Here is a 72,089-nt window from a genome sequence, read left to right as displayed (position 1 = left end):
CCAACACACAGGGCCGCTGACATCACATCTACCTTGCGAGTGCAGTAACAACTGAAAGACACAAAATAGAAAGATTTCTTCGCCCGCCTGACACCTCAAAGAACAGACAAGCCATACCCGATGGACACCAAAAAGACAGCGGAGATACAACGAAAGTTTCCTTCAGTATGGATTTACAAGCGTCATGGAAAGAAACGAGGAAAAGCCGAAGTGTCTGCTGTGTGGGAACGTGCTGTCTGCCGAGAGTCTCAGACCGAACAAGCTCAAAAGGCACTTTGAGACAGTACATAAAGATCATGTCGGTAAACCCAAAAGTTTTTTGAAAAGAAATGTGCTGAGCTGAATAAGCAGCGAGTGTGCTTCAAAAAGGCTGCGACAGTGAGTGATGCGGCACTGAATGCTTCTTTTGAAGTTAGTTACCTCATTGCTAAAACCAAGACCCCGCATACAATTTGAGAGATGCTAATTATGCCCGCTGCTATGAAAATAACAAAAGCGATGTATGGGGAAGAAGAGGCCAAAAAATTAAAATTGATACCTCTGTCTGATAATACAGTTAAGAGAAGAACTGATGCTATTGCCGCTGATCAGGAGAGCGATGCTATTGCCGCTGATCAGGAGAGCACGCTAACAGAGAAACCTCGCAGTTCCCCAGCCTATGCTCTTCAAATGGATGTTAGCACTGAAGGCAAGAATGCCCATGCTTTGACATTTGTTCGCTTCTTAGCAGAGACTGCCATTCAGGAGGACATTTTATACTGCCTGCCTCTTCCTGAGCATGAGACTGCGAAGGCAATGTACGATGTTCTTGGGGAATACATGGACACACACAGAATTCTGTGGGAGAATATGGTGGGATTTTGCACAGACGGGGCTCCGTCCATGGCCGGCTGGCGAAATGGTTTGCGGACACTTGTCATTCAGCGAGCACCATCTGTGCTTTGGAATCATTGCATGATTCATCGTGAACAACTGTCATCTAAAGAACTGAGCGCACCCATCGCAGACATACTGCAGAAAGTTGTAGTCATGGTGAACTACATCAAGCCACATCCCCTGCGAGCACGTCTATTCGCACAGTTATGTGCTGACATGGGCGCTGAATATGAAGCTTTAGTTTTTCACACAGATGCTCGTTGGTTGTCGAGAGGCAACACTTTGGAGCGTTTTTTCAAGCTGAGAAACTTATGGCGTTTTCAATGGACGCGAAAAAAACTGATTTCGTGGACTTTCTGTGTGACCAGCAGAAAATGTGCCTCCTTGCATATGCCACGGACACTTTCAGAAAACTCAATGAACTGAATACAAGAATGCAGGGGAAAAATACAAACGTCATGCATATGAGTGATCAGATTGATGGATTCAGGGCCAAAATCGCATACTGGAGAGAAAGTCTTGTAGAGGGAAACTTCACCCATTTTCCCCAGTTAAGTCAGTTTATAGAAGACAACAGCATCGACAAGTGTTCCACAAAGGAGATGTGCAGCCACCTGGAACGTCTTGAGGAGCACTTCGCCACATACTTCCCAGATGTGGATATGTCAAAGTTCGACTGGGTGAGGAATCCGTTTCACTGTGATGTGCGCGCAGTGGATATTCCTGCCACCGCGATTGAACAGCTGATTGACATGTCTCGTGACAAAATGCAGCAGCAGCACATTCACGCATGACAGCGGAGCCAGAGAGGATTCCCCGAGATTGCACTGTGTGCTTTGAAACTATTGGTTCCCTTCGGGAGCACTTACCTCTGTGAAGCTGGATTTAGTGCTCTTGTCTGTATGAAATCTAAGTACCGTTCACGCTTGGATGTTACGTCAGAGATGAGATGCGCTCTCTCTACCACAGAACCGGACTTTGAAAGGCTGCAGAGAAGGGTGAGGGCTCAGATATCTCATTAGATGTGGTGAGTGGAGAGACATTTTGTCAAGTCATTTTTGTTGTTGTTGAAATGTTGCCTAGTGTTGTGCACTAAACTGGTTACGCTGTATTTCCAACACAGTATACCATATAAAAACATCAAACATTAATTAAAAATATATATATAAATTATAATGTCAATGGGGTCGCCAAAAAATTGTGAGGTCAAAATGGGGTCACAAGCCAAAATAGGTTGGGAACCCCTGATCTAATATTTATCTTCCAGGCATATTCCTGCCAGTAGGGGGATCTAGTATAATAAATATTAGTATATTTCAGGCACTGTTTCCATTCCTCTTCACTAATGGTTTTGTTCAATTCCTGCTCCCACTTGTCCTTAATGTGATCTAGCTTTTCAGCCCCATATTCCTGTAGAATATTATATATTTGTCCAGTTAAGCGTTGAGTATTCTCGCTCTGGCATTTTTTCGCCATGTATTGTATAAGTAAATGTAAATCATTAAGGCTTTTTAGCTGGGCTTTTTCATTCAGATAATTCCTGAGCTGCAGATATCGGTAGAATTGATTGTTTTGGAGCTGATATGCCCTTGCCATATTTTCAAATGAATCTACTCCAGTGTCACAGAGCATTTGGCAGTGCGTAATGAGGCCTTAATTTCTCCAGCTCTTAAAGGTGTTATCGAGTGTATTTGGGGTGAAGTCTGGGTCGCTCTGTATTTCTCTTAGACAAGTCAAATCTCCTTCGTTAATTTTTATGCTCTTACATATTATTCTCCAAGTTTTGACAGTATTGTTTATTACGAAATTATTTGTTTTCGTCTGCTTTGTAGTGAAGAGTTTATTTAAGTTACCAACCAGCATTGTCTCAATGTTTTTCGATTTTGGGCACAAACCTTTATTCAACATAATTAAAATTAATTTGACCTGTGCTGCATAATAGTAGTTAATTAAATTTGGTAGTGCAAACCCCCCTTCCCTTCTCCTCTGTTGCAAAATTTTAAGTTTAACTCTTTTTTCCGTCCCATAAGAATTTTCTCAACAAACTCTCCCAGTATTTGAAACTTATGTGAGGTATATAAAGTGGTATATTTTGAAATAGAAATAAGAATCGTGGTAAAATATTCATTTTTATTGCACTGATCTTTTCCATTAACGTAAAGGGCAAACTTCTCCACCTATGTAGGTCTTGTTTAACAGACTTTTCCAGTGTTCCAAAGTTGCATTGGTAAAGCTGTTCAAGGTTATTCGGTACAATCACTCCCAGGTACCTTATGCTATTTTGGTCCCATTTGAAATTATATTTATTTTTTAATTGGTTTTCTAATTGGCAGCCGATTTGCATCACTTCTGTTTTATTTAAGTTCAACTTATATCCTGATGCATTACTGTAAAATGTTATTTCACCCAATAGGGCTGGCAAGGATTTGCAAACATTTGTCAAGTATAGAATTATATCATCTGCAAATAATGCAATTTTATGTTCCTCCTCCCCAACATAAACCCCTCTCACCTCTGTATTCTGTTTGATTCTTTCAGCTAATGGCTCTATACATAAGGCAAATAGTTGTGGAGATAATGGGTCACCCTGTTTGGTTCCTCTCTTTATTGTGAATGAATCAGACAAGGTTCCGTTAACTTTCACTCTGGCCTGTGGGTATTTATACATTCCTCTGATCAAATTAACAAATGTCTGATTGAAATTAAACTTCTTACACACTTCAATTAGGAAGGTCCAAAATAATCTATCGAACGTCTTCTCTGCATCCAGTGTTATAGCTAACATAGGTAACTTAATTTTTGAGGCGTGGTCTATAATATTAAGGGTGCGGTGAATATTATCACTCAACAATCTGTCTTTCACAAAGCCTGTTTGGTCCAAGTTGATTATTTTAGGCATTATATTTGACAATCTCTTAGCAATTATAGCTGTAAATATGTTTTGGTCTACGTTTAGCAGGGATATAGGCCTATATGAAGAGCAACATTCAGGGTCTTTTCCTTCTTTATACAACACAGAAATTATTGCTGAGTTCCAGGTATTAGGCCAGAGTCCTGTTTCCAGAATCTTATTAAAAACTCTACACAAAATGGGTGTTAATAACCCTTGAAACTCCTTATAAAATTCATAAGTGTACCCGTCATCACCCGGGCTTCTCCCAGCCTTCCCATTCTTTATAGTCTTAACTATTTCTATTTCTGTTATTTGCTGTGTTAACTCTTTGTTCTGACCATCAGTTACTGCTGGGAGCTGTAACATGTCCAAAAAAATTTGAATTTCTTTGCTGTCAACCTTTGATTCAGGGGTATACAGATCTTGGTAGAACTCCCTGAAACCAGATGCAATATTTGATTTTCCCCTCCTGTAAACACCTTTTTTTATCCTTAACCGTGGCTACTATAGATCTTTCTTGTTGTTTTTTCACTTAAATGCCAATTTTTTCAAGGAGGTCGTTCTATTGTCAAAATAAGTTTGTTTACAAAGCACTTTCAATCTCCATTGATTCTAATGATTTCAGTAGTTTTTTAGTGGCACATGATTGTGTGTATACCTCTGTTTTCATACAAAGTCCATATTCTTTTTGCAGGTCTCCTAATCTTCCTAGGGTTAGGGTTAGGGTTTTTTGCAGGTCTCCTATCTTCCTAGGGTTAGGGTTAGGGTTTTTTGCAGGTCTCCTATCTTCTTTTCTAAGTTGGTCTTTGTTTTCTCTTTTTGTTTCTTTTCCCAGGAGGAAAGTGCAATTATTTCTCCTCGAATTGTTGCCTTTGCAGCTTCCCATAATACTATGTCCGATACTTCACCATTATCATTTAACTCAAAGAACGACTTGATTTTCCTCGCGATTTTGTCTTTTAACCCTCTAGGCGCCACGGGCGACTATAGTCGACAAGATGCGGCACTGAATAAAACGGCCGATTTTGTCAAATAGGGTGTCATAATTCGTTCAAACTCCACTCCAGTAGATGGCAGACATGTCATACGTCATCACCGAGTCGAAAAATCGTCATGCTTCTATACAAAATCTTCCCGCTAGAGCTCATTGAATCAGTGCGAGAAATACCGGAGCTAGTGTGCGTCTTTGTCATTTTTATCAGAGCGGTATTGTCAACGTCAGAGAGTATTTGAACTACATAATCGTGTAATGGCATCAGAAAAGTTTACCCGCAATGAAGTGTTGGGTTTTCTATTCGCTGACCCTGATTCTGAAGGAGAATATCTGCCTTTAGAAAATGACGGTGATTCGTTTACTCACCACGCTTCAGATGCGTCCCTGCCTTGCAATGGTGCAGCTGGACAAAGTTTAGACCTACACCAAGCACAAATGAATCCTTTGCCCAATGTAGATGGTCCTTTGCCCAATGTTAGTGCTGGGAACAATGTTTCACGGGGTCGTAGTGTTCATCGGGAAGTTAGCAGGCGTGTTAGTGATGTGGGAAACGAGGCTGGAAGTTATGTGGGGGTCCAGTCTTTTTACAGCGCTAGCCAGCTAGCTTCTTTGTCTTCTGACCGTGTGCCTCTCCGCAATCGCGGCGACAGTAACGTGTTGTTGGAGCAGTTGTCTAATGCCACTGGGGATGTTAGACGAGGTCGAAGTGTTCATAGGACAGTTAGGGGGCAACGTGGAGGCAGGGGGAGTCGCAATGAGAATGACAGTAGGCCTAGTTCGAGCTGTGCAACTTCTCTCCACTCGGCGCGCGCGCGAGGCAGATCAGGCCGTGCTAGTCGCAGCAGGAGCAGAGGCGGTGTGACACGGGGCAGAGGAGCCATGAATAGTTTAGTGCAAGATGATGGCTTTGAATACTTGGCCAATGAGGAGCAGTACCAAAGTTGGATCACGCCCTTTGATCAGCCAATTGGTTATCTGGGGAAAGAGAACTCTCCAATGCCAATTAAGCCCCTAGATTTTCTATCACTCTTTCTCTCTGATGAGTTCTGGAATTTACTTGTTATTGAGACAAATCGCTATGCCCATCAGTTTTTAGCCTCCCATCAATTCCAGCCACACTCCAGATTTCATCAATGGTCTGACGTAACTGTCAGTGAAATGAAAGCCTTCTTTTCCCTGCATTTGAGTATGGGTCTGGTAGAGAAGTCAGAGTTGGAGGATTATTGGGCTGAATATTGGCCAACAGCAACACCTGGATTTGGGAAGGTGATGTCCAGGAATAGATTTGAGATGATTTTGTCTTTCCTTCATTTCACTAATAATGAGGAGTATGTTGACAGGGGTCAGCCAGGCTATGACAGGCTATTCAAAATCCGCCATAATAATTAATTTGGTCATCCCCGGTTTTCAGCAGTGTATGGCCCATCTAAGCAGCTGTCACTGGATGAAATAGCGATTGCATTCAAAGGAAAATCAACCCTAAAATGTATAACCCAAACAAACCAGACAAATATGGTTACAAAGTATTTGTTCTGAGTGAGGCAAAAGTCAGGCTATGTGCTACAGTGGTCCATGTACACTGGACAAAATAGGCCTAATGCTGATTTCGGTGCCACACACCTTGTTGTCCGTGAGCTGATGGCCCCGTACACAGGGAAAGGGCATGAGGTGTACATGGACAGCTATTACACCTCGCCAGCCATAGCAGATGAGCTGGCAAACAATGATTCGGGTTTGTGTGGGACTGTCAGCAGTAACAGGAAGGGGATGCCAAAGGGCCTCACCCGTGAACAGCTGCCATTGAGCAAGGGAGATGACCCAGTCTTCATGAGGAAGGGGAAGTTGCTAGCTTGTGCGTGGCATGATACAAAGCGCCTCACAATGCTCTCTACACTGCATTCCAACACATGTGTCAGAAAGCGCATCAGGACCAAACACACTGATAGTGGCTATAGGGAGATAAATAGGCCTGTTTGTGTTGATGACTACAATTCATTCATGGGGGGTGTCGACACAGCAGACCAGAGAATGAAGACCTACCTCTTTCCCCATAGATCAAGGAAATGGTACAATAGAATTTTCAATGGCATTCTCAGTGTAAGCATGGTGAATGCCCACATCATTTACTGCCGCTGCACTGCTGCTCCTCACAAGCCCCTGAAAGTCTTCGTGCAGGATGTCATCTCTGCTTTACTGGAAGGCTTCTCCAGGAAAGAGAGCAACAAAGGCCGAAAGTCATCCTCACTGGGAGACATGCCACAGAGACTCACTGAGCGCCACTTTATGTGCCAGGCTGATGGTAAGCCAGATTGTGTCGTTTGTTCTGATCGGACCCGCCCTAAAGGCCGCCGTCAGACAAAATACATGTGTAGGCAGTGTGGGGTGGGTCTTTGTGTTGTGCCTTGCAATGAGAGGTACCACACCCTGAAACACTACAAGAAATGTCACCTGGATGGATAGGGAGTCATTATCTCTACAGCAAAAGGCCTGCTACATAAATTCTTTTTTTTGTCTGCCATTTATTAGTAATGATTTAGACTGTTGATTTACTATCTATTTCCCTGACCATAGTAGTGTACACTATGTGTTCTTTTTTGTGAGTTCATGTCCTTGTGATGTATGTGTCTTTGTCAGCTAAAAAAAACAACCAAAAAAACATCAACAAAAACAACAAAAAAAAAAAAAAATACTAACATTGTCTCTCGTCTTGTCTCGTCATCTCACTCCTGATCTGTGCCTTGCCGTGGCGAGTGAGCTTTTGAACTAAACAGGTCTTGTCTACTTGTGTTTGTGTGTCATATGAATAATATATATGTACCCCATACATGGCTTCAGAGTGCCTACTGTATGTAGTAAATGGAAAATCTCTACAGCAAAAGGCCAACCTACAGCTACATTCATTCGGTTTGTTACTGCCATTTATTAGTAATGATTTACACAGTTTGTTTACTACTTACTATTTACCTGAGCATTCAGTATTGTGCAATATAGCACACAGAAGATGAGGGACATTTTGGGGGGAAAGAAGTGCTGAATTTTATCATTCAAACATGTGACTTTTCATGAAAATTCTATAATCCAAGATGGCCACCACGTCATATGACGTCATAATATGCAAATTAGATGGGGAAATTTAATCCCTACATAAACTTTGGGTCATCCTTAATATTTCTCTAATTTACAGAAAGTCTCTATCTCTTATCACTTTTAAGATATAGCCTTTTGAAATTAAGATGTCAAAATCGAACGTTTTGAAAAAAACTTAAGGGTTAAGTAAGGATTTCCCAGTAATGAGTTATTCAGTCTCCAAAGTGTTTCCCCTTTCTCCACATTCATATTCAATTCCATTACAACCGGAGCATGATCAGTTATTGTTATGGGTAATATTTTGCACTTGCTGACTCTTGCAATATCCTTTTTGTATATAAAAAAGTAATCCAATCTTGTGAAGACCTTATGTGCATCAGAATAGAAAGTGAAAGGTTTGTCACAAGGGTGTAGACAATGCCAAACATCTATTAAACCTATGTCTGTTTCAGCTTTTCGGAGTAGGTCTGCAGCTTTCTCTGATTTGTGTTTCGTCCTACTCTGGGTATCTGTTTTCGGGTTCATGACCAAGTTAAAATCCCCACCCATAATTATAGTTCCTTGTGCCTCCAACATTAACAATTGTAGTATTTTCATAAGTCTATCCCCTTTTCCTGGAGGGTTATATACATTAATGAGTGTTAGACAATGTTCTTCTAGCATTACTTTACTAAGAGTGTTAGCAATGTTCTTCTAGCATTACTTTACTAAGAGTGTTAGCAATGTTCTTCTAGCATTACTTTACTAAGAGTGTTAGACAATGTTCTTCTAGCATTACTTTACTAAGAGTGTTAGGCAATGTTCTTCTAGCATTACTTTACTAAGAGTGTTAGACAATGTTCTTCTAGCATTACTTTACTAAGAGTGTTAGCAATGTTCTTCTAGCATTACTTTACTAAGAGTGTTAGACAATGTTCTTCTAGCATTACTTTACTAAGAGTGTTAGACAATGTTCTTCTAGCATTACTTTACTAAGAGTGTTAGACAATGTTCTTCTAGCATTACTTTACTAAGAGTGTTAGACAATGTTCTTCTAGCATTACTTTACTAAGAGTGTTAGGCAATGTTCTTCTAGCATTACTTTACTAAGAGTGTTAGACAATGTTCTTCTAGCATTACTTTACTAATACTTACATTACTACTACGCATCTTCCTTCTTTGTCCCTAATACATTTTATTTTTTTAAACATGAGATGGTTATTGATCAAGATTGAGACGACTCTTTTAGATGTTGAGTGGGAGTAGTGGAACACCTGTGCATTAGCTAATTTTTCCATTTTAGCATGTTCAATTGTACTTAAATGAGTTTCTTGGAGAAAGATTATTTCTCCCCCTTCTTTCTTAAGGTACTGGAGTATCCGTTTCCTTTTTATGACATTATTTAGCCCATTTACATTTAAGGATATGCATCTAACTTTCCCCATGAGAGATATTTAATTTCCCCTTTGTATTTATTTCTAAGAAAACCAAACAAAAAAACATAAAGAAAAAAGTGCAAAAGTGAGACATTCCCCCTTACCAAAAACTCCCATCTTAAACTTCCAAAGAGTGTAACCTCTTCTACATGGTTACTAAGTAGCTTCCACTGGATGCCGTGGAATAACAGGGTCTTACTGTTTCGTCCACACCAAAGTTTGGTTATGATGTATATTGGACTAAGGCATGCCCTTACAAGTGTGGTGAACAGCATGATGTCTTGGAGTCTCTCCCCTATTGTCTTTTCTTACATTGTGAATATTTTAGTGCCTATTTGTATCCCCGCTCCCCACCCACCCACCTATGAACCCACACATGGACATACACACTCATACACTCACAGCCCCTCAATACACATACGACCCCCCCCGCACACACACACTCACACCCACCCACACACACACCCACACTCACCCACACACACACCCACCCACACTCACACCCACCCACACACACACTCACACACACACTCACCCACACACACAGGCACAATTATTAGAGGAAGGCAAATAATCTTCAGGTCGCCCCTCTTGATATAGCTCAGATCATCTGGCCTTGAAGTAGGAAAGAAGGAAAATGGAAGAAAAATAAAATGTTGTAATTAAGACTTTTTAAGACTTAAGGATCCGTGGGAACCCTGGGTGCCTCGATCTAGGAAAATTAGAAATGATCTAGAATGGGTTCTTGGCCAGACGGACTTTCAGAGCGAATCTAGAATTTGCCGGAAGTACGTCTGGGTTTTTCCCAGGCTAGGAATGAGCCACTGTGTCTCATAGACTTCAACATTCTGAGAAGAATGGAGACCATCAAATTATCCACAGTCTATCACTATCATTAGTGTCACCTAACACTGCATTTTCCAAGAAAAAAATATTTCAGTGGTTCAACAAAGGTAGAGGTGATGTAAATCCAATGCATGATATTTCCCTAACCCTACCCCTAGGTAGAGGAAATCCAGAGATATAAATGTTCAGCAACTTTAGCAGATATTCTCCTTCTCTGTGAAGTAGTTGGCCTGTCATTCTTCCTGTATGTGATTTTGTACTGCTTTGTGGTTGTCTGTTAAAGGTAATCTTTGTAACGGAGTGCAGTTATGTTAAGACCCTCATTACTCAGTTCAAAGAGCACTGTTCGGGTGAGTGCTGTCATTCTAACAGAGTAGACAGATATAGGGCATAGTCAGAGTGTAACAGCTCGTTCTTTATGGCTTAAGAGTTCCAGCTCTAGCAGGTTTTTCTGACACTCTGAGTGTTAACTATTTGGGTGACACTCCACGAGGGGGACTATTGAGCCCTGTGGTTGGGCACTTATATATTCTATAATTCCGGGTACATTTCGCATCTCCATGATAAAGATTTAGTTATCAAAAAAATGAATATTGAACAATTATACAAATAAAAATCAGTTTTGAACAATTATACTAATAAAACAACCTTTCACCAAGAACAATGCTTTATATTTATTTTAAACCCAATTTATCCACAAAATATTAACTAAATGACTTCCACACCTCATATAATTCACTGTCTCCGACTACAGATTCATGCATTCAACTTGACTAAACATAATGTTATTAAGTCTAACTGAAGGAACCGTAGGGGGCGATGTGGGTCAAGGTAGAGTGAGTGTGTGGTGAGCAGGCAGAGCCTTGGTCAGAAGGCTCAATGGTATGGAGTGATGACATGGAGATGGCAGGTTTCGGTGCAACACCAGCAAACTTTATTTGAGTTTTAATTAATTTTTTCTTTTGTTCTTAACATGTGTTGGGGCAGTCGTGGCCATGGAGGTATTATATATAACTGGAGAAAGTGACTAAGTCCCGCCCCCATTCATTTCAATGGCCCATGCTAGGCTAGCTACTTTCGCCAAAAAAGTTTGAAATTGGCCGCAGCCATCTTTACGAAAATGGCGTTTCATGGGTGTTCGTTTCCGGCACCAGCTAGAATTAGCCTAATAGATTCCACGTTACAGACAGAGACAACGTAAGGTCCAACGGTATGTCGTTGATGAAGATTGGGCATTCCCTCAGAGGCAAAGAAGTTGTTCGGGAACGCGCTTCACCTCATTATAAGCGCAAATTTATTTAATTGGTTGGGATAACATTTTGGGAATGGTGGTAGAAGTTTGCCCCGTCTCTGAAGTCCTAATGTGATGTCCATATGTTATAATAAACAATGTGAATCAATATTGAGTCACTTTAGGCTACACAAATAATGATTCCTAAATGCTATATTTGGACAGGTTGTAGGCCTATTATGCAATAGGCTATCCAACGAAAAGGACTATAATTAAAGGAGAATTCCGGTGTGATATTGACCTAAAGTGTGTTTAAACATGATACCGAGTGCTAGTTAGCCGATGCTACCAACAGCTTTTTCAATGGTGGTGCTTCGGCATCGGGCTAGCCATGCAAATAAATCACTGTTTTACACCATTTACGAGGCTCAATGTATCTCCACACTTCCGAGGGCCCTGACATTTAAAACGAGACATTGAGAACTTTGAAAAAGCACTGGTAGTTTACTTACAAGACGATTTATGCAGACAGTATCTTCACGAAGTTTAGCGTTTGCAGCCATCTTGAATTTAGTCACGATAAGTCGAGTGACGAGTAAGAATGAACAGGTATGATAAGGGATCAGATTCCAAAAATAATTCAGTGGAAATGCATGGATTCCATTTTCTTCCAGTAGTAGCAGCTGGAATCCATGCATTTCCACGGAATTATTTTTGGAATCTGATCCCTTATCATACCGTAAATGGTGTAAAACAGTGATTTATTTGCATGGCTAGCCTGATGCCGAAGCACCATCATTGAAAAAGCTGTTGGTAACATCGGCTAACTAGTGCCAGATTTTGGAGTGCAGGGGACAAGCCAAGATGGGCTATGAGACATACGTTCACACTCGGTATCATGTTTCAACACACTTTAGGTCAATATCACACCGGAATTCTCCTTTAAGTAGACATGGGATGTAAGAAACTTTGGATAGCTGGGATTTTTGCTGCACCCAGTGTGAATTTGCAGGTTGTTAAACCTAGGCTACATTTGCAGGCAGACGAAATGAAGCCAACGCAAGTTAAACTTCCCGATAGAAGCGTACATCCCTCGGGTATTGTGGTTCGAGCAGGCATTTCAAGAGTCTGCAACTGTTGTTGGATATTTGGCTTTTGCCTCGACTGGAAGCCTGGCCATTTAAATCAAATGCATATCCTAATCAGGTCAATGTTGCAAGAAAGCAATCTAAATAAGTCATTGACATTTGTTTCGTTTTAAATCACTTGGGGAGACAGCTTACATGATCCAGATGTTGCGATGTCATGGACTACAGGTAGTAATACAGTTTACGTTTTAAAATAGTTTTCATACACAACGGAATGAGTAGGCTAATAATTGGATATAGGTCATTGCTATGCATCTGCTAAAATGTATGGTCATAGTCAGTTACCTTGTCAACCCACACATAAGGCAAATAATATCCTGATATGACAACATTTACTTTTTCTTTTATTTACCACCAACGTGGACGCGCGAGGACGCTCGTGCCCAAAACTAAACTCGTGCATGAGCTGTCATCTACCTATCAGCATGTAAAAACTGGTGCCGGAAGTTGCAACCATGTAACGCCATGTTTTCAAAAATGTCGGCGGCCAAATGCCATGCTAAGTGGCTGAAGCTAACCTTTCAAATCCTGACCCCCTGGTCGTGGCCTACTGGTTAGGGCTTCAGGCTTACGAGACCAGTAGGAACAGCTGAAGTGCCCTTGAGCAAGGCACCTGACCCACCACTGCCTCGCTATCCGGCAAGATAATCTTTGGTCGCCGCTATTTATGGATTTCTGGCTCCCATTGACTTACATTGAACACATGTAAACAAAACGTCAATTATGTGCTCAAACTAACACCGCTGACTTATGACAACAACCATTCCACTTTGATACGAAACCACATATTTGTACAACATTTATACAGCAAAATTCACAGAATTTGGATCAAGTAATGTGGAGAAATCTTATGCAAAGTGTCAACCCCTAACAATTTAATTCAATTTATAAAAGAACGAAGTATAAAAAGAAAAACACATTTTATCAGATGGATTACCCAAATAATTTGTAACAAAGTACATTTATTCGAGGGTACATCTATTCCCAGAACTATAATGGGTGTTAAATATTCCACAACCACTAGATGGCAGCATGACACAGCACATAAAGTATGCCTACGTGTCACTGCGACCTGAAGGATAGCGTGGTTGAATATCCACTTCTCCTGCACTTCGGGTCTAATAGCGGGTGAATTGTACCGACGGTTACACTTGTTTTAGGGGCGTTGTTAGCCACGCTGCACAAACAGGGTAGGCTACAGAAGAAGCCCATAGGCTACAGTTGTGTGTGTTTGTGGTGATTTATTCCATGTATTAACAAAATAATAATGTAAATAACATTAAAGAAATAGCCTACATAGATAAAAAAAAATGAAATAATTACACCAAAAAAAGTAAAGAAGCTTTATCATTGATACATAAGCTTACTGAAAATCAAATATAGGCCTAGCCTACAATTGTGTTCCACAGACAATATGTCCTACAGATAATAACAACAGCATAGGCTAACCTAAGTCATGACGACACGGGGGCTTACGTCTCATGTTGGCCTATGACTAAGTAGCCTAGGCTACCAAGTGTAATGTTTATGATTTATAACATGTGATGTTATGTTGTAGTGTTTCATGTTCACATGTGTTGTGTCTTAACATTGTTCCATTCAAGCCACAAGGGGGCGCTCTGGCTTTATTGTTTAAGTAAAACTGCGGGAGTAAGAAGTCGGGCATTATTTACTAACATGGATGTACGAACTGAAGTGTGAGATTGAAGTTCAGTAAAGAGCCGAAAATATTACCCTGCTGCGTCTGAGTTTAATTCTAGAACTTTATACTGGCGACGAGGATTTAAACTTTTATCTTTTCTTCTGAAAATGGCTGCCATACTGCCGTCCTTCCCTGCTTTTGATATTAACAAGGATCACAACGCATCCATCCGCTGGAAGAAGTGGCTACAGCGGTTTGAAAACTTCGTAGTTGCTCTGGATATAAAAGATGATAAAAGGAAACGTGCAATGCTTTTGCATTATGCTGGGGACGGGGTACAGGACATTTTTGATACACTTACTGGCACAGGAGAAGACTACAAAACCGCAAAAGAGAAACTGAGTGAGTATTTTTCCCCAAAAATCAACATAGCCTATGAGACTTACAAATTCAGACAAGCTACACAACTAGCAGGGGAAACGCTTGACTCCTATCACGTACGACTACGGCACTTAGCAGCAACTTGTGACTTTCAAGATGTCGAAAGAGAGATCAAAACCATAATTATCCAAACATGCACGTGCAATAAATTGCGGCATCAAGCACTACAGAAACCAGACATGACGTTGGAGAAACTCCTATCACTCGGCAGAGCTATAGCACTTGCTGAGTTTCAAGCATCGGGAATGGAACGAACACAACAAGGTGCTGTGCGAGAAAATCCGCGGGAAGACGTCATGGCTATTGACAGAGACAGTGGAGCGGGCAAGAAAAGATGCTACAACTGCTCAGGTACTTTCCCCCACCGCGAGGGGATGGTGTGCCCAGCGAGGGGAAAAACATGTAATGCCTGTGGAAAACAAGGACATTTTTCCAAGTGTTGTCGGTCCAAGCAGCCTCGAAACAACATCAGAGGCAGACACAAAGTGCGTTATTTACATACGGGTGGAAGCAGCAGTAGATGATCTTCTCACCGAGTATGCTGACCTCTTTCATGGGATTTCCAGGTCAAGCTACACATTAAGAAAAATGTTCCTCCAGTCACGCAACCCCACAGAAGAGTTCCATTTCATGTTAGGAAACGAATTGAAGCTGAACTACAACGTTTAGAGAAACTTGACATCATTGAGAAGGTGGATGGGCCTACCCCGTGGGTTTCTCCAATTGTTCCTGTTCCGAAGCCAAAAGACCCAGAAGCAGTGCGTATTTGTGTGGACATGAGGGTACCCAATCAGGCCATTGAACGAGAAAGACATCTCACACCTACAGTAGATGATGTCATACAAACACTGAATGGAGCCAGGTTCTTCTCGAAACTTGATCTAAATCGTGGGTACCATCAGCTGGAATTGGAGCCATCATCACGATATATCACAACATTCTCCACGCATTTAGGATTGCGACGCTACAAAAGACTCAGCTTTGAAGTCTCCTCGGCAGCAGAGGTATTTCAAAATGCCATTCAGCAAGCCCTGGATGGTATTCCAGGAGTCATCAACCTGAGTGATGACATTTTGGTATTTGGCAGAACGAAGGCTGGCCATGATCAAGCTTTAAAGAGAAGAATCTAACTCTTAATAAGGCCAAATGTGCATACGCACAAACCACTCTGGACTTCTTCGGCTACACATTCTCAGATGGAGGTTTCTCTCCTGATCCCAAGAAGGTTCAGGCACTGCATGATGCTGCTGCTCCAACCAATGCCAGCGAGGTTCGCAGTCTTCTTGGAATGGCAAATTACAGTGCTCGCTTTATCAAGGACTTTGCCACTATAACTCAACCGTTGAGAGAGCTTACAAAGAAAAATGTTCACTGGACCTGGACAGAGAATCATCAGAAGTCCCTTGATAGAATGAAACAAAGTTTAACAAGTGATGCAATCATGACTTACTTTGACCCGCACAAACTAACTGAACTGGTGGTTGATGCAAGTCCCGTGGGTCTTGGAGCCGTATTGGCACAGAGAAGTGGCCCACTTGAACCCGCCAGAGTGATAAGTTATGCAAGCAGAGCTTTGTCACCCATAGAACAAAAATATTCACAAACAGAACGTGAGGCTCTTGCCATTGTCTGGGGCTGTGAACATTTTCACATATATCTTTACGGGGCACCCTTTACCCTTGTCAGTGACCACAAACCGTTGGAATGGATTTTTAATAACCCCAAATCTAAGCCCCCTGCTCGTATAGAACGGTGGAGTCTACGTCTTCAACCTTACAACTACACAGTCTGTTATAAGGCTGGCAAAGAGAACCCAGCAGATTACATGTCACGCCACCCCGCACATGTTTCACATGTATGTCAGGAAGCTTCAAACACAGAGCAACAAGTGGAAGAATATGTACATTTTGTTACTGCAAACGCCATCCCCAAAGCAATGACATTAACAGAAATTCAGAACGCAACCAAGGCTGACCCCACTCTATGTAAACTCATCCAAGTCATAAAAAGTGGCTCATGGGGGTCATTGTCTGGCCAACAAGATTTTGATGATGGAGTTGATACTGCTGCACTAAAATCATTTCACAAAATCAAAAATGAACTGACAGTCACAGCTACTGGTGACACTGTACTACGGGGCACTAAGATTGTTATCCCCCATCCATTACAAGCCAGGGCAATATCACTCGCACACGAAGGACACCAGGGGCTGGTCAAAACGAAAAAACTGATCAGAGAGAAAGTCTGGTTTCCTGGCATTGACAGACAGGTAGAAACAATGATAGCTGGGTGTATCCCATGTCAGGCTGTTGTGCCCAACCACACACAAGAACCTCTCCGCATGTCTGAGCTGCCGTCATCACCATGGGAAAAGGTTGGCGTAGATTTCTGTGGTCCATTCCCTTCTGGTGATTACCTTTTAGTGACAACTTGTGTCACAAGTGGTGGTCGTGATGTGGACTGGACTGAAACTCTTCCCGAACAAACTCCAGGTCCCCTAGCCTCTGACCCCCTTCCTGAACAAATTCCAGAACCTCTAGCCCCTGACCCTCAATCACCTGTTCACAGATACCCAGTCAGGATGAATAGAGGACCCCCAGCATACCTCACTGATTTTGAATAATGTGAACAGTTTAAAAAAAAAAAAGTAAAGAAAGGAGGGTTGTAATGTTTATGATTTATAACATGTGATGTTATGTTGTAGTGTTTCATGTTCACATGTGTTGTGTCTTAACATTGTTCCATTCAAGCCACAAGGGGGCGCTCTGGCTTTATTGTTTAAGTAAAACTGCGGGAGTAGGAAGTCAGGCATTATTTACTAACATGGATGTACGAACTGAAGTGTGAGATTGAAGTTCAGTAAAGAGCCGAAAATATTACCCTGCTGCGTCTGAGTTTAATTCTAGAACTTTATACCAAGCACGTCTGGGTCTGCGACAGTGAAATAGCTCCAATATTAATTGTGTCGCTAATGAATATATGCTAACATGAACCTCATCAGTCACCTATAGATAACGGTTAGGCTATAACATATGTACGCTATAATGTAAAAATAGGGTCATATCATATAATGTTGACATATTAAGATGGGGGAGAGAGCTGAACGTATTACACTGAACTAACTGTTCATTGTTGAAAATCAATCAAAAGTTTGTAGTTGATCCGGATGTCATTGGTCGCAAGGACTGTTAATGGGTGTATCCACAATTGGGACCTTGTTACAAGTTGGTCTTTCAGCTGCTAATGCAATCAGTAGCTGTGAGAAAACATGTTAGACAACTGAGGGATGAGATGCCACACATAAAATGTACAGTCAAACAGAACGCACAAACATCAATGGGAATCCACCAAACACTGCAGGGAACCATGTTATTGTCAATCAGCACTCTGCCACGCTAAATCAGACCCTGCTTATGTTTGTGCAGAGCAGAACAGATATTTGTAGATATGATGCAGGACCTGTTAAGAGAGATTGGCAGCTCAGTCTCCCTCATACCTAGTCCCTACGGTAAACGATGTAATAGCATAGTGCTGCTGCTTCTGATTTGCAAGACAAGAAAGGGTATATTTTCATAATGTGACAGCATGTATTTATCATTATGTTACAACCTCTGCACAATTACTATTGATGTTAGAAGAACAAAACAATACTTCAAATGTTCATTGCTTAATACATGTGTTATAAAAACAGAATCCTTGTCTGCTTTCTGTGTTTTTGCATGCACCTGTCAACAGGGGTGTAAAGACATATTTGTTCACCATGCATGTTCGTATGTTATGGTATTTGTTGATTTCCATTTATTGCCCATTGATATTGCATTCACATTGTTGTTTATTATTGCTATTCTCCTTATTAATGTAATGTCACCAACATTTAAAATAATATCAACTGACATTGTTATTCATAGCCATATTTATTCTGCTCTTATAAGGTAATACAGTGCACATATTTATATTTCATTTATACTACTCTAAACCACCTTCTGAAAATCAGCTGTATAGTACTGTTTCACTGCACCATATTTCTTGACCTGTCTCACCACCTGCCTATAGGCTATTTACACCACCTTACTTACAACACTTTGAAGAGCAAAAACAAAGCTCAGCACACCTGTTCTGTGCATCAGCAAAGTTGGAGGGTCAATTTCTTCTAGCTGAAACATCACTTCTAGTAGGCTACATGTGACGTGTAGGCTAGAATATAAGTCTTTATTGTCCACTACTGGGGAAATTCATCGGCAACACTTAATTTGAATGTGTCGCTGTTACACTGTACCTACCTAATTAGGTACAGTGGTACAACCTGTGTAACAACATGTACTATCAGGTACTGTACTATCATTGTACTTGCATTATGTATTTGTGGGTACCTACATACTGTAGGCTATAGTTGTTACATTGTAATACTGAGTGCTTTTACAAAACTTTGCCAATTTGCCTACATTTTCATCGGAGGCAAAGAACTGACCTGAGACCTACTGGATGGGGTAAATCTGGTCATGATAGATTTGATATACAAATCATTCTTAGCTCCAGTCAAGGCCTCATTGTCTTCAGTGTACATGTAACAGCTGTGCTGCTACAACCTTGTTACTCTTTGATACAGTGGAATAAACCTATTAAGTGTACCAGTTAATTACTTACATGTACATATGACATGTATGTTGTGTCTTCGAACAGGTCTGCATATATACATATGTATTGTATGTAGTATTGCATTACTAGCCTATTGTAATTTGGTTTGTTCTATTGACATGGAATGAATGAACAGGCACACGTGACTATGGAGTAGGTCTACTTCACAATTCAGATTTTCAGATTGTGCGTTGTGGCTGACAACGGCCCTAAAATCTCGAGTGTCGAGGTTTATTGCTGGTTCCTGGTTGCTGCAGTGCAATGATGTCATCTGCTGGCCGTGCCGCGCAATAGCGCCACAACATATGTAATTTCACGGGACATTACGGTAAAAATCTTGTTTTTCCTTACTAATATTCGTGTCATCCAGCTAACATTGCGTTTTTCTTTTGAAATTTCGTTCCTTTATAATTTGTAATGTAATATAAAGGTATGTTTTTGAATGTCATTACTCTGACATGTGAGGGATAACGGCCACCGACGTGACCGTTATACGTGACCTATGGACAAGGGGAAATGCCATTAGCTCGGCGTCACGCAGCGGCAATTTTCTTAATATCGATATTTCTCCACATTTCTTGATCCAAATTCTGTACTTTTTGCTGTATAAATGTTGTACAAAAATGTAGTTTTGTGTCAAAGTGACGTTTTGTTTACATGTGTTCAATGTAAGTCAATGGGCGCCGGTAATCGGTCAATGCCGGCGTCCAAAGAATATTTTTGCCGGATAGCGAGACAGCGGTACCTGACCCCTCACTGCTCCCTAAACACCGCTGTAGCAGGCAGCTCACTGCTCTGGTTACTGTGTGCTTCACCTCACTGTGTGTTCACTGTGTGTTTCACTAACTCACAGATTGGGTTAAATGCAGAGACCAAATTTCCCTCACGAGATCAAAAGAGTATCTATACTTATACGAGTGCTGCATCAAATAGGCAATAAACAGAAAATGGGGTATTCAGTGAATGGGGTAAATCAGTAAAGATCTCAGCTCACAAACCAAACAATTGACATATGAACAATAAACTGAAATCACATGGCTATATGAGAAAGAACTAAACAATCCTTCACATCCCAAGTCAATCCACCATTAACCATTATCATCTAACCATCTCTCACATTAGCCTGACTCCGCCCTCCTACGTACTTCCGCTCAATTTTAATTCCCCTTCAGTATGTCGTCTGGGTCTGCGGTATATTTGCAGGTTTTCTCCTGCAAAAATCTGCAGGTCCAATCAGCGAACAGAGGGAGTAGCTGAGCACGATGACGTTGAGGTCGTGTGCTAATTTGAGCCAGACATACGTCACAACCAAACGTTAGCGATTGGTTACGGCAGATCCAGAGTGGCTCTGGGCAGATCCAATAGTTTTAAACTTCAACAGAGTACTCGCCTTCAAGGAAGTTAACGCTTGGCAATGGAAAGTGGCCAGACTCTCTGTACAAATTAAATGTACGGACGAGAGTCTGGATATTTCCAGGCTACTCTCACATGGCACTCCAACACACCAAAACCAACAAACAAAGGCCTTATGGTAACCTTACACATGATAGCAGAGCTACTCTACAAACGTATAAACATCACAAGTCACTGCAAGGATCATTAAAGTGATGACTTACAAAGCAGGACACACTGGAGTGCTGGGTTGAGATTAACAAAATGGGTGAACTTTTGATGAGCCCCTGGTCCAGAGCTACAGGGTTTCCTAGCTGGTAAACTGGTTAGGTGGCAGAGCCAAACAATCATGCAATTTCTCCACAGCGCTTTTTGTGCAAATTTGTGCAAATTTAAGTGTACATTTAAGAAATGATAAACAATATAATAATAAAAAATATATAAACTTAGGGAGTCTTTTCACTAACAATCTATTTTTTTGGAGATTAATTAACTAAGTGCTGAGTGTGTTTCACTAATTCACGGATTGGGATAAATGCAAAGACCAAATTTCCCTCACGGGATCAAAAGAGTATACTCATACTTAAAAATTATACATTATTGCAGGAGCAGGCGGGAACGGGACTGAAAAATCTGTCCCACGCAGACCTCTAACTTAGGCCCTGGGGTTCTGCCTCATAGATAAGGACTGTAGGGCCTAGACCTTGGAACCTGGGGTTCTATGTTTATGGGCTGACTTATCCAAGTTGCAGTGCAGATGCATGTTTATGTGAATGTGACTAGCTCAGGTCCCTGGGAGCGCAACTCTAAGAATATTCTCGGTATTTCCAAACTCTTATCAATAAGATATATGAAGCAAGTAGTGTACATGACCAGCGTAAATCCAGTCAGTCCTATCAGATATATGAAGCAAGTTTTGTACATGATCTGCGTGAATCCAGAGTTCTTTCAAGGCTAAGTAGACCACACCAGTTAAACAAGGAGTGGCTGAAAATTTAAATAGACTTGATAGAGAAAATCTAATTTCAATATGGGACAAAATTAAACACATAAAGGATCAAACAGTAGTCTGCGTTTTGCTTGCATAATTTGAGACATAAAACATTTAAGACCAGATTAAATTAAATTGAATTTGCAGTGACAGTGCTAGTCATCAGAAAATCACAGGAAGAGCATTTGAAAACAACTTAATCATAATTCCTAATCTCCAGTCCTCCAGCAAGGTTTCCAACCAAAGACGTGTTCTTCCGCTCTGGTCTACAAAGCATAAGCTCTGTGGGCATCCACGTCTCCTGAGGTGGAGTATCCTTGGGCGTTGATTGGCCAGGCCCCAGGGCTGGGGGCAGGATTCCGTGTGATGTGCTGGAACAGGACTCGTTCAGGAGGCAGGCCCACCTGGGGCAGGTACAGACGCACATGATCCTCACGGCCTGGCCAGAAGGCACTCGGGTTAGCACGGCGAGAGCAGGGTCTTCTCCTGGTGTGACCACCAACAACAGATCAGACAGAACACCACATTTCACCAATAATATTAGTCTAATTCCAGTGTGTGTGAGAGTATTTGTGTGACTGATTGGGCTGATGTGTGTCTGTGTGTGTGTGAGAGAGTGTGACTGACTGGTGTGTGTGTGTATCTGTGTCTGTGTGTGTGTGAGAGAGAGAGAGTTTGTGTGACTGACTGATTGGGCTAATGGGCCCTTTTCCAACCTGGCGCATGGCAGAAAGTGGATTATTATCCCAGTGCAACGTTTATTCGTATCTTTTTTTGAGCAATGCGCCAAGGGGTGTGGCAATTAACGACCTATATAGATAGATAGATAGATAGATAGATATATAGATACTTTATTGATCCCCAGGGGAACCTAAGGAGGGGTCTGGCGCGTTGTCTAAAAATCTCTTACACTACCTAACACGCATTACGCCACTGACCACGAGAAACCTGGTCAGAACTCCATGGCAAGTTGTTTATATGTTATTTCAAGGGTGCATGGCTCAGTCCCTGCCCTGTCACTGCAAGCGTCTCATGCTTATTCAATCTTAAGCACACTATGTGGATATTTGATTAGTATATTAGTATATTTAGTATTTTAGTATTTTTTATCTTCTACTGTCTTTATTGTTCAGTGGTTTTTGTGTGTGATGTGTGTGATGTCTGTATGCTACTGAGACCTTGAATTTCCCCTTGGGGATCAATAAAGTATCTACTGTATCTATATGTGCGGGTGCACAACGCACCAAGCTTCTTTCATCCACAAACGTGCACCAGCGCACATCCATGCAAAACATTACAAGTTACACGATTACAATGGGAAACATAATTAGAATAAAGAGATCACGAAATACATCTTATAATGAGTAGTTATTCACCATCATTTGCAAATTGATAATGATTAGGCGAGGCGAGAGGCAAATATGAAGCACAGCTGAAGACACACGGTCACAAGATGTAAGCAGCAACTCCTCTGCAGGATAATTGTCCTTAGGTTTTTTATTCAGTCATTTGAACATTACTGGGTTAAGTGTTGCTTTTTTCAGCCTATATTTTCGATGGCAACCTATTTTCAGTCAATAGTGAAAGTAACTGTGTAGAACTGTGTTGTCGTTGACTATGAGACCACGGTGAAGTTAGTGTCACTTTGCCAATGAGTTCAAATAATAGACGAGTGCAAATGCATGTAAGCTATACTCTGCTAGGTTTTAGTAAAGCATGGTTTAGTGGAATAACTGTTCCATGCGGTCTCGTGTATGAACAGATTCCTTCAAATGCGCCGCTCACCATCAAAATACCGATGCACTGTTTGAAGTTGACAGATGTCATTCTCCTTGGTTTAAATGATGTTAGCCCAAAACACACCCATGACTGATTAAGAAGCATAAGGCCTACCTTCTTGCGCCATGCGCCAGACATTTCATAATGTTTCATAACTAAACCACACCCAATATGGACCGTACAAACCCCGAAATTTGTTTAAAGCAACAGTAGTGAAAATGCCCTAAAAACAGCTTAGGGTTCTAAGGGTTAAAGCAACACCAAATGCCCTAAAAACAGCTTAGGGTTCTAAGGGTTAAAGCAACACCAAATGCCCTAAAAACAGCTTAGGGTTCTAAGGGTTAAAGCAACAGTAGTGAAAATGCCCTAAAAACAGCTTAGGGTTCTAAGGGTTAAAGCAACACCAAATGCCCTAAAAACAGCTTAGGGTTCTAAGGGTTAAAGCAACACCAAATGCCCTAAAAACAGCTTAGGGCTCTAAGGGTTAAAGCAACACCAAATGCCCTAAAAACAGCTTAGGGTTCTAAGGGTTAAAGCAACACCAAATGCCCTAAAAACAGCTTAGGGCTCTAAGGGTTAAAGCAACACCAAATGCCCTAAAAACAGCTTAGGGTTCTAAGGGTTAAAGCAACACCAAATGCCCTAAAAACAGCTTAGGGTTCTAAGGGTTAAAGCAACACCAAAGAACATTTCCTCTGTCCCGCACACGCTATTTGTTTATCCAGCACCGGCTTAGCAAATAACGACGTCCACAGACAAGGTAGAGACAGTTGCATGATTTTATAAAAGTATGGTGTATTGCGACATCACATTGCGTCAAATTTGTTTCTTATGTCACACACACACGGACATCACACAGGTGGGACCCAGACACACACACACACACACACTACAACACACACACACAAACACGGGTGGGACCCAGACAGACACACACACTACAACACACACACATACACGGACATCACACAGGTGGGACCCAGACACACACACACATACTACAACACACACACACACACGGGTGGGACCCAGACAGACACACACACTACAACACACACACACGGGTGGGACCCATACAGACACACACACACACTACAACACACACACACACGGACATCACATGGGTGGGACCCCAACCCTGTTCATACCTGGAGGAAATACTCCAGGTGCTTAAAGTAAGGGGCGGAGTCAGGGTTGACGCACAATATGTTGTTGCGGTATGACAATATATCAATCAATAATGATGATTACTAATGCTAATATGGCAATATATCAATCAATAATGATGATTAATAATGCCAATATACTAAAACCGATAGTTTCGGTCCTTGATTGTGATTGGCTGAATCACGTTCGATGCCGATGTAAAATGCAGCATAAACATACACCTTGACCGCATTACGTTCTATATTACTGCGCTAGCACAACACAAAAGTTGGAATTTTGAAAAGTTTGAAATACTTGAATTTCCCCTGGGGATCAATAAAGTATCTAGGAATAACTCGTTATATTTCTAGTTGCTGTAACTTTACTTTATGAAACTTTGCCAGGTATTTATAGTAACAGTTTTAGAAAAGCAATAAGCCCCGAGAGGCTAGCAGTAGTAATTATCATGAACTATCTGTCAAAATAAGCCCCGCCCCCTGAAACGTCATAAATCACGTCATAACCACGCCTCCTTTTTATGCAAATTAGCCATGTGGTTGTCACCACGTGTTGTTTGTTATTGCTATTGTTTTGTGAGTCATGTGACAGTCATGTGATTGGTGTCAAACCCCTGGGCAGCCATATTGGATGTAAAGTCATGTGACAGTCATGTGTCTGTTGTCAAACAATGCCACGCCCCCCCTTGGCATCCATATTGGATGTAGTGTCATGTGACAGTCATGTGACTGATGTCAAACCCCTGGGCGGCCATTTTGGCCGCCAAACCCCCATGTGTGTTTTGTGGATAATGGGGGATCAGATACTTTGTAAGAGTTGTATATGTTTAGTGGTAAATGGGGATAGATATAAAGTGTGCTGCTAGCCCAGAGGAAAGAAAATGTTAAAATGAGAGCTCCTCTCTTTCTCAGTTGTTTCTCCTAGACAATAATGAGATCACAGTGATATAAAAAATTAGATTATTGCTTTTGTCTCCCGCTTCTCAGGTTTGTCTCTGGAGCAAAAAGAGTTAAGTTATCTCAGTGTAGACTCCCTTTAATATATACAAATGAGATCTCATCAATATTTTAAATAATGCTCAGTGTTGTCTAATTTATACATCTCATATTTTACTCAGGCTGATCCACCAGAGAGCTCTCTCTGTAAACTCATGCAATTCTCATTTCAGATCATTTTGGTAAATCTCAGATTAGGCTCCATCAGATCCAAGAGATCTCTTCACAAGCTTGAACCGTTCTCATTCTAGTCATCTCAGTTTAGTCCTTTTTTGATTTACAAAAGAGATCTCAGCAAAGGCTTATACAATACTCAGACTTGCTCAATTTATATATCTCATATTTTACTCAGGCTTATCCATCAGAGAGCTCTCTAAGTGAACTAATGTAATGCTCATCCAGAACTATTTGTTTTATAAATTAGTCTGATCTGTAAGAGCGCTAGCTGTTGTACAACAATTCTCAAATGATTTTCATTGGCTTATTTGTTTTAATTGCACATATTTTCAAGTTCACATTTGCAAACAGTAGGCCTAACCATGTGATGTGACCACCACACATGACGATGCTCTGATAGACCTCTGAAGTTCGCCTACAAAAAAGCTACCATCTATGCCCATACAAGGAGATCACCTGTTAAATTTTTAAGAGGGAGACATTTAAATCGAGACGAGACGTTTTCCTCAACACACTTTTGTCTTCAACCTTCGAGTAGATATTATAATCAATGGTACGTGAAGGCGGCACAATTTGATTTTTGCTACCCCAGAGCTAACTTGCGACTTGTTAGCAAGTTAGAGAAATCAAGTTAGACTCCAGAGGTCTATGATGGTCGGACGTGACAAACTCGCGTGCAGAAGACTCCTACCAGAAAATGCAGTCTAGATTTGGCGCCCAGTGAAACCAAGTGAAACGGTGTGTGGGTATGAAGGATTGTGCAGAACTTGCCACCACGAAAACTCAGAGAAGGTACATTAACATTTTGGTAATTTGCTAACGTTCTTGCATATTTTTAGACTCAATATATCATTGAACAACCTGACGAAGCAGCACAGAAAGTTAGCTAGCTAGTTAATGTTAGCTACTTGTAAGTTACATCACTGGCTGTGCCGCTTTTGTATATAAAGCTAACGTTAGACAATTTAACGTTGCTAGCTTATTTTGCCTTATACAGCTTTAGTCTGTATGTTTTGAATGGTGTTAAGCCATGCTGTAGCCAAAATGCACGGAATTTTAAAATGTCTTTGGGATGTCAGTCAAGATGACGAAGCTAACGTTATTGCCACTGGTTTAAACTGGTTCCAGCTCAATTCCACTGAAAAGAGGCCGGCAGCTCTGGAAGACTACGCTAGACCATCAGATCAAATTGCTGAACAAACAGCGTACCAAAATGGTAAGTATATTTTTCCCCACAATATGTTCTCACTTTTGTTTAACCTGCTATAAATTACAGCATATTGTAACAGGAGTGAAAGGGCATTCTTGTAACCCAGGTAAACTAGGAAGTAGCATTGTTGCGGTCAAGGGATCGTGAAATAGGCAAGTCAGCATCTGCAGTCATGAATAACTTACCAGTCAACAATTATTTTGCAATTAATAGAATCTGTAGCATGCAAATCAAACCAGCTATTAGCCTAATATAAAACCATGATATATCTAGGTATGGTGAAGGGTATGTGATGTGGGGTTATCTATCTATCTTTTAATTACAAAAGCCAAGGGAACTTTATCAGGATGCATAGTATCCTGAGTCCATTCAATAACTGGCCTTTAAAAATAAAAATCTGCCTGCCTCTATGGGATTTTAACATAGGGGGTTCCTTACTTATGCCCCCTGTATTTTAAGGAATAACATTTATTAATTTACGATACCTGGTTCATTCACAAAGAATATTGGTGTGTTTAAAGGTTGGATTTTTTCCTCATTTTTTAATTGAGGCATTAAGATCAATTTCCAACAGATGATTTATTGTATTCCTCTGGTTGTCTTAACTTATGCACAGTTGATGGTTTTATAAAGACACCCCTACACCAATAAATAGTTCATGTAGACTGTCACACAATGGTAAGTGGAACATTGGCCACAGCTTGTAACAACTTCATTTTTACCATTCTTTATGTAGGGATGTGTACACAAGGATGTGTAACCTTGTGTAACTTTGTGTAACTTGGGAATTACAACAGAAAGGAACACGTTTCAGCTAATCAAAATCAATGACTGAAAGTGTCAGTTTCAGAGCTATTATTACCACACTGATAGATTGAATTTGCTTTTTATTTGCAGCCTACGTTATGCACTGTGGAACGCTCTGCGGATGGACAGCTGTGGAATCCATAAAAGGTCAAGAAGGCTTTTGTTACGAGGGCTGGAGGTTCCAAAACATCCATGAAGCTGGGGTAATTTTCTCTTATTTTAAATTATTTCCAATTGTGGTGAGCATTATTGGTGGGCTTTTATAAAGGGTAGGCCTCTATTGCACTAAAATTATTCAACCTTTATACAGTTAACATCAAACTGTGTAGCTACTGAAAGCTACAAAATCACATTGTCATAGAAATGATAGAGGCGAAATTTCCACTAGGTTTTATGAAGATATTTTACAGATGGGCTGAACATACATCAAAAGTAAAAAAAAAATGACATGGCCAAAATGATTAACTCACCAACAATATTTGTTGTATGGTGTATACCAGGGATCACCAAATGGTGGACCCATGATCCGAGTCCGGACCGTGACGTGATCCTATCCGACCCAGACCATAATAGCCTAATTTAGATTTTCACATAAGATTTCAAAGCTGCGCTAAATGTTTCGTTGGTTAGGATAACAGCATTTACTTCAGGAGCTTCAGGAACCATCATTTCGCTTTGCTGCTACTCAGCCAGTGAAATCTGTGAATTCTGATAAAGTCGAAGTCAGTGAGTAAAGTAGCCTACTATGGGGAAGAAACTGATAGCCTGAAACGAGCGAGGAGAGGAGACGGGACGAGAAACAATCAGATGGATATCTAAGTTAACGATAAGTACGTTATTTTCAAATCATTGATTGCTCAAAGAGGAGGAAGCTAGACAGCGAGAACAGAGCTTTATATATACGATATGAGGGGGCAATACCACGCAAAACTGTCACGTCCGTAACGCCAACTAGGCTAAATATGGATGTGACAGTTTTGCACAGAATTGCCCTGGACCTCTTCTATTCTGAGACAGGCGATTTTTAAAAAAGCCAATTTGAAGCACCTCTACTAGACAAAGCATATTGAGCAAGCATAGGGTAGGCTAGGCCCATTCAACAGTGAACTGAGACCACAGAATATTTTTACGATTTAAGAAGGCGATATGATTGATCCACCACAATCTAGTTAAGCCGACATGCATTCACTGCCCAACAACGTGATGTTCCTGGGTTTCCAGGATTTCGGGTCAACATAAAAAAAAACTAAAAAAATTAAATTAAACTTGCTGATTAATGGGTTCAAGGAACCAGCCTTGTCTCAGCTCAAATTTTATTTTAAGTTCACGTTAAGATCTTTAAAATAGCCAAGGCTACTCAGTTTTTCTCCCCAATCACTCTTATCTTGCCTTATTTCTCCTCATTTCGAATGTTGCCTTTTAGGCTACTTATTTTATTTCACATTAAACATTAGGCCTAGGCCTACAATCTTCTTGAATTTCCCCTTGGGGATCAATAAAGTATCTATCTATCTATCTATCTATCTATCTATCTATCTATCTACAACTAGGCTCCATCCATCCATCCTAATATTATATATACACAGTGGCGATTCTAGACATTTTTTTAACAAAGGGTGGCACTAGTGAGGCACTGATTCAAGGGTGGCATGAGGCAAAATATCCAGATAAACAGAAACAGGCTCAAGATGTGAAATTAGCACAAATACATTAGGGAAACCAGATGCAAACACCATACTCATAAATTGAAGGACAAAAAACACAAATACCTTACTCTCACATAAAATGTCTTTGTACTTGAATAAAATTTAATACAAACATATTAAAGTTAATTATGTAAGTTGTCTGTTACTGGGCTATGCTGTTCTAAAAAAAATTCCATCATGGGGACATTAAAATATAATCAATTTTATTATATTACTGTAAATGAAGATATACAAAATATACTCATCCAAGACATTTCCCCCACTCTATGGCCATCTATTTTTGTAGCTGTTACAATAATTTGACCTGCTTTTTTGTCTATTTGTTTATTTTCTCAAGAAACTTGAGGTTGGTATGAAGGAGTGTATTGTGTATGTGAGCAATTTCATCTTCCTGAATCTCAATATTATGATCACAACAAGTCTGGGCAAATTATTAATTAAATTTTCACGTGGGGTAACTTGTTGCAGGGCAACCATAACCGGTTCCATGTCTTCCGATTAGATGATTAATCATCAAGAAACTTGAGGTTGGTATGAAGGAGTGTATTGTGGATGTGTGCAAACATTGTGCACGTTGCACATGGTGCAACTTCTTGCAGGGCAACCACATAACCGGTTCCATGTGTTTGAATTGGATGACTAAAGTTCTCAAGAAACTTATCTACCTGAATCTCAATATTCTGATCACAACAACTCTGGGCAAATCACCAAAAGTAGGTTATTGGTTTTACCAAAATAATTTGGCACTATTTTTAAACTACAAACCTATAAAGTGTTTTGATACAAAATATGATGCCATTTTTTTCCAACTAAATAAAATAAAAATGACCACATACTATTTTGTATTTTACATACATGTATCAGACATACTGCCTATCCCTGGCTGTTGGCTGCAGCAACTCAAGCTAGGTAGTACTGATTGTTTTGTGTTTGTTTTGTGTTTATGTTAGTTTTGATCCAATTTGACAGCTTTGCTATGTTGCCCACCCAAAATTTCTACCAGCCCACCCAAATATAGTAGCCTAGCCGAGATTAGAACCAGCCCTGCCCTGCATGGAGACATATTTTACGATAATAATGGAGAAAATGTTAGCAAAACTTTAGGTTTTTGTTAACGGAATCTCCCGACCCTCATTCATCTATTTGCTAACAGCCCACATTCTGCCTTCAATCCAGCGAGACAAGTGAAATAAATGTTTTTTTTTTTTAAAGCTGTCATCGTCATAGGCACGATATTAACGCTACCTCTGTTAAGCCTACACAAAGTTGCGTATTAAGGAGTATTTCCTGATCGGGGAAACCTTTCGTTCCGCAGTTCAATTGTGCCGCAGGCAAGTGTGTTTGCCACTTACATTTCTGACGTCTGACACTTCACACTGCTGCAAGTGCATCAAGAAAGGTCCCGCCTTACACCATGTTAATGGGCAATCGTAGACTAGGATTTGGGGTGGCACCTGGGGTGGCCAATCAAATCTCAAGGGTGGCCTGTGCCACCCGGAGCCACCCCTTTGGCTCCGCCCCTGTATATATATTATACATACATACATATACATAGCCTAAACATTATGATGCTCCGGACCTTTGCTTGAGGAAATTTTCCGTAACGACCTCGCTGAAGATTAATTGAATACCCCTGGTGTATACTGTATTTTCTGTATTTTGTTTTTGTTCTTGACATTTGTCAGTGTCTCTTGAGTGATCAGAGCTAAATGTTTTGGGCTAATTTAGATGTAATATTGAGTCATTGTCTTTGATTTACCGGATTGACCCTAAAGCACTCCTTGTTTACAAATCACTTAAAGGACAAATCAGGTATGAATTGATCCATAGCTCTTGTTGGAAATCACTGTGTGCTGTTCATAGGAAAAAGAAAATGTGGCACAGCCAATTCTGAGTTATGGACAGGGAAGTATAGCCCAGAGCCGTATAGAAGTACTTTTAGTATTCCTGACATAATGCAGGGTAGCCGCGGGGTCTTAAAAGTCTTTAAACGGTCTTAAATGTCATGTTCCTTAATTAAGGTCTGAAAAAGTCTTAAATTCCGTTGCCAAAGTCTTAATTTTTTAACGGTCTTCAATTTTAATTATACTAGCCTGCAAGCAAGGTGAAATGGGGGAAAAAACTAGCCTGGCGGGCCATCCTATATCATTGACATGTATAGTCTGGAATCGAGCCATTCACCTCGCTTAATCCAAGGGGCGGGCAGAGAATTGTCTTTCAAACTGCCTAGGCATGCAATAGGCCAGCGCTACGACCATATCCGGATCCGGTCGGCAAAACGGCAAATACATCCTTCTTCGAAAGGAATGACTTAAGTGCATTGTGTTGCTCAACTTTCAAAGAAAAGCACAAGTCCAACTCCTCCAAAGTTGGCGCCAACGCCGATTCAAACAACCGCTCTTCGTTTGCCATAGCCACCTTCCTTGTTGTTCACTGTCGCAGGACTGTCGCCATCCTGTTAAGCCCGCCTTAAGACTCTCTAACAAAATAGAGCACTGTGATTGGATGGCGCCCACGGGCCAGCCAATAGAAATCCCTATGGTTTGATACTAGGCGTACAGGGTGAGCAAATTAATTTGCCGCCGCTAGGGTGCGTCTAGATTTCTAGGCTAGGAAAAAACAACAACAATGTGAAAATTCAACAGGGGGTTGATTAACGTCAGAGATCGTCTAATTTAGTGTTGCACGGTGCACCGATACTACAAAAGTGTTGCAATAGCTATTAGCTATGGCTGCTAGTTTAGCTTAAGTGATTCTGTGGTAACACATAATAATAGGCTAATATCAAGTTGATTTACTCACTTGCACCTCTCATAACCTACCTAGGCTATGAGATGTGCGTGAGGTCTACTATTGGGTTTAATGTCATTTAGAAATAGGCAGCGCAACCTTTGCAAACTTTTACATCTGGAGAGAGCTCCTTGCTAACTAATTCTGCTAGCTCAGGTCATGTATGTCATTCGTAATTAGTGCTAAAATCATTATTGAACATGATCCCTTCTATGAACTTGATAGTTTTTTATTTACATTTATTTTATCTAATGACAGACAACAATGAATTGCATCCACATATCCTTATGCATTATGTGCAACTATTATTCACTAGCCTAAAACCGTGAGACTGAAGGCTACAGTAATTACTCACGTATTTCTTAAAGTGACAAACACTCAATTACACCTAGGCCTACACACCACATTAAAATTTGCCTAAGTGTAATAGTTTAAAAATAAATATTAAGTATTCAAATGACTAAATATGTTTAGCAATTAAGCAGATTAATAGTAATTATGCAGATTAAAAAATACTATACATTAACTGTACACTTTATATGAATTCAAAGGTATATGAAATAGAAACATATGAAATAAGCCATAATTTTCCGTGTGTGTGGAAAGAGTCAAGCAGAATCTAGGATGCCCACTGGTGTGAATGATAACACTATATTCAATATTACTGATGATGTCAAGGTGGTCTGGGCCCCAAATCAAATACATTTTTAAGAATTATCAAGAAGTATCGAAATGTGAATTCTTGATGTGGTATCGTATCGAAACAATAATTTTGGTATCGCGGGCAACTACACTAGTCTAATTTCTTAGGATATGCGCAAACAATACTTTGGGTTTTCGCACCGGCAGCAATGAATCAACATAATCAGTCGAAAGGAGAGGACAGCACATCATGGGGAAGTGTTGTTTTAATTGTCATTATGGATTTGATCTGGTGTTTTACAACCGCATAATGGGTGTGATGTAGGTCTTAATTTTCATGTAAGTGGTCTTAAAAAAAGTCTTATTTGGGGTGGTCAAACCTGGGGAAACCCTGTAATGGAAAGAAGATACCGAAGGCTTTTTTGCCATATTGAGTCAGCTTTACTTTCATGTCCATAACTTGTCTAGGTTATGACACATTTTATTGTTCTTTGTCCTTTGGACAGTGCCTGGTGAGCTCGAACAACAAGGCTTTGAATCAGTTTACACCAGATTTGCCCTTCAATGAGACTGTGTGACATGTTCCAGCAATACTCATCACTTAAACCTCACTGATCACAGGAGAAATGTTCCTGTTGAAACCCACTATCAGAACTAAACAAGGCAACGCTGCATTTAGTTGTTATGCGTTCTGACTATAGAGCCAGCTCCCAGATGACAAAAAAAATTGCCCAAATTACTTTTTTGACATCAGGACTCTGAACTAAACTATTTTCAGATGAAAGACCGGCATGTTCTAAGTGATGTTCACAACAGCTCTGAGAGTAAAGGAACCCTTCGTATGAAAACCTCTTTTTAAGCTTCATGAACAGGGGCTTGATTCGAGCGGCTTCTTCACAATGGTTGGCCAGTTCCAGATCATCTTGGCACGCCTGGAAGAGACATGCCTTGGCGCCCTGGTATCTTTCCAAACCAGCACTCCATTTGAACAATCTATCAACCTTTTGAAAACATCACTTAGAACATGCCGGTCTTTCCAAAGATACTCCACTTTAGGTGTATATGCGAATTCATTCAAATCTTTTTCATTATAATATGTAGGTCTTCTGTATACACTGCTAGACAGGCGAATGAAATCCTGTGGACAGTTAGCATACATGTGGTAAGACTTGACATAGGCTGGACTATTCCATGATGCTGTGTAGCGACTGTCCATAGCAGGCTGTACAATATCCTTCCAAGAGTCCCTAAACATCACCCAATCTGCATCACAAAATGAAATGTGCCATGTCGCCTGAAAACGCCAAATTCGGAGATGTCAATGCATATAGCTTCACACTGCGATCTTCCTTGTCAAAAACATAGCCTCCGATGCCCATCGCTCAACAACCATTGGTATTCCACGCCATCATTAGGTTTACTCAGAAAATTAACAAAAGTTTCAGGTCTCCTCCTTTGCGGTGCATAAGTCATTTCAGGATTCGATAGCTTAGCGCTAACAGGGGTGAGTGTAATCCGTCTCTTTGATTTTGCCGATTCAATCATGTCAGCCATGGTAAGTTCTGTTCAAAATCACTGCTAACAATGATAGCTATACATCACCCCCAGCTTTTATAATCTCAATCCTAGAGACACGCCGGGGCAAAACACACCCACTACAAAAGGGTTTATAGATAACCGGGTGTCTGCATACAGACGTCACTACTCATAAACAGGTCTTTTACAATGTTATCAGCACTAGTGTAATGTGAGGTAGCAGGCAGACCCCCCGACATGAAAGGGTCTCAAACAACACACTCAGAGACATGCCCGGTCAAAACACCACCCCCTACAAAGTAGGATGCATTGCATACCATTGAAGCCCTGCAGCCGAAATAGCTCAGTTGGGAGAGCGTTAGATTAGAATTTTTTTTTTTTCATTTACCACTAAACATATACAACTCTTACAAAGTTTATCTGATCCCCCATTATCCACAAAACACACATGGGGGTTTGGGGGCCAATATGGACGCCCAGGGGTTTGACACCAGTCACATGACTGTCACATGACACTACATCCAATATGGATGCCAAGGGGGCGTGGCATTGTTTGACACCAGACACATGACTGTCACATGACTTTACATCCAATATGGCTGCCCAGGGGTTTGACACCAGTCACATGACTGTCACATGACTCACAAAACAATAACAATAACAAACAACACGTGGTGACAACCACATGGCTAATTTGCATAAAAAGGAGGCGTGGTTATGACGTGATTTATGACGTTTCAGGGGCGGGGCTTATTTTGACAGATAGTTCATGATAATTACTACTGCTAGCACGTCGTGCCTAACAACGCCCCTTAGCTGTAGCGCGTCGTGCCTAACGGTCTCTCGGGGCTTATTGCTTAAATATATCAATAAATAATAAGTACTCTTTTGATCCCTTGAGGGAAATTTGGTCTCAGCATTTATCCCAATCTGTGAATTAGTGAAACACACTCAGCACACAGTGAACACACAGTGAGCTGAAGCACACACTAATCCCGACGCAGTGAGCTGCCTGCTACAGCGGTGCTCGGGGAGCGGTGAGGGGTTAAGTGCCTCGCTCAAGGGCCCTACTGGTCAGGGTTCGAACCGGCAACCCTCTGGTTACAAGTCCGAAGCGCTAACCAGTAGGCCACGGCTGCCCCCGGTAATGATGATTAAAGGAGAAGTTTACTAAAAAGAAAGGTTTTGGACAACTCACTCCTTGATTGGCAAGATGGCAGCGAGCAGAAAAACCAAGTGAGTTGTTCAAAACCTTTCTTTTAGTAAACTGAACAATGTTCTCAATGGTCGAGTTCATGTGTATAGACACTGATGATACTTCGATCAAAGTTTCATGTTGTGTTGAGCCTTCTTAGTGTTTTAAAAATAGTGATTTTGACGCAACCATGTATAAAAATAATAGTGCCCCTAGGATTCCCATTCAAAAGGCCATTTCATCCGAAAACAACAATGCGTACAAGATAAAAAGTGGCGCTTCGGACATAATAATGCCTTTAAACAAAAGTTTGAGTCGGGTACATTCACAAAATCACCCTAGGATGCATTTTGGCAAGAGTTATGCTTTAACCCTCTAGGTGCCACAGTCGACTTTAGTCGACAAGATGCGGTACTGAATAAAACGGCCGATTTAGTCAAATAGGGTGTCATATTTCGTTCGACTTCCACTCCACTAGATGGCAGACATGTCATACGTCATCCCTGAGTCGAAAAAAAGTCATGCTTTAAACAAAACTTTCACACTACAGCTGCAGTGAATCAGTGCGTGCAATACCGGAGCTAGTGTGCGTGTGAGCTACTTTATCAGAGCGATATTGTCAACGTCAGCGAGTATTTGCATTAGATTATCGTCTAATGGCATCAAAAAAGTTTACCTTAAATGAAGTGTTGGGTCTTCTATTCGCGGACCCTGATTCTGAAGGGGAATATCTGCCTTCAGAAAATGACGGTGATTCGTTTAGTGAGGCTTCAGATGCGTCCCTGCCTTGCAATGATGCAGCTGGACAAAGTGAAAGTTTACTCCATAGTTTAGCTTACACCAAGCACAAACGTTGAATCGTTTGCCCAATGTCACTGGTGGGAATGATGTTTCACGGGTTCGGAGTGTTCATCGGGAAGTTAGCAGGGTGTTAGTGGTGTGGCGAACGAGGCTGGAGGTAGCCTAATATCCATAGCTAGCTTCTGTCTTCTGAACGTGTGCCTCTCCACAATGGCGCGACGGTAACGGTGGAGCCTTTGTCTAATGCCACTGGGTATGTTAGACGAGGTCGAAGTGCTCATAGGACAGTTAGGGGAACGAGTGGCAGTGTGGGGAGTCGCAATGAGAATGACAGTAGGCCTAGTCAGAGCTGGGCGCAAATTCTCTCCCACTGGGCGCTAGCAGGCAGATCTGGCCAATGCTGCTCGCATGGTGGAGGTGGTGTGACGCTCTCTCCCTCTCCCACACACACACATTAGGTCATGCATAGTCTATCACAAGATGATGGGAATGCCGGCCCTGTATGGATAGGGATAGGGAGTCATTATCTCTACAGCAAAAGGCCTGCTGCATAAAAAAAAAATGTCAGCCATTTATTAGTAATGATTTACACTGTTGATTTGCTATCTATTTCCCTGATCATTTAGGACATACACTATGTGTTCCTTTTTGTGTGTTCATGTCCTTGTGATGTGTGTGTCTTTGTCAGCTAAAAAAAAACAAAAAACATCAACAAAACAACAAAAAAAAAAAAAATACTAACATTGTCTCTTGTCTTGTCTCGTCATCTCACTCCTGATCTGTGCCTTGCCGTGGCAAATGAGCTTTTGAACTAAACAGGTCTTGTCTACTTGTGTATGTGTGTCATCTGAATAATATATATGTGCCCCATACATGGAATCAGAGTGCCTACTGTATGTAGTAAATGGAAAATCTCTACAGCAAAAGGCCAGTCTACCGCTACATGCATTTGGTTTGTTTCTGCCATTTATTAGTAATGATTTACACAGTTTGTTCACTACTTACTATTTACCTGAGCATTCAGTATTGTGCAATATAGCATACAGAAGGTGAGGGACATTTTGGGGGAAAAGAAGTGGTGCATTTTATCATTTAAAACATGCAACTTTTCATGAAAATTCTATAATCCAAGATGGCCGCCACCATATGACGTCATAATATGCCAATTAGATATAAACATTTAATCTCTACATAAACTTTGGGTCATCCTTAATATTTCTCTAATTTACAGAAAGTCTCTATCTCTTATCACTTTTAAGATGTCAAAATTGATCGTTTCGGAAAAAAACCTCTGGCGCCTAAAGGGTTAAATAATGCACCATAAGGAGGGGTAATTACCTGACTCTAGCTAACTTATTTCCAGTGGAGTGTCAGCTGTTTTAACGGCTCCTTCTGTTACATTCTGCTCCTTTCATGTCCACTGGAACTGAATATCTTGTTTATGCCCAATAGGGCAACTCTCTTTGTGCCCAATAGGGCAACTCTTTATGCCCAATAGGGCAACTCTCTTTATGCCCAATAGGGCAACTCTCTTTATGCCCAATAGGGCAACTCTTTATGCCCAATAGGGCAACTCTCTTTGTGCCCAATAGGGCAACTCTTTATGCCCAATAGGGCAACTCTCTTTATGCCCAATAGGGCAACTCTCTTTATGCCACTTCGACACACACTTCCACAAATCCTTCTGCATCGTAACATGCTCATTCACTATGTGCAACTCCCAACTGGGTACGTGTAGACAGGTGCACCAATTACCATTAACAATAGCCACTACAACACACCTGACATTCCACTACAACACACCTGACATTCCGCTACAACACACCTGACGCTCCGCTACAACACGCTACAACACACCTGACATTCCGCTACAACACACCTGACGCTCCACTACAACACACCTGACGCTCCGCTACAACACACCTGAGGCTACACCATAAATAAATGAGCTGGCTAAAGAGCCAAATTAAGCCCTTATGTGGAGGGATGGTTAAGGGTAAATAAGAAATCTGATAAAGGGTAATTAAGAAATCTGATAAAGGGTAATTAAGAAGTCTGATAAAGGGTAATTAATAAGTCTGACTAAGCGTCTGCTCACCCACTCATCTAGGCATAGTCCTCCTGAGAGAACCAGCATTCTGTTTTGTGCTGAACTTCAGCATAACCTGTAGAAAGGTTCATCAACTTCAGCACGACCTGTAGAAAGGTTCATCAACTTCAGCACGACCTGTAGAAGGTTCATCAACTTTGGCTCTTTCCGTATCGCTCTGTTCACATACATATACGCACCAAACATTTACACATGCACACACACACACACACCACAGGGGCAGCCGTGGCCTACTGGTTAGCGCTTCGGACTTGTAACCGGAGGGTTGCCGGTTCGAACCCCGACCAGTAGGTATGGTTGAAGTGCACTTAACCCCTCACTTCTCCCCAAGCGCCGGTTAAGTTTAAAATAAAAGTGTTTAAATGTAACTTTTTTTTCTTCTGGTCCTTATCTGAAATAGGTTTGAAAAAATCAATAATTATCGGTAACGACTGATATGAAACACTTATATCGTGATACAGTTTTCAGCCGTATCGCCCAGCCATAGAGCAGACAACTCTGCTGACCAGCCATAGAGCAGACAACTCTGCTGACCAGACATACTGACCAGAATACTCTGCTGACCAGACATACTGACCAGACAACTCTGCTGACCAGACATACTGACCAGAATACTTTGCTGATCAGACATACTGACCAGACAACTCTGCTGACCAGACTCTGCTCTTCATGCATAAGAACCTCAATGTTACTCAAACTCAAAGTCTAACTCACTTTTCCCTGTGGACTTTTTTTGGCGGTTCATCTTCCTCCATCTCCTCTTTCTCTGCCTCCTTCTCCTCCTTTAAGGAGGGACCACTGGCCTTGGCCACGCCCCCCCGCAGACGCCCCCCGCATCCTGAGATGGGGCTGCTGCCGGCCTGCCTGAGGCTCCGCCCCCCCGAACCATGCAGGGGAAGGTCTCCCGGGTGCAGCAGAACTGAAAGAAAAGGACATAACATATTTTGATTTGATTTATTTGGAATAAAGACAATGATATGATAATGATAAAGTGCAAGCACTTATTTCCATCATGGTCCCTGATGTTACTAGACAGGACATATATACACATAAAACAAAACAATTAAATATCATAACAAATAGACTATGAGAGGTTAAACATATAAAACAAACTACCCTAACCCTACCTTTCTGTATTAAAGTGCAAATTGTGCATACACCAACAGACAACAACTCACATGAAGGACGACATGTTAGTGTCACTAGGGATTTAAATTGTCCATGAGCCAGGATTTTACCTTTTTCCTGAAACGATGATAATAAAAGTAATTTATTCCAGGTCACCACACCACTGTATTTGAGAGTACACTTCCCAATGTTTGTTTTGAACTTAGGCAAGTACAAGTCTGCATTACTAGCTCTGGTGTGGTACGCATGGGCATCCCTACTCCTAATGAAGTGATTTTTAAGGTATGCCGGTGCCTTATGATTGTAAACATTATGGACCACCCTGAGCTGGAGCTGTACTGCCCTAGCCTCCAGGGGGAGCCAGCCCAGCTGTTGGAACTGGAGCTTACCCACATGATCGCTTGGTGTGAGCCCCAGCACTACCCTGACTAACCTATTCTGAGAAACCTGCAGTTTGTCTTTTAGGGCCTTAGTTAGACCACCATACCATGAGCCAAGTCCGTAATCAAAGCAGCATAAGGCCAGTGAATTAGCTAGCAGTCTGAGGCTCACTGCATCAAGGAAAGGAGCATTCCTAGCTAGGAATCTGGATCGGCCATTTACTTTGCTCATGACCTTAGAGGCCATGCTCCCCCCCATCTCGGTTGCTGTCTAAACAACATCCTAAATAGGTCACTGAGGGCTTGGCAGGGAAGAGCTGCCCACCAAGGCTGATACTGGACAACTCTTTCTTATACAGTCTTGGCTTAGAGCCAAACACTATGAATTCAGTTTTGGCCACATGAAGAGACAATAGCCAGATCTTACTGAATTCTTACTGATCTTACAGATCTTACTGAGGCTATAATAGCTGAATCGTCAGCATATAAAAACAAATTCTCATTGCAGGCGGACTTCATGTCATTGATGTAGATTAAAAAAAGTAATGGCCCTAAGATGCTCCCTTGGGGAACTCCACAGGTTACCAGTTGTTCATTGGATATATGACCTTGGAATTCAGTCTTTTGGGATCTACACGTGAGGTAGGAAACAAATCATCTTAAGGCGGAAGGGCACATGCCCAGAGCTGCCAACTTATTGTACAGTAGGCTATGATCGACCGTATCAAAGGCCGTCTGTAAGCCAATTAGGATCGACATCTATTTCGCCCCTAATGAAGTCAGTAGACATGAGTCCGTTGAGTGTGACTGTCTGAACCCTGATTGGAATTCATAGAGGAGTTTGGCATCCACAGCATATTGATACAATTGTTCATGAACTACTTTCTCCAGGACCTTGGAGACTACACTCAAAGTGAAACCGGTCGATAATTTCCCGGATCAGACCTATCACCTTTCTTGAAAAGTGGTATGACTTTAGAATGTTTCATGTCATCAGGAACAGTGCCTTGCTCTAAGGACAGATTAATAATATGAGCAATAAAAGGGGCTATGAGATAAGCTGCGTCTTTCAAGAACCTGGCTGAGATATTATCTAGCCCTGTGGCTTTGGCAGAGTTTGGCAAAGGCCCTTTAGCATGTTACCGATTTTTCCTGCTGACACAGGATTGAAGGAAAAACTATTGGGAGTCACACCTATCTTGGCATAAAAATCCTGAATGTGTTCAGGCCCGTACAAACTTGGGCTGGGTGGTAACTTCTCCACGAGTTTATGGGCAACTGAGGTGAAATAAATGTTAAAGTGATTGGCAATATCCTTCTTATTTACCTCTTTTCCATCAATGGAGAGAGTAATACAAGAACTGGGAGTGCTTTTGGTCTTTGATGAGCATCCTAGATTTTTCAGAACCTTCCACAAATGTTGGGGCTTGTTTTCATTTATCTGTTCCGAAAAGTAGGTCCTTTTGGACTCTTTGATTATACGTTGAGCCTCATTCCTACAGGCTTTAAACTGTGAGAAGTCAGCTGGGTCCCTTGTGCGTTTATACTTTGATATGGCTTTATCCCTAGCCCTGATGGCTTCAAGTAGCCATCTGAGTTGAACCAAGGCTGGGACCTTTGCTTTACCCTGACTGATCTTGCCGGAGCCACTGTGTCTATGGCAGAAAGGAACAGGGTTTTAAATTTAACCCAGGCCAGGTTGATATTCATAGTTTCTAGGACTGGTAACCAATCCAGTGTTTGGATTTTCCCTCTAAAACTGTCTACTGAATAGCGTTTGAATTACCTAATTTTGATTGTTTTGTGTTTGTTAAATGTGACTCTTTGCATCTTTCTAGTGCAATATATTAAAAAGTGGTCACTCAAAGAATACTCTATTACCCTGCACTGGGAGATATTCTCCTTATCTGAAACCAAAATTAGATCAATTATACTCTGGGTAGATTTGCAAATTCTGGTGGGGTCTTTAACTCATTGAATGCCAAGCTGTTTTCGGGAGCTTTGTCCTAGAGTGCCAGCAATCTAGACCATTGTTGATGATTTTTGTACAGCCACAGCATATTCTGTGTTGTAGCTATGAACACATACAATGGCTCGATTAAAAGGTGAGACTTTAAGCTCTCGGTGGGTACAAACCGTGTATTTCTACACGCCTCTGTTCCTGAGAAATCCCAAGCTAAACAGTGGCTAGTTTTCATCAAAATCGCTGTTTTTTTTCTAGAAATGGAGATGTAACGTCTTTCATGAAATATGAAGTGTTGCCTGTTACTTACTTGTGTAAACTTTCCGGGAAGTGAACAGCGAGACCTGGCGAGACTGCCACCTAGTGATAGACCCACGAAAATGGCCTGGTTTTGACCTGACGTGCATGCGTCACTGATTCGACCCAAAGCGGCAACCGAATTATGATAAAATGTCCAGATAAAATGTCCAGATTGTGCGTTTTCATGAGTTTTCGAACAGCTGAGGGAGGAGGCTACTTGAAACTGTGAGTTTCGGTCGGTGTGAGCGACCAGTTTCAGTAATTAACACCCTTTTGAACAATCTAAGCTGTGCGAACGTCAGAGGGCGGTCTACGCTGATTCATCATTAGTGAGACACGAGGACAGCTGCATGCAATTCCTATCAGCATAACAATAGTGGCTGCTGCTGAAGCGTCAGCATAAGCGGCAGCCCTCGTTTCAGCCGGCCTCGTTTAAGACAGACGCGATCAAGACAAGCAAGTTTACCTGTGCAAGGTCACCGAGCACAGGCACCGACAAAGGCAAAATGTGCCGTTCCACCATATCTGTTATCACCGGCCATTGCAGAAAACGGCATCATGCCAAAAGGGGCAGACATCGCCTTAACCTCCAGGAACTTAACCGGTCCTCACCGACAGAAACCTCCTTCTCCATGGGCTTCTGGAACTGTCAATCCGCAGTCAACAAAACGGACTTCATAGCTGGCTATGCCAACCACCTTTCATTGGAACTCCTTGCTCTCACTGAGACTTGGATCAAACCAGAGAACACTGCCACCCCGGCTGCACTCTCCACTAACCTTACACTATCCCACACCCCTCGCCTATCTGGGCGAGGAGGCGGACGGGCTGCTGATCTCCAACAAATGGAAATTCACCCCGCTACTGCCTTCAAACAAATATGTCTCATTTGAATTCCATGCCATCACAGTGATCGCCCCAGCAAAACTCTACGTGCTGGTCATCTACGCCCTCCAGGCCAACTAGGCGACTTTATTGGACGAACTTGACACTCTGCTATACCTGTCTCCAACGTGTCGTGGTCTTTATTGACATATATCCTTTAGTTTATATATCTTTTATGTAGTATCTTTATTCTGTGTAATATCATTGTTTTGTGAAACTGAAGTCTGTAGTATGTTCAGTGTGGGAAAGGAAGACTGGTTTAAGTGAAAGAGCAGGCCTGGCAGAAAATGGCATAGACAAGGTTTGGTGCCAGGAAATGTAAGCAAAACCTAAAGAATGGCAAAACCTAAAGAATGTATGAATAACAGGATGAGAGGGCAAAGGTGAAGTACGATAGAGTATTTGGTCAGTTATCTGTAAACATAGAGTGACTTGTCTGGGATGACTTGAAGGGGTATAAAGGCTGGACAACAGCCAGAGGATGTTAGCTTACTTAGCTCACTGCTCACTTATCTTACTTTGCTTTCACTTGCTTGCTTCACTAATGCTCCGGAGTGCATTAAAGCCATCATCTGCAGTATACATCCACAGTGTGCGGACTTCTTTTGAGTTTGTATTATTTAATGTGGATTTGACACCACATAATTGGCGAGAGCCAGCCAGGAGTTGGAAAGGACAATATTTAGGCATCATCTCAGAGTCTGGGTTTGGTCAGGGGAGAGGCTGATGCGCAACTTAAACTAAGGTGAGCAACTTTTGCTTAATAGCAGCTAGACTCCTCTGATCAGGCTGTACACTGAGTTATGAATACTTGTCTAAAACGTCCTCCAGTCAAAGAATCTTGCTAAAACAAAGACCAAGGGATTAATACTGCAGATTATGGTAAGCATTTGTGTGTACACTAATGGAAATGATTTTGCATGTGGAAAATCAAAAGAAATCAGAAGTTCTGCATGTGGAGAACTAGGCAAATTCCTGCATGTGAAGGAATACTATAGCCATATCAAAGAAGTTTTGCATGGGGGAAAACTTAAAGTTCTGCATGAGGGAGAACTAACTCAATTCCTGCATGAGAAGGAATGAGAGAGATAAAAGTAACAGTTTTGCATGAAAACTGAAAAACTGAAAGGTCTGCATGTGAAGACCTCATTTCCTGCATGTGGAGGAAATAATACTAACAAGTTGAGTACAGCTGATATCAGGTCTGAATAAGTTGAAGTTGAAACACTCCAAGAGCGAGTGGATGGCCAAGTAAGGCACCTGGTGCCCGGAATAATGTTTAATAATGTTGTGTAAAAGTTGTGGATGTAAAGCTAAAAGAGAATACAAAGAAGTGTTACTTGATTTTTAGTATATGTGGCTGGTAGAATTAGAAGTCCATGGCAGAGCATTGGTAAAAGACGTCATATATTTGCATAACGTGTGATTAAGGAGAAGAGGCTGTGTGTGTGTGTGTGTGATACCAGGCAGAGGAGCTGCTGGTTGAAATAGGAAAAGGTGGGGGCTTGTGTAAACAGAGCAAAGGTCTGCTGGGGACAAAGGATGTAGGTCTGAGATGGTTAAGGCATGTTGAACTGGGAAATATTGGAAAATATTTCACTTTGAAAGATTTTGGGGAATGTTTAATACTGCAAAGTGTTGGGTTGAATGTTTTGGTCTTCCATGATCAAAATATTAGAAATGGTTGATAATGAGAATGTGGTAGTGGGAAAATGGTTTTGAAAGGTTGGTAACGCCAGAACAGAATGGTTCTGAATTACAGTGGGCAGTTGTCTGCAGAAGTGGAGTGCTACTTGCTGAGAATATAATATTGCCATAATAGATGGGCAAGGCAAAAGAGGAATAGCTTCATTGCTTGACACTGAGGCTGTCATAGTCACTTTGACCTTTTAAAAATTGAATTGGCAATAATGAGAGATACAGAAACAGTTCTGCTAGTTTTTGATTTTCTTTAAAATACTCTACAGTTCTATGTTAAAAGATTTTCATGATACTGGATAAAAGGCAAATTATATTAGTGTTTACATACTTTAGTCATTTAGCTTATGTGTATAAATAATTCACTATGGTAGTAGTCCTATAATGTATAGTGTATTGGTTGGTTAATAGTCTCTTTAGGTTTCTGTTATGCTTAAAAGGTCATTTCAAGTTAGCCTTGTTTATAATAAGAGTATTATTACAAGTTAGAGAGAGTTAGTGGGAAAAATCACATCTGTGCTATGCTGTGGATGAGTAGGCCTACTGACAGATGCATAAGTAGGCCCATCATGGTTAAATATAGAGTTTTAAGATCCAGGATTTGGGATGAATGCTGATGGCGGTTCCAGGTGTTGGAAAAGTGTTGTTGTGTCCAGTGTTGACTAAGATATATTATGTATTAGTAGTAGTAGTAGTAGTAGTAGTAAGTTGGCAATTGATAGGTTATATTAGTGGTAGCCTACTAATGATATACAATATATTAGCTTATCAGTAGGTGGTAGGTTCAACTGTTAAATTAGCATTGTTAAGGATATGATAATTATGATAGTAGTATTAATAATAGGTCTAAATTAAATAGCTTAGCTATTAGCATGACTAGGCTAGGTTTGCATAGTATTATTAGGCTCAGATAGCTGTTGGCATTATTAGGCTAAAGCTGGGTCAGCAACTGGCATTACTACACTGGATAGCAGTATTGAAGTTAATTTGGTTCATGGTAACATTGTTGAAGCTTAGGTATGCTTTAGAAAGATTTTGTGATGGATTATAGTTCATGGAGGACCACAATGTTATTGGGGAAAACTAATTGAATTTAAGCATCCTTTGGATAATGTTCTAGACATATATAGGAACTCAATAAGGTTTATCAATAACTCACATTGCAGTTATATGTCTGGTGTATTGTGGTATGTGTGTCATGAGTATGTGTGTTATGAGTGAACACCTTGTGGTGTTATGGGTGTTAATATACAATAAGATCAGGTATTGTTTCCATGTACATTTACAGTTAAAGGTACAGGTGCCTGTTTAGCTCTGAAGAGGTGGTTTGGGCAAGGTCATTTGGTTTTAGAGCTGTCCTGCTATGTGGAAAAGGTTTATGGCTATAGGCTATGGTTATAGCCTTCCCACATAGTCCTGTTTTTGTTAAGAGTTGGAAAAGGGGTTTTGTATTGTCCACATCACTGGTTGCATAAGCCAAGATCAACTGACATATGATAATAATAAAAAAAAATGGTTAATATTTGAAATAACGGCGACACTGAAAAAGACTGACTCTGACTGACTTAAAACGTTTTGGATTACTACTTTATATTTAACAATCTAGATGATGGGGATATTGATGGTTTCAGAAGATCTCTGGGGATATTTAGTTTCTACCTGTCAAATGGTTTGAAGAATCATATGGTATAAGGCAGCAATTGTTGTTAGCACTGGGGGGTTATTTGATGGAAAGTGGTGCTAAGCTGCTTGGCCCTAGAGTATCATTTGTTATTTGCATAGCTATATTATAATTTAGATAATACTGTTATAATTAAGTGGTTATAGGGTTATATGGGGTGTTAGTTAATTTGCTGTTGGGGGTTTTATGGGAGCTAAGTACAGAGGGAACTGAGTAGTGACTCCTTTAGCAAAATTAGTTTTGTGAAATGTACTGTGGGTCTATTTATTTGTAACTAAGAATATGCATAGCTTAAACTTTGTGTGTAAAAATCATAGAAATGGGAAATTGATTTGTACTTGGTATACATAAGGGTTTTAAGTATATCTAGCCTACACTTATACTTAGATTTATACTTAGAGACTGTATATGTAGTATAGTATATGTATACTGAAGGAAAGGTTTAAGGATACTTATTTACCTATAGCTAGAGGTTGGATAGATAGATGGATGCTTTATTTATCCCAAAGGGGAAATTCAAGAATGAATGTTGAATGTTGAGAGGAGGTATGATAAGGTATGATAAAGTTAATTTCATAAAATTCATTTAGTACATTTTAATATTACACTTTTGATGAAGTTAAGGTGTTACAAAAAAATACATGGAGACAATTAACTGGAAGTATGTTTTGGTGGTGAGGAATGGCATAATATATTAGACCATTCACTTTGGAATGCAGCATATGGACAGTAAGAGCTTCAAAGTTATAGAATTATATAAGATAATTACTCTAGTAATGTTTAGAGAAACTGGGTAAGCTGACTAATGGTAAAGGGAATGCCATGGTCAACCAAGTAAGTATGGAAATTTGATAGTCACCTATAAGGTAATAAGTAGTGTTACAGAAACCCCAGGCTAAAGTAAAATGACTTAGTGTAAAGTGCAATTCCCCATTCTGATAGTTAAAGAGACCAAAAGGGATCAGTTGGTAAACAGTACAATGAAAAAGTGTTGCAGAAAAGTGGTTGAGAGAATGAGGAAATATACAGATTTATGGCCTATACAAGAATTAATGGATTTAGCACTGTTACAAAGGTCAGGGATTACATGAAAATTGACACAATAGTAGAGCTATAAGAAGAATAGGTCAGTCATAGTGGAAATAGTAGGAGAAAGAGGTATTTAAAATGCTCAAAAACATCTTGACATCTTGATAGATTAATACAATAGGAGATAAGAGGCAGAAGTAAGGAGATGACTTGGGAGTGAGTGACCATGACTGTAGGAATAATAATAGATGCAGATGTTATAGGAAGATATAAGGGATAAAATGTACAGTTAATGGTAAATTACAAAAGGGCAAGATAAAGTAGATGATAGATAGAGAGTAATCTAGTAAATACTACAAGCTGACTGCAGCATGATTTCCTCATTCCCTCCAGCTAAACAGTAAATGTAATGCTGCCTCTTATATCTAAGGGGGGAAAGGCTCATTACCAGCCGTGTGAGGACATGCTGATGTGCAGGGGTTAATCCAAGTACTCCCTGTCCTGACTGAGTTCTGAGCAAGTTCAGCACAACAGTGCTGAGCATGGACAAACTGAAAAGAGATAAGGACTCTGAGGCCTTTGTTAAGGCAACAGTGGCAAGCTGGAGAGCAAAGAGGGAACTTGGAAGTGCAATGGAAGCGCTTGCAGCATCAAAAAGACAATACAGGCACCTATGGTGACCTAAGGCTTCAAGTCTGGGGAAACCAGTAGCAGCACCATCCTCAACACTATGGCAGTAGGAGCAACCATCACAGGTGTTCCCAAACCTGTCAGTCTACTGGCCTATGGATACCTATTATAGTGGGCACAGTCAAGCCCATGGCAGCCACAATCTCCACGTCAGTGGGGGTGGAGACTAAGACAAGATGGGAATAACTAAGGCAGAGTGAGAGGAAATTACAGAGGAGGCATCATGTGAGAATGGACATCTGAATCAAGACAATCATCAGTTTGTTTTGACTGTCAAAGAAGTGGACAAAAGAAACAGGACAGGGAGAGGGAGGAGACACCCAGGCACTGAAGGATGAGCCCAACGAGCATGCCTTCCTCTTCCCTTGTGAAATAGCATAGTTTTAAGGAGGCCTAGAAAATTCTACAAGAGAAGGTGTATACCAATACTATCAAAGGGAGTTGATGAGGAAACCATGATGAGGGACTATCTTATGGGTGAGCCCACCTGATACCCAGCGATGCCCTGACTAGGTACAGAGAAGGTAGTTAAGACATCTCAGGGTAAGTAGGTAAATACTTTGTTAAGCAAATTTAAAGTATGATTACTCTTATTCTTACCTTTATTATATTTTTATTGTTATTTTGAATAGAAGTGACTACTATTTAATTAATTGTAAATGCAAATGTTTTGATCAAATTAAGTGACAAAGTGATAACACTGCTATTTTTAATGTCAAATGACACTCCATTAATTTTTCAGGATAGGTGGTGGTGTAAGTAGGTAAGACTAACTTGACTATGTCCTAGGGACTGTTATATATTAAAATATTACCTCTAGATCATGGGAGTTCCCTAGTGGTCACTCACACTCAACAAGTCTAAGGAATAGAATGATTTAGCTTTAATAAAAAAAATAAAGTTAGTAGAAATATTGAAATGATGTAATATCTGCTTTACATGTAACTAATGTGAAGCCAAAAGATCTTACGTACTATACTATGACATTTGATAAAGAAAGCAATAGATAAAATAAAGAAAGCAGAGAAATAGGATTGATAGAATAAGAAAATAGAACTAGGATTTACTAATAGTTTAGATAGCCTAGATAAAGTAGTATAGGGTTAGAATAATTAGGAATAGAGGTAAGCTTAGTTTTTGAAGAATAAAACATTATAAAAGTCTATGACATGCAGAGAAAATTGGAGTAAGGTATGTTGAAGAAATGATGAGATTACTGTATGTCCTAGAACATCTAATTAATATAGCTTACATAATAACCAGTCTTAAAGTAGTATCCCAAATTGACAATAAGTAAAATAACAATGCTTATAGGGAAATTTGTTTAATCTCTATGCAAAAAGAGAATAGATGGAATTAGGATCATCATAAGTCATTGTCAGAAGATTAAAATGTTTTATTATTTCAGAAATAGAAAAGTTGGTGGAAAGATGTTGGTCTTCATGGAAGGAATGGAGGTCCACCAACTCTATTCTGTTAATCACAGTAACAAAGGGGGGCGAACCCTGGTAGAATGTTAAATTGTATGATTTGTTACATTTGTTACCTTGGGTTACAGATTTTTATAATTTTCACTGTCATTATTTGATTAATGTTTTATTTGAATGTCCCTTTGGGAAAAAAAGAGTCTGCTGAATACCATAACTGTAACTTTAATGGTTAGTGGCATTTATATGATACTAACCAGATACTTTCCCAACAGATACAGTACTTGATATGGTGCTTTCCTTTGCGCATAGTTGGGATCTATGCGCAAGGGGGGAGTAGGAAAGAGGAATATTTTTATTGAAGGATTTTCATAGTTACAGGAAGTTATTGATGATAGTCTAACAGATGTCATGTGTATAGTCATAATATCAGGAAAGTGATAGTGTTGTCTAAACCATTAGGTCCCAGAAGGATCATGAAAACACTTAGTTATTGATTACATTGATATGATAAAAATAAGAAACTTTGGTAGTGGTTTGTAGGGGTTTTCAGATGATAAGGGCAAATGACATGTTAAAAGGGAGAATTGCTAAAATATATGCCTCAACAGATTTAAACTGGTTTGATGCCTTACGCATTGCTTTGATGCAAATAAGGTTACAATAAAACCAGAGTAATCACTTTTTGCATTAAAGATAAAAGCTGAGAGGTCCACCAGAGGCCCACCTTTGGATCAGCTCCAAGGATAAATGAGAAATTATATGGAATAATTGTCATTAATTCACAAAACAATCTATAAGCAGGAAAAGGACTTTCAGATGGACCTACAGGAAAAGAGTCAACAACCTACAGTATACTGCCTGGGGACAGAAATGATCCTGGCAGTGGTGGGTATAGTGTTTTTGGCATGTATGCTCCTGTTCCCCTGTTGAGGGTAGACTTTCAGGCAAGGAATCCAGTGAGGAAGGGGGACATTGTCCGAGCAACATCTGCCTGATAACAATCAGGGAATGGACAGAAAACGGCAGAGATCCCAGTCCATGACATACCACCAAATCACCAGGAAATGAGCCATTCAACTGTTTTTTCACAAGTGAGGCTGACAAAGAAGACTCAGGTAACACAGAAATTATTGACTGACAAAATCTTATCAACCACCAGGAATCTGGAATATTGGTGAATCTTCCAATATGAACACAGTCTGTTATGTGCTTGGAGCACTAAGAGAACAGGTGGCTGCAACCTGGGTAGCTATGCACAACTGGATAATGTTGGATCAGATATTAGCCAAAGAAAATGGAGTGTGTGTCAACATAGGAGTATATTGCAGTACTTTTATTCCCATAACATAGCTATGGCAAAACTAATAATGATAGAATGCTAGTTAAGGGGCATTAGGAGGATTAGAAATATGGCTAGCACAAATAGGAATAGTTGTAGGAATAGGTTTGCTTGTATTTGTGTTTGTTTTCTCTTTGTTTCTTCCTTGTTTGAGATCCATAGTGCTTAAAACAGTGGCTGGGAGAAATGGATCACTGCTGTTGATGAATGAAGCAAATGGCAACCCTTGTGGAAGGAGATACTAGTGCCAGGACAGATGACAAGGAAATGGAAACATGACAGTGATGCCAGTGATGCCAGAACTGATGCTCATAGAGGATTGGAGAAAGGAGGAAAATTAGGATACAGTATGCTGGTTGGAAGCAAAACCAGCTCTTTCATTGATGAAGTGGGATTGGGTGTGGACTCCACTCCGTCCAACAGCCAAGCCACTAATGTTCTCAGAGCATATGAGATGGAGTGCAGAACTAAGACAATGGCTTTTGTTTTTGGGAATTGCAATATTCGTAACATACCTCACACTTGAAGCGCAGCATCCAACATTTGCTAATACATCTGCGTTTGCATTTACACTCTGCCATCTCCGAGGAACAAGCAATGGACTAAAAAACTGTGTGTAATGAGAATGAATTATTAATAGTTTGGTGTTACTTTGTTTTCAGAGAAGAGGGTCATTATAGCATGTAACCTATCTTCATGTAGAATCTTAGAATATTATAGGACTAGCTCTATCTGAAAACACCCATCAGGAATTCTGATGTGATCTGTTTGCTCATTTGATGAATTTTTGGGGATGGAAAAGCATATGTGTAGTTGAAGGAAAGTTTCTCCTTTCGCTTGTTGTAAACAAGTGTTGCTGTACAAACAGGACAGTAGAAGAGTTTCCCTTATGAAGGTTTTTTCCTCTAAAAACAAAAAAAAGAGGTTTTCCCTTAAGGGTTTTCGCTTCCACCGAGAGGATTTGAAACTTGCCATTCTATTTGATAATAACACTACACTATTGGATTTGATTTAAGTGAGGGTTGGTTCAAGGGTGTAATAACAGTACTAATATAAGTGTTTTATGTTTAGCAGTGGTATTGGGGACAATTGCTTAATGTCATAGTTGCTGCTGAGTTAACTGGTTTGCTTAGCTGACTGTTTGTAGTGTGACTCAGCTTAGCAGCTGTATTTTCTTGATAGTAGGGGATGTGTTAAAATAGTGATAAATGTTTGATATTGCTGCATAAGTGAGCACACGGGGGCGCTCAAAGGGGGGAATGTCGTGGTCTTTATTGACATATATCCTTTAGTTTATATATCTTTTATGTAGTATCTTTATTCTGTGTAATATCATTGTTTTGTGAAACTGAAGTCTGTAGTATGTTCAGTGTGGGAAAGGAAGACTGGTTTAAGTGAAAGAGCAGGCCTGGCAGAAAATGGCATAGACAAGGTTTGGTGCCAGGAAATGTAAGCAAAACCTAAAGAATGGGGGAATAACAGGATGAGAGGGCAAAGGTGAAGTACCATATATTACTTGGTCAGTTATCTGTAAAAACATTGTCTGGGATGACTTGAAGTAGTATAAAGGCTGGACAACAGAGTGTCTTGTCTGGGATGACTTGAAGGGGTATAAAGGCTGGACAACAGCCAGAGGATTATTTAATGTGGATTTGACACACAAAGCTTACTTTGCTCACTGCTCACTCAACACCTTCTTACTTTGGTTAATTAGGCTTAGCTTGCTTCACTCCAACTAATGTCTAGACGAGTGCATTAAAGCCATCATCCAAGTATACATCCACAGTGTGCGGACTTCTTTTGATGTTGTATTATTTAATGTGGATTTGACACCACCTACAACCTCTAGGGACTGCTGGAACACCTTTTTCAGCATTCACGCCTCTCTCTCCGAGTGAAGTGTCCAGACTCCTGACATGCAGCCGTCCTACCACATGCTCGCTGGACCCTATACCTACGAGCCTACTTCAGTCCATCAGCCCGACCATCGCTCCAGCTATCACACATGTGATCAATGCCTCGCTAACCTCCGGCACATTTCCAACAGCGTTCAAAATGGCCCGGGTAACACCGTTACTTAAGAAAGCTTCTCTCAACCCTGCTCAAGTCGAGAACTACCGCCCCTGTCTCACTACTGCCTTTCCTATCCAAAGGCATTGAACGAGCAGTCTCCAAACAGGTCTCTGACTTCCTTTCACAGAACAACCTTCTGGATCCAAATCAGTCTGGGTTCAAAAGCGGCCACTCTACCGAAACGGCTCTGCTGTCTGTAACAGAAGCCTTAAAAGAAGCCAGGGCGACCGCTCGGTCATCAGTACTCATTCTGCTTGACTTATCGGCTGCCTTTGACACGGTTAATCACCGTATCCTTCTCTCTATACTCGCTGACATGGGAATCTCCGGTTCTGCTCTCTCCTGGTTTGAATCCTACCTCACAGGACGCTCGTTTAGCATTATCATGGCTTGGTCAGCTATCTGCACCTCACCATCTCACCACAGGGGTCCCCAGGGCTCAGTGCTGGGCCCCTCCTCTTTGCTATCTACACCACCTCCTTGGGACAGATTATCCGTTCGCACGGCTTCTCATACCACTGCTATGCAGACGACACACAGCTCTATCTGTCCTTTCCACCTGATGACCCCTTGGTTTCAGCACGGATCTCGGATTGCCTTTCAGACATAGCTACATGGATGAAGGCACACCACCTCCAGCTGAACCTCTCAAAGACTGAACTGCTGGTCATCCCAGCTAAACCTACCATACACCCACGACATCAACATCAAATTTGACTCCCTGTCTGTTTCAACCGACCAGGACTGCAAAGAAATCTAGGAGTTGTTCTCGACAACCAACTAAACTTCTCAGATCATGTTGCCTCAGTCGCCCGGTCATGCCGTTTAGCACTCTACAACATAATGGAAAATCAGGACTTACTTGACTCAAGATGCTACCCAACTTCTGGTTCAGGCAATAGTCATCTCACGACTCGACTACTGCAATGCCCTCCTGACAGGTCTCCCAGCCTGCGCAGTGAAACCACTTCAGATGATCCAGAAGCAGCGGCGGGCGCCTGGTCTACAACCAACCCAAAAAAGGGCACATGTTACCCGCTGCTCATCCAGCTACACTGGCTACCTATGGCGGCCCGCATCAAATTCAAGTCTCTAACGCTTGCCTACAAAGTAGTCTCCGGGTTCTGCTCCCACCTACTTGAATGCCCTCATACAGACTTACACTACCTCCAGACGCTGCGGCTCGGCTGACGAACGACGCCTAGCTCTACCTCCGCACGCTCAAGCCAATCCAAACTTTTTCTCATCTGTTGTTCCTCGTTGGTGGAACACACTGCCAGTTCCTACAAGGGCAGGGACATCCTTCTCCACTTTCAAAAAACTCCTCTAAAGAGCTGGGTCTTCAGAACATCTACTCTCATAGCAACACTTACAACAAGTCTTACTGATCCTAGCACTCACCAGCCGTTTTAAACTGACAAGTAACTGTTAAAAACAGCACTCACTGACGCACTTATTCTTACTGTACTCTAATGTTTTTTTAAACTGTCCTAAAATTGTGAGAATTGTTCTAACACTTACTGTTTACCATGTTGTTAGTCGCTTTGGTTAAAAAAGCGTCAGCCAAATGTAATGTAATGTAATGTAATGTAATGTAATTTCCATTCATCACAGAGTTCCCAAAATCACATAAGGTGTGTTAGAGTGTCTAGTTTCGTAATTTAAAAAAAAAGCTAAAAATGTAACATTACGTTTTTGGCACTCAACGCATGGGAAGGAAAAACGTAATATTACGTTTTTGGCACTCAATGAGTTAATTAATTGGGTAAGGCCGAACAAATTGCAACATCTTGAATAACCACTGTAAGTGGGGCAAGCTTTCTTAGTGACATCATATTAAAATCACCTATTAAAATGCATTCCCTCTCCATCCATTTAGGATATTTGTTTAATACGTTCTCCAAGTGCTCATAAAATGAATTTTGCTGAGGAGGCCGATAACAGACCCCTAAAAGAATGGGCTTGGTTTTTCGAAGGCATATGTCTATCATTAGGATCTCAGCCTTGTCAATGATCAAATCCTCCCTTACTGAAAAGTGTAGGTCCGATCGAATGAACACACAAACTCTGCCTCCGTTCCTATTTCGGTCTTTCCTAATTACGCTATAGTTGTCCATTTCGATCTCAGAGTCATTGATACTGGGATCAAGCCAGGTTTCTGAAATACATAAAGCGCCCACCTGCGATACACATATACACACACATACACACACAGAAACATAAGCACACAAAAGCTAATTTAAAACTTCAAAATGGTAATAATTTGCATACAAAACATTTGTATTGACAGCTAAAGAGTCTATTAACAGTCTACTGTAGCTTTTTTTCACCAAAAGGGCACAAAAACTTCTCCTAGAGTGACATCTGAACATGCATCTATAGGCCTACCTGTCACCCAACCTTTTCACGCACTGGGCTCCCATTTTAGCCATCTGAAACGCCTAGTCAGAGACCTAGGTTTAGGGCGTGTCCAGTCCACATCCGCTAATTTAACAGCGTGATTTTGTAATCAGACACCAGGCGCATTGTTCGAAAGGGTTGTTCTTATGTTTCTTAATCAGTCATGGGTGTGTTTTGGGCATAACATCCTTTAAACCAATGAGAGTGACATCTGTCATTCCCTTTAACACTTTGAGTGCCAAAAACATAATATTGCGTTCTTTGTTCCCATGCGTTGAGTGCTAAAAACGCAATATTGTGTTTTTAGCTTTTTTTTTATCACGAAAATAGACACTCTAATACACCTTTGGGAACTCTATCATGAACTGAAATAGATGACGATCGAAAACGCATGAAAACACACAATCTGGACATTTTATCATAACTTGGCTTTTCATGGTTGCCGCTTTGGGTCGAATCAGTGACGCATGCACGTCAGGTGAAAACCAGGCCATTTATTTTTGTGGGTTTATCACCAAGACAAAATCTCTCTTCATTTTCGACCGAATATCTAGCTGTTACATTTTCAAAATATTCAGAATAAGTTCATGCACAGCAGCTTTCCTGTAGGCTAGTCTACGTGCTGTTGCTGCAACCCTGTGGCTGCAACACGAAACTACATGCCGGCCCGCAAACTAATACAAAATAATATGTAATTCAGACCTTGAGGGTATTTTTAATTGCAACAAAGAACAACACTGGTTAAAATAGACAATAGATCCAAGACGGTGACAAATCCCATTTGTAGGCTACTCTCCTCCACTAGACATCCAGAGCTTCGATTCAAGCCCAAATTCGCTGCACAAAGTTTCAGTTTTCATAATATCATAATTCTCTGTGCAAAGTAAAGTACAGTGGGTCCCGGTTAAAAATTGACACTTCATTCACGATCAAGGTGATTCACGCAGCTGGGTGAAATGTAAGTACAACTGCAGCCGCTTGGGGGCAGCATAGTCCGCTGTGGTGTTCCGCGGTCGAACCGGACAGAGCGTTTGACAGCAAGGGCTGTGATTGGCCGAGTTTTCAGTGTGTTTCTAGCAGCCCCTGCAACATGCTAGTCCACTGTAGCCTATAAGCTTTGTACATAATGTTAAACATAGTTTTGGATTCAATGGCAAGATTTCTTGATTGTACAGTGCCTGTCTCTCAGTAATGTTTTAAAATGAAAGCTTCGTCAGCTGGCAGTAGGCTACTTTGTCGGCAGTCATGAGAGGTTCACTTGCTAACAGAACATAAATATGCTGCCCAGAAACCTTGTGAATAGTTCTGATTTTTTTTACTACACTAACAAGGTTGAAATATAGCCTTTGCCTACAGCATCTCCAAAGGAAAACGAATTCGGTCACTCAAGACTGTGCCACAGCAACCAGTGTAGGCTACAGTCCTTACCCAATAGGCCTACTCGAAGCAGATAGCATTGTCTGACGGTCGAGTGGGTTAATGCATGTATTTCCAGAACAGGTCTGCAACTTTCAGGCAGTTCTGAGTTTGAATCTAGGCTGGAGCAGAGCCCTATAAAGGCCTAGGCCTATTGTTATCAATTTTTGCAAGGTGTTGCTCCTGGCAAGACTTGTTTATAAGACGTTTGGTGATTAATTGATAGCTGTTTTTGGGACACGTTAAACGTTCTTTATAATGAGCGCATACAGGGAGTAAAACGACTGTTACGCGCTGTTACAACTGTAGGCTACAATGATTGCAATACAAAAATATGTGCGTGTTAGTTTAGTTAGTTTTGTGATGTTTTACACTTTTGCCTTTTGTTTTCAGGTTTGAGGGCTTTTTTGGCAAGATTGACCTTGGTTAGACTCTGCATATGTTATTTCTCCATATGGAAAATAAAGTCAATTTTCGACACACGTCTGTTATTAGTTCAATAACAAGTGTTGCTTGTTAAAACATGTGACTAGTGAAACTTAAATGATTTTAGAAATATTTAGCCAAAGCCCAAAAAGTGTTCCTTTGTGCCCCGCGCTCCCCCACTGCTTGTGAAAGAAGGGTAAAACCTTAATGTCCCAAAACAGCAACAAGTCATAATGGTAGGCTACAGGAAGTGGGGGGAGGGTATGGGATGACCAGAGCCGTCTTCGCTGTGCTATTCCGAAAGCATCTTCTATCGTCTTTCCAGGCGCACACAGCTCGTTACCATATAGCCTATCGACTGCCTTAACAGATAGGCTTTGCTCTTGGGTTTGGCCTCACAGCGAACTCAACCCTCTTGTTGCTTGCAGTTTGTTAAATAAAGTGATGCAGATTACATTATTTATTTCTGATTAATTGCATCTTTTGATCCCTGTTGAAAAAAACAGCTAGAAACCAGCTTATGCTGGTAGCTGGTTAGGGTAGCTGGTTGTAGGCCTACAGGCTATAATCAATTAGGGACTGTTCGTTATTTACGTAAAGGGCTACCGGAGGAGTTTTGGGTGCATTAGTCAAAAAAGACGTGACCCTCCCTCGCCAGCAAAATTTTTTTCTATGACCCTCCAAAGTGATTGAGAAAAAACGCATGACCCTCCCCAGTCAATTTATTGATGCCTTCTGTAGGCTACTGGATCAATTTGGGAGCTTGCATGCTACGACTCCTTCCTTGAAATGCCTTGAAAAGGCTGTCGTTTGCACAATTTCACAAATAATCACCGGGGCCGAAACAAACCTGTCAACTTTTCCTGGGTTTATTGCGTATTTTAACTTTTCCCTCTCTGTCTTAGGAGGAGCTGCAGGGCCGTCGCAAGGGGGTGTGAGGCCCTGTGCAAACTTGACAGATGCAAGGCCCTTTTCACTTACGTGAATGAAATCATGCTATAGCTTACTTTACACATAGCCAAGGCTACAGTAGGTGCATTTTAATAGTAGCCTAGTCTAATAAGCTACACCAGCTTGTCGTTGGGGGAAATTGTAGGGGAAATTGTATAGCCTATACCATTAGCTGAGTCACATATTTGGCCATATGGTGTTTATCATAGGCTACATCACGAAACCAAATAATGTAACATATAATGTAACGAACACTTTAACAGGGGGAATTAATTGGGCATGAATCATTGTGCTGAACGGTATTTGTCTATGGAAACTGGACTGTAGGCTAACACTGACTCGCCATATCCTGACTCAGGAAAAAAAACATTTTCTTGCTTTGCCGCAAACTCAGCAATGAAATCATAGGCCAGTTTGCAGGTAGCCTAACGTCTTTTTCAATTCATAGAAGGGAGAGCCCAGTCTCTCCTGTGACATGGAGGTGCGCAAATAGTTTTTAATAGCCTGTTCAACTTCGAAAAGCTTCGTTCACCCGATGCCAGTCACTGATCGCAATTTCAAAGTTCGAGAAGCTTCGTTCAATCTTTTTAAGTTTTAAGTGCAGTAGGCCCCTTTCTGTCCCCTTTGGAATTATATCTCGAGCCCATTATAGCCTAAGGTCCAGTGCGTTATGTCCTGGGATTCGGATGTGTGTGTGGAAAAGAAAAAAACACTTTTTTTTATAGATGGTTATGAGGAGCAATATGAGTCTGAACTCGGTGTCATTCAGACCCAACCCTCTTGTTGCTTTGATATCTTTTTAGTTGTCGTTTGAACGTCGGCAAGCAGGCATGTTGCGGTTGCAATTTAAGTGAAATTTCTACAGTAGGCCTACAACATGCAACATGCTTGTTAGGCTGGGCTTCTGTCAATGTACTTGTACAGGTAAATGTTCAACAATTGCTGGTGTACAGGCTATAATCAATTAGCTAAATAATTTGTCCAGCTGTTTAAACATTTTTTTGTGCTACATTCAAACGCAAAAGGTGCTTTGATATCTTTTTCGTTTGAATGTCGGCAAGCAGGCATGCTGCGGTTGCAATGAATGAGGATCATTGGTTTTATCTGCGGATTTATTTTTTGCATTATTTTGAATATGACTCGCTCCATTCTCAATAGCACGTCTACTTTTTCCACACGCATCTAAGTTCTAACACACATATCCCCTCTCGCTTTCTCTCTCTCCATCCCTGCGCACAGTGCTTTCTTAAAGGAGCTGCACCATTTTACAACAATTGCATCTACATTTTCATATTAGAATGTTTTGTCAAGTGTAAGCTTAAAGTCTCATGCGCTTACACTGTCAAATCTATAAGTAACCATGACAAATAGGGTATAAGATATATAAACTCACACTATTGTCTTATCATATATGTTTGGTAATGACTCAACTTTCTCTGATTGTTCTACTGACTTGGACTGACTTGGAAACTGCGTCATGGAAGCAGTAAGTCAAGTCGCATCAAAAATAGTAGTGGCAGAACTCCCAAGTGACACAAACAAGTGGTTGTTTGTGTCAACTGCAGTTTGTGCCATTTCTGCTGAGAAAATGGGGTGCGTGATTCATGAAGGAACCCGTCCAAACTTAACTGGGACCCACTGTAAGGTAAGGCGCTCTGTGTGAGTGAATGTCATGGTGATTTGCACCATCACCATGACACTCACTCACACAGAGCACCTTACCTTACCTTACTTTGCACAGAGAATCACAGGCTCAGTCCCTGCCTCAGTCATTGCAAGCGCCTCTTGATTATTCACCCACTATGTGGATACTGTTTTTAGAATTGATTTAGATTAAGTGTTATTTAGTATAATTTGTATTTTAGTATATTAGATTTAGTATATAGTATAGTATATAGTATATAGTATAGTATATATAGTATATTCTTTATCTTCTACTGTACTTATTTTTTCTGCGGTTAGTGAATGTGTGTGTGATGTCTGTATGCTACTGAGACCTTGAATTTCCCCTTGGGGATCAATAAAGTATCTATCTATCTATCTATCTATCTATCTATCTATCTATCTATCTAATAAGCGATGCAGGCCATAATTTTCCACAAATTGAAGCAGAAATCGGCCGACACCAAATGTTGAAAAAACTTTCATGTGTGATGAAGTCTTGGTAGGCTATGTTATTCATCGAAACCTGCTCAAATATGTTCAACATCCAGTATTTACTGAAAGGTGCATACTTTGAGGTGCTTGCTGCAGTGGCAAATTAGATGGGTAAATTTACCCCCTTCATGAACTTTTGTTTATATTCAAAGATTTTTATATTTACAGTAGGACTTTATCTCTGACCACTTTCAAACCTTTTGACATTTTGATGTCAAAATCCAATGGTGTTGTTTTAACCCTGGCGCCTAGTTTGCCATGCAGGTTTAAATAAGTTATGAGAGGAAAATATTTTTATTTGGTGTGAAACACACACATACCTGTTTTAATGCGTTTTGTTTGTTTTTATAATTTGTAATAATATTTATTTTATCATTATTTTATTTATAAGCAAAGGTTGCTAGCACAGGTGTCTAAAAAGAGATAAAAACACTTTCTGTTTGCAGTTTTGTGTGGTATTTGAAAAAAAAAAAAAATCATTGCATTTTCAGAAATAGCCGGCCCTCCAATCAGATGACGTTGGCAGAAGTGGCCCCCAGCTCATTTGAGTTTGAGACCCCTGACCTAAGCTTTATGCCACAATGCTACATACCCAGAAGTCCATACAAAAATGTTCAGCAAGTAATGTCAACCATTTAACTAATTACACTGATGATGCAAAGTTTGCTAGCAAGAAAGCTAATATGGAAAGTTCGCTAGCAAGTTAGCTAAGATGGGGGGGGTTTGGGGAATGTGTTGCGTTTTGGCGCATATCGCCATTTAGCGTGGCGGAGTAAAACATTAATACTTGGGTCTACGACAGTGTTTCTCAAACCTTTTTTAGACGAAGGACCACTTAACCAATAAAAAAGAAATGCACGGACCACCTAGCTAAAAAAAGACTTTATAGTATAGTATAGTAATAGTATATTAGCCTACACATTAGGCCTACTCATTGAACCACGTTGCTTATTGTCTTTGCACTTTGCTTATTGTGTCAGAGAATTAATATGATTTAAACTGGCATATCTTACATAGACAGTGTTGCAGAACTGTTTGGATTTACATACAAGTTGGTTCAATATTGCAAACAACTCATCTATATTATATTTTACCACGTCTGCTCACGGACCTCTTGGGATAGCTTGCGGACCACCAGTGGTCCCCAGACCACACTTTGATCATGACAGTGGTCCAGTCAAATTTTTACTGTCTATGGTCAAATCCCAGCCGAGCTATAATTGTAGCTCGAGTTACCTGTGCATGTAAACATACTGACTGACAAAAAATCAGAATGAGTAATTATAACAGACGAGTAGCCCTGTGGACACACAATATTGTTGGAAAATTGAGATGTGTAAAACACTATTTGACTGAAATGGTAATCAGAAATAATTTGTTATTCAAACTAAAGACTAACTTGAGATACCTTTAGTTTTCTTTTGACTAAAACTAGACTAAAATGTCGACACTTTTAGTCGACTAAAACTTGACCAACAAAAATTATATTTGAATAACTAAATATGACAAAGACTAAAAAGACATTTCGTCACAAGACTAAAAATGAATGTAAACTATTGAAAATAGGTGACAAAATTAACACTATATCCAAAAAACAGCGCAGCATGCAAAGTGTTAAGAGCAAGCAGTGAAACATGAAACATTGGTATTTTGACCAGCACTGCTACTTGCATGCGAGACTATGCAACACAGGGATTTCACTAAATCTTGCTTTACTAAAACATGTGTGTGACTAGCAGAGTATAGTCTTCGTAAATGTGTGTGTGTGTGTGTGTGTGTGTGCGTGCGTGTGCGCGTGCATGTGTGAGTGTGTGTGTGTGTGTGTGTGTGTGTGTGTGTATGTGTGTGCGTGTGTGTGTGTGTGGTGTGTGTGTGTGTGTGTGTGTGTACCTCTCTGCATGCTGCGCTGGCTGATGTGTGTGTATGTGTGTGTGTATGTGTGTGTGTGTGTGTGTGTGTGTGTGTGATGTGTGTGTGTGTGTGTGTGTACCTCTCTGCATGCTGCGCTGGCTGATGTGTGTGTATGTGTGTGTGTATGTGTGTGTGTGTGTGTGTGTGTGTGTACCTCTCTGCATGCTGCGCTGGCTGATGTGTGTGTCCTGCCTCTGGCTCAGCTCCAGGGTGTCCAGGTACTCTCCCAGGCCCTGGCGCCGGTAGCGGTCCACCATGTGGCCCATGGGGCCAGCCAGAGAGGAGGGGGCAGAGTGGGCATCCTGCACCCGATCACATGACCGCAGGGTCCGCAGGATCGCCAGGACCTCCTCATCCAGCATCCCTCCCTGCACACATGTGAGAGTGTGTATGTGTGTGTGAGAGTGTGTGTGAGAGAGAGTGAGTGTGAGTGAGAGTGTGTGTGAGTGTGAGTGAGAGTTTGTGTGTGAGTGTGTGAGTGGGTGTGTGAGTGTGAGTGTGTGTGTGTGTGTGAGTGTGTATCCAACCTTCCTGCGCTGCTGGTGGTAAATCCTAATCCTGTGGCGTTCCTGTTGCTCCTGCAGCAGTGTGTGTAGAGGAGCCAGTGTGTGTAGAGGAGCCAGTGCGTGGCTGCCCTCCTCTGTCCAGTCCTGGATACCTGCAGCCAGCTCCGCCACCGTCACACACACGCCATCAGCACTCAGCCACCCCATCAACGCCTCCAGCCTCTCCTCTGAGACCTTCATACCCGTCTACTCGCGCACACACACACACTCACACACACACACGCACACACACGCACACACACACACACACACACACACAGCCATAGTCATTATCATAATCATCATTGGCAATAGAAGCAGTATTCAGCTATATTATTAAAACTATTATTGATATTAGTTATTAGTTATTTACTTTTTCAAAGTAGTTTACTTGCAGTTAATTACTTTTTCAAAGACAGCACGCAGATCACGCCGGGTTATTTTCCCGGTGCCCCTCGTGTCCAGCTGGTTGCACACCTCTAAGATAAGGGTCTCGCGCCCGCGCAGGTGCTTCCGCACCTCCTCCGGATCTCGTGCGCCCACGTGAAGCGTCGGAGTTTCACAGATTATTGGTTCCAAACGCTGGGTGAAGAGACATGTTTCAGTGCGATAGACTAGCATTTCTCTCCAAAGATATCTGCACTATTCTCAGCCTACCTTCGCGGCGGGTAACAGCTGGGACTCAGAGCCGACCGGAGGACATCCTTTATGGACACTCCGCTCCCTCTCCGCCACCTTCAGCTCCAGCTCGGTCACGGTGGGCTTGTTGTTAATCCACTGGCTCAGGTTTCCGATTCCGTTCAAAATTTTACGAAATGCTCTCCGTTCTCCAACCCATTCCTGGTTCGCTATTGTATTTTCAGCTGGAAAACTGGTAAACTGCTGCACCGGCGAGTCCACTGACATCACCGCTGTGTCTCTGGTTTTCTGTGAAGTTGGCGTGTGGCGCTGTAGCCCTCCCATCGGGTCTCTCTGAACTTTGTTGACGACATGCATTGGGGGCGCGATTATAATCCGATCTCGAGATTTTGGTGGCCCAAATACACGACATGCCATTTTAAAAAAGTACGTCTGTACCAAGTCTCTTTTCTTGTATCTCTTGAGCAGCTCCTCTATCTCCAAGTCTTCCATACTTACGGGTGGCATTACTCAACAACTTTTTCAGTCGAGCAGAGTGATTTGTAGCATAGATCTAGCCAGCAGACGGAGAAATTGAATGCAACTGAACATCGTCTCAGATTGAGATACAAACACTGATTTAAGACATGACTTTTACATACACACGCACTCTACCGTAACCCCTCGACCATGGAAACAAGCCTTTGAAGCGCTCCTCCTGTTTACACTCGTAACCATGGTTCCGAAGTGGCGCGTTGCGCTTGGATTCCAGTTGACCGATTTCAGGTCCCTAACAACCAAAGATTCTAGAGTGGAGCTCTAACAACCGTCGTCAAGAACGAACTCAGAAGCCAAGTACTCGTTTGAACACGGACGGACAGCGCACATTCAAGTCAACTTTATTTTTAGCACATTTAAAAAGCAACAGCATTTCACCAAAGTGCTTTACATAAAAAAGTCAAAGTCAAAGTCTGCTTTATTGTCAATTTCTTCACATGCCAAGACATACAAAGAGATCGAAATTACGTTTCTCACTATCTCACGGGGAAGACAAGACATAGTTTACCAATTAAGTCCACAGACAAACATAACATTCAAGTAAACAATAAAAAGTAAATACGAAGGCACAAATAATGAAGAAATAAGAGCAGCAAAATTGGGTTGAAATTGTGCAATTGTGCATATACAGTCAATATAATAGTGCAAAGTCAGGCCAATAAATGGCTGAGGTAGTTCTGTTTGACCTAAGTAAGCAAGTGGCATAGTGGTGCAAGTTATGTAAGAGCAGCAGAAGTGTTGTGTTTTCAGGACAACAGGACAACAACAAGTTACAAAGTGTACAAGTGGAGTAGTGCAAGGTAGCCATTGTGGGTCCACAGTCCAGGATGTTATGTAGCTGAGGGTGGAGGGGGGAGAGAGTGTAAGACGTCACTCGTCAGGACCAATGAGGGAACTGGGAGTGGTCGAAGGAAATCGTGAAGCTGTCCGCGCGCTGTAGGAAATATATCAATTGATTATAAACCCCTGTTAAACCTAATAAATCTGACTCCGCTCATTATTAGAAAAGTTTCAGTTCATTGTAACATTGTTATCCTTAGTGAGTTGGTACGCCCACAATGCATATTGTTAATGAGAATGCCTAACTCGTTTTCTTATGACACGCGCTCAAGCTTAGGAATATATACTATAGGTCTCCTCTATCTGCCGATTAATTCGAGCGGTTCCTAAACATAACACGTATTGGTCTGGAAGTGGTCAGAGGTTACATGCTGATCCGGACTGCAATACTCACCAGCGTGTTAGACAGTCAAGCAAATTCCTATGCTACAGGGGGTCAGGCTGTGCTAGGTTTTCGTGACCAATCTAGGACCATCGCTGACAAACTGCCCACCGCTGTGTAATGCTTGGTCATTTCATAATAACATGCCAGCTCCCAGGTGATTTAGTTTCTACGGCGGTGATAACTAATCTCAATCGTTCATTATGCTAGTAACGTTACCTAAACTGCTACTCTGGACTATAAATACAATAGAAAGGCTATGCGGGTCAGAACATAACAATTTATTTGTCAGATACAAGCTATTCATCCAATACATTATAGAAGGTACATCTAAATGAATAATGTGAAAGTTACGAAAACAGGTTAAAGGAACATTTAGGAAACCATATGAAGCAATCAGAGAATGAACATACCAGCTCAGAGGATGATGCACCAGAGTGGTGTGGGAGATTCTGACTACAGAATGGCTCCTAGAATGCTCTGTGAACCTCACTTAAATAGTTTACCTAGTTTGTGGTTACATTGAAATGGTCAGCTGATTTTGGGTCACATGAGAAGTACTTTGATGAGACTTGAGACCATTGTTGTAGTGAGAGTGCATTAATCAAGACATGACAATGTACACATTTATTGCATTTCCTGCTTCCTAGTTAGTTTGTCATGGGCCCACCATGAGGTCATACCATCATGTGGTAGGGTAATTAATCAACAGTTCACATGATCAGGAGTTTGATCAGTATAGAAACATTAGGACTCCTTACAAGAGTTTAGCATCCTAACAGCCTGGTGTATGAAGCTGTTGGTGAGTCTGGTGGTGCGGGAGCGCAGGCTTCTGTACCTTTTCCCAGAGGGCAGTAGATCAAACAAATTGTGAGCGGGGTGACTTGCATCACTCACAATTGTGGTCGCCTTGCGGGTGATGTGGGTGGTGTAAATGTCTTTCAGGGAGGGGAGTGAAGCACCAATAATCCTTCCAGCTGTGTTCACTATGCGCTGCAGGGCTTTCCTGTTGTATTCAGTGCAGCTTCCGCCCCACACAGCGATACAGCTGGAGAGGATGCTAAAAAATAAAAAAATATTCTTATAATAGTGACTGAGAAATATTTTCTCAGTCACTTTGGTACATTTCTCAGATCAGAATTGAAATTCTCAAAGCATCTTCGCAACATTGTGTCACTTGTGCACATCAAAAAAACAGTTTCTTATTTCTCGTTTCTCAAGTTGCTAATGCTTTGGTGCATCCATGCAAATGATTATGTACAATTCTCTGTTGTTTCCTTCATTATCAATTGCTTATGTCATGTTGATCAAAATGTATTATAACAGGTCTCTGTTGAATAGTCTCACCTCCCACAACATTTAGGCATTAGTTCATAGCATATGTCTTTACGCAAAATGGTTGAACAAGTTGCCATAATATTATGTCCAGCATATGTACATATTCTATACATTTCCATTAGGAGGAAGACTGCACCGTAATTCCTACAGCACTGCATGTAACCTACAGGAGATTGTGCTATGTTACTATGTAGCCTACAGGAGATTGTGCTATGTTACTATGTTCACATTTCTACTTTTGTTTTTTCCTTTTTTTTTCTTTGTGCTATGCAGTGCTGTCTTTTCCTTTCTGTATCGCAATGACATGGTCTGTCAACAAATTACAGTACAAACTGTAAACGGGTAAATGTGAATCTTGTCCAGTCTCTCGCAATCAAACTCCCACATACACTATGGTGGAACCTACAATTTACAATACAGTTTTCCTCAGTCGCTTTGTTGCTTTTCTTAGATCAGAATGAAAATTCTCATAACTATTAGTTCAACTGTGGCTGACTACACCTGACCTCACTCGTCAACGCTGGCTGACTACGCCTGACTTCATACGTCAGCGCGAACTCCCGGTGTGTGCCGAGAGGACTTCATACGTCAGCGCGAACTCCCGGTGTGTGCCGAGAGAAGCTAGAGAAGACGGCAAACTGTCCCGGACACACCGTCAACAGTCTACCTGACGTAATTCATGGAAGACATTGCGAGAAATAACACAGAATTTTGTTTGCAGTTTAAATTCCCTTATTCATTAAAATGAACATGACGACTGACAAAATAAATTATTACTGTTGTTTTAATAAACCATTGTCGTCATACATTTAACAGGTCTGCATTGTAGCACATAAATTCAGTATTAACCCTTACAAGCCCGACCGTTCTAATTTCGTTAACATTTTAACGATGACCAATCATCTAATATCTCAGCTGTCCAATGACTGATTTTATTTCTGAAATCTTCCCCGTAATGCTGACAACATAAGCTTCAATTTGATATGATTGGTTAAAGGGGTTTATGGCCTTGAAATGTTTTGGATACTTGAAGATGAGTCGTTAAAAAAACTTTTCACTTCAGTCGTACATTTTAACATGGACCGCCAGATGCCACCTGCACTTCGTTGGAGTTTAACCTCGACTGGAAACCACACAGCTGGATAAACTGAGGTAATATATATTTTACATCGTTTCTAGTTATGGTTAATCTTAATTTGTAGTCATAAAATCATGTTATTTGACAGTAATATGCTTTCTCATCAGCGTCAACATTATGGCATAGCGGGGCTAAGTGCATCGTCATGTAACTTTAGCTAGCTGCATTACTCTGAACTGCTTGCAGTATTCTCGTTTGCTTTTGATATCAGTTATTTTCATTTGACAATTTCATTTAAAAACCTGTTAGTATATAACCTGTAAGTAAGTTTGTTTTCTAGTACCAATTTGCTTGTTAGGTAAGCATTATATTGGCAAGTCAGTATAGCATACCAAAGCTGAATAAATCAATGGGTAGCGTTTCTAAGTTATGCGTTCTCTTACATGAAATAAGTTGAGCGATATTTTTACTCCTCTCAATATGTAGTTGTAGAAAACAATATGTGAAATCACGGATTCTGTCAGAAATGTAGTGCTAATTAACTTATTCCCTCTCCTCGGGTTGTTACCTCGCTAGGCAGTTTGTAGTGAACTGTTTTAGCTTGTTAACTTCTAAATGACAAACATCAGACGTGCTTGTCTCAACATTTTCTAAGATGGCATGACTTGATATTCTACTCTTCTCAATATGTAGTTTTATAGAAAACATGATGTGAAATCACATATTATGTCAGAAATGTCATTATTGCATTTAAGCAGTTAGTTACTAGGTGAAATGTAATCTGTCTTTATCTTAATGCCAACCAGGCAATCAGATTTAGGGTAGCTAAACCCATGTGTAATAAAATGACTTCATACTTCTAAATATTTTTGAGTTACTCAAAATGCTTCAATAGTTTAGGCTACCTCTTCTTGTGTATGTATTTGCACACATGCACACATCTGTAGTTTTGTGATTTTATTTTTTAAATTAATAAATGTATTACATTTGTATGATTTTACTGTTGTTTCAGATGGAGGATGACAAGACCTACACAGACCTCCTTGCAGGCCTGAAGAGGTAGCTGACTGCTGATGAGCTTGCGCTCACTATGTTGAAGACCATGTGAGGATGGAGGAAGAAGGTATAGATTTAGGTGGCGTGCATAGGGTGGTGTAGACTGCCACTAAAACACTGTGAAATAGACTTGTTATGTTGATTTTTATGTTGTTGTCCCAGGCATATGTGGTTTTACCAACCGAACGGGTGGGAGGTTGTGCTTAGTAGGCGTCGTGTGCAAAACACACAGTGCAGGGGCATGGGACGAAGAGACCCCAGAAGAGTTTCACAGTTTTCTGGGATTGATCATTGACATGGGACTTCACTTCCCTCCCTAATATCCATTGCTACTGGGTCTCTGAAGGGATCAGGGAGCGTTGACCAAATGAGAAATACATATTGTGTACACTTTTTCTCCATTGACATTGCTGTTTCAGTAGTTTCTTATTATTTCAAGTTTGGCAATGCAGAATCTGGTGTTGAACCTAGGTTTGGTAGCTACAGCCAGAAAGACTTTGGCAAAAATCTATCACAACAGCTGGCAGGCATTTCCGTCAAAATTTCAGCCTCGCCTTCAGCTGCTCCAACTACTACTCTGTCGTCTTTTCATCAAGTACATATTCCTGTACAGCAGGAGCCAAAGAAAAAATTGTTGGCTTTGTTATAAAACAATACATAATAACACTAAAGTAGCTTGTATGGCCTGGAGTTTAGCGGTAGGTGACTGCTTTTTTGGTAAACAAAATTGCTGTCAGATTTGGCATTCTACAGAAGGGGATGCGTTTCGTTATGAGTCATAGGTCTTCTGTGTTTAGCCTTCAGGTTCCCCACCCCACCTTTCCCTATCCTCCTCTGTGTGTGTGTGTGTGTGAGTTTGTGTGTATATGTTTATTCTCAACAGGCTTGTTCTATGTAATCCACTTTCAAATGTTTAGACACATTGATTTTTGAGTGATGTTGAAGTTGATTGTATTCCTAGCTTTTCATAAATAATACATTTGATAGATGTATATCATTTTCATATTACACTAATTTATATAAGGAAGTTGTATCTGTTGAATCAAATGTATTCTATGTCTCTATTCAGAATTGATCTTCAATAAATATACAGTATACTTACTTCCTGTATTACTGGTAAGGTACATGTTTTTCTTTTATATATCATTATTGTTGACTGTAGCATTTGCTTATATACAAATAAATGGTTTATTCTTATGGACCAAATAAATCTAAACCATTGTGTCTGACTTCATTATTAGTTTTTATGCATACTTTTATGTTTTGGTGAGAAAGAGAATGTGAATTCTGTCAACATTCTAAATCCTGTTTCCTGCATTTTTTTCACACTTATCACTTAATTTATCATAACTTTTGAAAGGTTAATGATATTCCAATTCAGTCTTTTTGTTAAATAGCCCACAACTTGCTGAACATGTCATACACTCTATATTTTTCTCTATCTCGTATAGATATATGATGAAAATTCATTTTATGCGAATGAAATTCAATTTTAAGCAATTTCGGTATACATTTGGAGAGGATTTTCAAAGACTGTTCATTACTATATCAACATTACCATATGTATTTTACATCATTTGATAGAACTGACCCTTCTGATTACAATGGTATGTATATCCCATTGATGGTATGTATTATACTCAAGAAATAAGGTTTTTTGTGTAAGGAGGTCATCCAGCACCAAAAATGGAATGTTCGGCACGGGCACGAAAGGGTTAACTGTTTTCCCTACATGTGTGTTATCTATACCCAACAGCATAAAATAACTGAATATCAATAAGTTTTCAGTACCACTTGCAGAAATCACATATAAGAAAGTATCATTTACCATTTTTGTTCATTGTTGCACATTCCAACATAAAGAAGCAACATGAGAAACTTGTCAAATTCGTCACAGGAGATTCTTTCCAATCAGCTGTTTGAATTGATGTCATGTGGACAGGTTTTAGCTCATGCAGTTCGTGGTGAGCACAAGCTGAGTTCAGGCGCCTTGCTCCCATGAGATCTTAAGGCCCTGTGTCATGGTGACATCATAGTTACTTCCTGTCCCGCCAGAGGAAGTTGGACACCATTTCTAATCAGCATGCATTACGTTTAACCCAGAATGCATCACATGAAGTAAGATCTGCGCAGCGTAGGCCCCAGCTGTGGCGCAACTGGCTGGGGCTCCTGCACCATACGCTGGCGACCCGGGTTCGATTCCCGCCCCGTGGTCCTTTCCGGATCTCACACCTCGACTCTCTCTCACTTCCTGTCATTCTCCACTGTCCTGTCATTAAAAGGCATAAAAAGTCCAAAACAATATACTTAAAAAAAAGATCTGCGCAGCGTTGCATCAAGTCCAATGAGCGTATTCTTAAGGTGACAACAGTTATGAATGTTGGAGGATTGTAATATCACCCAGACAGATATTACAAGTGTCCAAGTCAGTACCGAAAAACTATTTTTTCAATTAACTGACTTCTATCTTCTAACTCTGTCTTCATAATTGAACACAATTCTAACTTTTTCAATACAAAACTGTTTTTTTATATATTCAAATACCTATCAACCATCAACATTGGATTATCCAATCACAATCCATGTCAAAAAATGGAGCTATGTAAGGCAGCCATCTTGTTTTTGTTTTTTTTTGCGTGCCTATCGGGCTTTTTGTAAAAAGTAGGTCAAGAAGAAAATGTGTTCCAAATTTGATGCTTGTATCACAAAGTGAAAGATTGTTCCACTTGCTGCATTATGAGACAAGGTACGGAAACAAATGGTATAAGCCCAAATTCTTCCCTTAAAGAGCCAAAAATGAATCTAATAAATCTGAAATAAAAATAAATGTTATGTCACTTTACATTGAATTCAAGTTCAAGTTACAGTTCAATACTTTTATTGCCATGTCAACAGAGTTGATTGGAATTTGAAATGTATCATCATTTTGTCAGGATGCCAGGTGTCAGGTGACCCCGGCTACTCACTCATAAACCCCCCAACTCTACTCACTCATAAACCCCCACCCCCCTACTCTACTCTACTCATAAACCCCCCAACCCCCCTACTCACGGGCCTGTTGATCTCCCACTATCCCAACCCCACTACTCACGGGCCTGTTGATCTCCCACTATCCCAACCCCAGTTCGGTCCTCCAAATGTACAGCCGGCATGAAGGCAGTATTAACATGAACAAGGCGGCCAAAACAAAATGGAAGGCGGGCCCCAAATTGAGCAGCCCAGGTTTAGGCAATGTTGCTGCTGATAACAAGAAGGTATTTTTAGCAACCTTATGTTAACACTACCTTTATTAAAATAATAACCTTATATAATAC

The 72,089-nt window shown here is 40.8% G+C and overlaps 1 protein-coding gene across 1 annotated transcript; it reads right to left on the bottom strand.

Annotated features, from left to right (window-relative positions):
* Positions 1 to 19,174: 19,174 nt before the first annotated feature.
* On the bottom strand, positions 19,175 to 64,036 carry si:dkey-197j19.5. Its single transcript, XM_048255553.1, has 6 exons — positions 63,563 to 64,036; positions 63,311 to 63,487; positions 62,888 to 63,112; positions 62,515 to 62,728; positions 39,218 to 39,422; positions 19,175 to 22,077 (listed from the first exon to the last, which is right to left on the bottom strand). Exons 1-6 carry the CDS (start codon positions 64,034 to 64,036, stop codon positions 21,858 to 21,860), a joined length of 1,515 nt encoding a protein of 504 aa, XP_048111510.1. The 3' UTR covers positions 19,175 to 21,857.
* Between the last annotated feature and the right edge of the window lie 8,053 nt (positions 64,037 to 72,089).

Source organism: Alosa alosa, chromosome 10 (assembly GCF_017589495.1).
Source record: "Alosa alosa isolate M-15738 ecotype Scorff River chromosome 10, AALO_Geno_1.1, whole genome shotgun sequence".
In the NCBI taxonomy this organism is placed as follows: domain Eukaryota; kingdom Metazoa; phylum Chordata; class Actinopteri; order Clupeiformes; family Clupeidae; genus Alosa; species Alosa alosa.
The sequence above is the reverse complement of the archived record's forward strand: the minus strand, read 5'-3'. Positions and strand labels throughout refer to the sequence as shown.

Coding starts and splice junctions, on each gene's coding strand:
- si:dkey-197j19.5 (XM_048255553.1), bottom strand. CDS start 64,036: ATGGAAGACTTGGAGATAGAGGAGCTGCTCAAGAGATACAAGAAAAGA. Junction 63,488..63,562: donor AGCTGTTACCCGCCGCGAAG/GTAGGCTGAGAA, acceptor CTCTTCACCCAG/CGTTTGGAACCAATAATCTG. Junction 39,423..62,514: donor CCAGCGCAGCATGCAGAGAG/GTACACACACAC, acceptor CTTTTCTTTCAG/TTCTGCTGCACCCGGGAGAC.